This window comes from Pongo pygmaeus, chromosome 4, assembly GCF_028885625.2.
Source record: "Pongo pygmaeus isolate AG05252 chromosome 4, NHGRI_mPonPyg2-v2.0_pri, whole genome shotgun sequence".
Lineage (NCBI taxonomy): Eukaryota > Metazoa > Chordata > Mammalia > Primates > Hominidae > Pongo > Pongo pygmaeus.
This window is the reverse complement of record NC_072377.2, coordinates 10,338,471-10,400,956: the sequence shown is the minus strand read 5'-3', so window position 1 is coordinate 10,400,956 and position 62,486 is coordinate 10,338,471. Positions and strand designations below refer to the sequence as shown.

General features: G+C 44.4%; 2 protein-coding genes across 5 annotated transcripts; one reads left to right on the top strand and one right to left on the bottom strand.

Moving 5' to 3' along the window:
* Window positions 1-13,427: 13,427 nt before the first annotated feature.
* On the bottom strand, window positions 13,428-28,557 carry CCT5 (chaperonin containing TCP1 subunit 5). 3 transcript variants are annotated; one of them, XM_054487341.2, is made up of 12 exons: window positions 28,431-28,557; window positions 28,033-28,326; window positions 24,188-24,248; window positions 23,559-23,723; window positions 22,236-22,434; window positions 20,101-20,293; window positions 19,869-20,018; window positions 17,533-17,652; window positions 16,699-16,884; window positions 15,821-15,958; window positions 15,129-15,309; window positions 13,428-13,788 (listed from the first exon to the last, which is right to left on the bottom strand). In XM_054487341.2, the coding sequence occupies exons 2-12, from the start codon at window positions 28,135-28,137 to the stop codon at window positions 13,661-13,663; spliced, it is 1,626 nt and encodes a 541-aa protein (XP_054343316.1). In that variant the 5' UTR covers window positions 28,138-28,326; window positions 28,431-28,557; the 3' UTR covers window positions 13,428-13,660. The 3 variants fall into 3 exon arrangements, with proteins under 3 accessions (XP_054343316.1, XP_054343319.1, XP_054343318.1); XM_054487344.2 differs by lacking the exons at window positions 28,033-28,326; window positions 28,431-28,557 and adding exons at window positions 26,760-26,847; window positions 27,585-27,958; XM_054487343.2 differs by lacking the exons at window positions 28,033-28,326; window positions 28,431-28,557 and adding an exon at window positions 26,760-27,958.
* Window positions 28,558-28,567: 10 nt separating this feature from the next.
* On the top strand, window positions 28,568-52,131 carry ATPSCKMT (ATP synthase c subunit lysine N-methyltransferase). 2 transcript variants are annotated; one of them, XM_054487352.2, is made up of 5 exons: window positions 28,568-28,600; window positions 39,083-39,372; window positions 41,835-41,928; window positions 43,181-43,231; window positions 50,816-50,841. In XM_054487352.2, the coding sequence occupies exons 1-5, from the start codon at window positions 28,585-28,587 to the stop codon at window positions 50,839-50,841; spliced, it is 477 nt and encodes a 158-aa protein (XP_054343327.1). In that variant the 5' UTR covers window positions 28,568-28,584. The 2 variants fall into 2 exon arrangements, with proteins under 2 accessions (XP_054343327.1, XP_054343326.1); XM_054487351.2 differs by lacking the exon at window positions 43,181-43,231 and having other exon boundaries at window positions 41,835-41,972; window positions 50,816-52,131.
* The last annotated feature ends 10,355 nt before the right edge of the window (window positions 52,132-62,486 follow it).

The window sequence follows — 62,486 nt, the reverse complement described above, 5'->3', positions numbered from 1 at the left end:
TGCCCTTGTGGCTCTCGTCTGACCTGTGTCCAGTTTATTCCTACGGAGACAGCCACTCTCCCGGAGAGCCCTGACCAGGAAAGAAGTTAGGACGGGGTAGAGGAGGCAACTCATCAGAACCCAAGAAATGACAGAAGCAGTTTATTGCTTACAGATCCAGAGAACAGAGGGCAGCACGCTTCGCAGGGCCAGCAAAAAGGGGGAGCCATCCAGGACACATGGGCTCAACCAGAAGGTGGAGAACAAGAGAGAGAGAGGGAGCTGTGAGCCAAAGCCTTTATTGGGGCCCAGGGTGTCATCTAAGCAGGTTTCCCCTGGAGCTTCTAACTGGGGGGTTTAGAGCAAGCAGGCATGAGCCCCGGGGACTCACGCTGTGACTGAGAGGGGTCAGTGTGGGTAGGATATCAGCACGGCCTATGTGGGTGTGGGGGTCAGTGGGACAACTCAAGCAGGTGGTATCCAGCTGTCCATGGGGAGGTGGTCCCAGGAGGCGGTTTTGTAAGGCAGATGTCTGGATCGACCACCTTGGGGAACTGGTAGAAGCTGGATAACTGGAAACTGTGTTACTAATCCCTGCTTCTAGTATGAGAAAGTCCAACTTATATTCAAATACATGGTCAGGAAACACAAAATTCAAAGAATTCCCAAACTTGAGCTTCCTGAGCCTCAGTTTTTGCATCTGTCAAATGGGTATGGGGAGACCCTTTGCCTAATGTTGAAAGAATCCAAGCCTGAGCAGGGCTGGTCTACTGTGGACACTTAGTTGTGGACCCCAACAAGCCAAAGCCCTTGCCTGCTGAGGGCTGCTCCCAGGAGGCCTCACACATTCATCCGGCCTCCCAGGAAACCCCTGAGATGTGCTGGGCTTTTGCCCTGGAACGGTATCGGTGAGCATGTAGCCAGTAGCCAGAGTCTTCAACATAGATGGGAGGGTCTAAAATTCGTGGGAGAATGAACCAAGGGTGTGGCTGTATCCTTCATGGTGAGCTTGGGGCCTGGGCAGCCCGCCCTCTGCTGAGTCCTTTGGTCAAATGGTGTTCTGAACCAGCACTGCAGACAGAAGTATAATGTAAGTCACACACGTACTTCTTTAAAAAGATTTGTTCTTCAGTGACTATTAGACAAACAGACAAATGAAGGTAAGGGGAAAAAATGGCAACTTTAGCTTTTTTCCCCATGTATGTAATTTTAAATTTTCTCATAGCCCCATTAAAAAAAGGAAAGAGACACAAGTGAAATTAATTTTAATAATGCATTTTAGCCCAATTTATCACAAAAGTTCCATCAGTGTGTAATCAATATAACGAATCATGAGTGAGATATTTTGTATTTTTTTTTTTGGTCCTCTATCTTTGACATCTGGTGTGTATTTTCTGCTTACACATATCTCAATCTGGATGCTAACTTTCCATCAGAAGTACTTGATTTGGCCAGGCACAGTGGCTCATGCCTGTAATCCCAGCACTTTGGGAGTCTGAGGTGGACTGATCATTTGAGGTCAGGAGTTCAAGATCAGCCTGGCCAACATAGTGAAACCCCATCTCCACTAAAAATTCAAAAATTAGCCGGGCATGGTGGTGGGCACCTGTAATCCCAGCTACTTGGGAAGCTGAGGCAGGAGAATTGCTTAAACCCAGAGGTGGAGGTTGCAGTGAGCTGAGATGGTGCCATTTTACTCCAGCCTGGGCCACAGAGCAAGACCCTGTCTCAAAAAAAAAAAAAAAAAGTACTTGATTTGTGTTTAGATTTCACAAAATTTACAGTTGAGAAAAGTAGATTTACATATTTAAGTTTTCCGATAACTGAGTCTAGCATCAAAAGTCATTTCCTTTACAGTTCACCTCCCACATTGACAAAACTGCTTCATTTGTTTTAGAATAACTGATTTGACTTTGAAGCAAAAGTGTATGTGTTTCAAAATGACGTCAATCTAAATTAAGTGAATTCACTGGCTTTTGTGTCACTGTCATCTCAGTGCTGACAGCATCGAGGTCAGAGGGTCTAGCACACACTGAACAGAGATCCGAGTGTGGTGGGATCAACAGAGCTTTCCACAGTATTTTTTCTTGTCATTTTTTCAGGAGAAGTTTTTTGTTTGTTTGTTTGTTTTGAGACAGAGTCTTGCTCTGTCACTCAGGCTGGAGGGCAGTGGTGTGATCTTGGCTCACTACAATCTCCGCCCCCCGGGTTCAAGTGATTCTTCTGCCTCAGCCTCCCGAGTAGCTGGGATTACAGGCGCCCACCACCACGCCCAGCTAATTTTTGTATTTTGAGTAAAGACAGGGTTTCACCATGTTGGCCAGGCTGGTCTCAAGTGGACCTCAAGTGATCTGCCCACCTTGGCCTCCCCAAGTGCTGGGATTACAGGCATGAGCCACCGCGCCCAGCCCAGGAGAAATATTTTACACTGCTTCAGTTTTTTAATTTAAGTGAATTATAAATGAAATGAAAAGTTGACCTCCCCAGGAGCGCTAACCCTATAGCAGGGTAGTCACTGGCCACACCTGCAAGTCTACATTGGCGAGGAAGGTTCGCATCCCCAACTGCATCCTGTTGACTTTCCATTAATCCTGTTTGTCTGCATTATGGCAGCCCTGCAGCTGGTTGTGAAAGAAGATAGACGCTCAGGACCCGAAAGTCACTATGCCAGAGGGAAAGTTCATCCTGGGAACTGCGCAATACTGCCTTCCTTTCCTTCCCAAACAGACAGCTGCAATGTCACAACCCCGTGTTACAGCCTCATCCATAAGCCAGGATCCCACAACCATGGAAGGCCACACATCTCCCCAGATGGCCTCCCTCCCAAAGCGCTCACACAGAAATTCCTTGTGAGCAGCTAGATCTTTCAGGCTATATCCACCCCCCCCATAAACTAGCCCTGAAACAAGTGTTTTGGATCTCACCCTGACGATGTCAGTTACCAGCTGATCCTCACAGAGAGGACAAAGACCAGAAATCATCCCAGAGACAAATGCATAATTGACTTTTCCTGTGCTTCCTTTTTTCATGTGTAAAATGTAGATTTACTGAGACTCAGAGCCTCACAAGAATGCGAGCATCTGCCTCACTGCCTCCCTCCCCCGTCTTTTCCCTCCTGCTTGGCCTTGCCTTTTTAAATATTGCCGTGCCCCAGACCCCCTTTGGAAAAAGCACAGCTCACAGATGTTTCTGTGGCTTGTGGTTGTTTTCGTGGGCGTGTTCTCAACCTTGGCGAAATAAACCTCTGTGGACTGACAGCTGCCTTGGTCGCTTGGTTAATATGGTTTTTCTCAATTACAGCCGGATAATTTATTTACTTGGCAAACTCCTCAAGCCTAGATCTGTGCCTTCGCTTAGCCCCTCTCCATGTCTGCAGACACCAAAAAGGCCATTTCTTTCCCATCCCATGCAGGGCTGGGCCCTGCAGGCCGCTGCCTCCATCAGGTGAGACCTTAATTCTCCTTGAGTTCCAGATTGGGGTTGTTTTCATCCCAACGCCTGGCCAGCGTGGGCAAAGTCTTATCAGTCCTGGGGTGCCAGCAACCTGCAAACTCAGTGCATTCCTGTTCTGGAAGACCAAGCAAGAAGGATGCCTGTGGCCTCAGGACCACCCCACCCCTTCTTCTGTAAAAGGGCAGCCAGTCTTGTTAGGGCTGGCCTCTCTGAGTCCCAAGGTGGGGATGTGCTTTTCAGGCCTTTAGATGAGAGCAGCAGAAGTTATCAATGGTATTTGCATTTTAGAAAGATTAAAGTTGGGCCCCTCTGGAGAGGGAAAGAGTACAGCAGCAGGAAGCAGAGATGTGAGCCTGACTGATATGGTTTGGCTGTGTCCTCACTCAAATCTCATCTTGAATTGTAGTTCCCGTAATCCCCACGTGTCATGGGAGGGACCTGGTGGGAGGTAATTGTATCATGGGGGCAGTTACCTCCCTTCTGTTCTCATGAAAGTGAGTGAGTTCTCACGAGATCTGATGGTTTCATAAGGGGCTTTCCTCGCACTTGGTGCTGTACTTCTCCTTGCTGCTGCCATGTGAAGAAGGATGTGCCTGCTTCCCTTTCCACCATGATTGTGAGTTTCCTGAGGCCTCCCCAGCCATGCTGAAGTGTGAGTCAATTAAACTTCTTTTCTTTATAAATTACCCAGTCTCAGGTATGTCTTTAGTAGCAGCGTGAGAACAGACTAATACACTGACCGAGGCAGCAGAGTGGAGAGTTGCTGAAAGATGCAACTGCTTTTACTGCAGAGACTGAGAGGACACCAAGAAGCAAGACCCTGAGGTTGGCTTAGAGATTATTCAGCACAGATTATCCAGCACAGAATCCTGAAGAGAAGCGGGCTGTGAGGAAACAATTTAATTTTGGTTCAGCCTGGAATATCAGTTGAGTTTTCTTGGGCTGCAAATAACAGAAAACCCGACTGACAGTGGCTAAGAGGGTAACATTTAAGTATCTCCCACACAGTCCTCCAGGGATCCAAGGTGGTTTGGGGGTTTCCTGGTGTCAGGACCCGGGTTGGTGCCTGCATTCTCTGGGCCCTAGGGCCTTACAAATCCCAGGCACAACAGGAAGGGAAGGAAGGAGCTCTTTCCTGCACCTCTGTTTTAGCAAGGGAGGGGAATCCCCCAGCTGTGTGCCCCCTGTGTCGTGGGAGAGGCCGAGGACCTGGCATCAGCTGAAGGGGAATTGGTGACCAGATTGGATTAGACCCTGACTCACTTAGCCAGGGATGGGTGCGCTGCCTCTGGACAGAGCTGGGCTTTGGTGGCCTATGAAGAGGAGTGTGGAGGCTTGTTGTGGGGGGCAGTTGTATGAGCCCCGTGTGGCTCTGTAACGTTGGGAGTCATCCATGAGGTGGCTGTGGCAGGTATGGCAGAGGGAGAGTGTGAGGAAGACGAGGGTGAGAAGAGGAGGCTCAGGAGGGAAGAGCTGGATGTGTCCATGCTTCATGTTTAGCTTGCTGTGGATTTGGGCAATGTACTTCTCTGACCCTCAGTTTTTCTCAATGTAAAAGCTGTAAACTCAGTAAAACAACATAACTCTGCAGGGGTGCAGTGTTAGAGTAGGTAGTCAGGAAGACAAAAGCAGTGCAGGAGAGGTCTACCTCCCCAAGAATGTCAGGTGGCCATCAGGCGATGGTGAGGTGATTGTTAAACTGTCTCTCTAAAATAATACTTGGTCACAGCCAGCACCAGGGAAAGGCAGTCTCCCTATAGAGAGAAACATCTGAAGCTGGTGATCAGTAGCTTCCTGATAAGATCTCAGGATTTGGGCAAGCAGACCCAAGCATGCACCCTAAGATGCAAGATGGTGGACAGCCTGCTCCAAGGGAAGAGTTTGAATCTTCCCTTGGAAGGGAAAAGAAATGCAAACCTGGGAACCATGCCAGTGTATAAAACCCCAAGTCACGGACCGAATGGGGCACTTGGCCCTCTTCCGAGTGTACTTTGCTTCCTTTCGTTCTTGCTCTAAAACTTTTTGATAAACTCTCACTCCTCTTTTAAAACTTGCCTCAGTCTGTCCCTCTGCCTTATGACCCTCAGCTGAATTCTTTCATTCGAGGAGGCAAGGATTTGATTTGATGTAGACCCTTCAGATTCACACTGGTAACAGTAGGTGAAGTGTCATCAGCATGCCTCACCCTTGAGTAAATGCTGGTGGACCCAGGGTGGTTCTCCCTGAAGGCATATTAAGTGGCAACCGCAGAGGGGGATGGCCAGAGGTGGGGAGCAGCCAGGGATGTAGGAGCAACTGAGGGCAGAGCTCCAGGAAAGTCACCAAAGGAGCTTCAAAAAGGAAGAGAAATTTTTTTTTAAAAAAAAGACAGGAAAAGGTTGTGTGTGTGAGAAAGAGGACTGCAACTCAGAGAGCACCCCGGGGATTTGCAGCAGCAGAACACAGTGATTGCAGCACGGTGGCTTCTATGAAGGGCGGGGTGCACAGGCCATCGCTGTGGGTGGAGGGAGCAGAAGGTGGAAGGCAGGAGAGGAAGGGGGACTGACAACAGTGCTGCAGAGAAACAGAGTGAACAGGAAGGGAATGGCTCCAGGGGACACAATTGAAGGGTTTTGTTTTCCTATGCTTTGGTTTTTTCTTTTTTCTTTTTCTTTTTTTTTTTTTTTGTTGAGACAGGATCTCACTGTGTTGCCCAGGCTAGAGTGCTGTAGTCCAATTACCGCTCACTGCAACCTCTGTCTCCCAGGCCCAAGCAAACCTCCCTCCTCAGGCTCCTGAGTAGCAGGGACTACAGGTACATACCACCACACCTGGCTTTTTTTTTTTTTTTTTTAAAGAGACAGAGTCTCACTGTGTTGCCCAGGCTGGTATTGAACTCCTGAACTCAAGTGATCCTCCTCCCTCAGTCTCTCAAAGTGCTAGGATTACAGGTGTGAGCCACTGTGCTTGGCTGGTTTTTGCTTTTTAAGGTGAGATGCATGCTGGAAAGTGCTAACAGAGAAGGGGAGGCTGTGTGTGCAGGTAAGAGAGATTTACAGACAGGAGGAGCCTATTCTCAGGGTCTAAACCAGCAAAGATCTGGATTCTTACCATGCTCCATGTCCCTTGCATGTTGGCAGAGGACTTAGATCATCTTCACCTCCGGAGAGCCTCAGCGGATGGGGCAGCCACTGCCTTGAATAGTGCACTGTGCTGTGTGCTCAGAAGAGCAAGCCTTGGAGGGTCTTGCCTTGACATGTACATGCTCTAACCTGGAAATCATACTGCTGCCACAGGACACTGGACTGTACTAGTGTAGGGGTTAAGGGAAAACTTCCGTATCACCCTCTGAAAGTCACTGACAAGAGGCAGATTAATAGGAAAAAAGGCATACAAATTTATTTGATCATAGTTTTATGTGACATGGGAGCCATCAGAACGATGACCGATGACCCAAAGGCACAGGGGAAATTGTCTTTTAGTGATTGGTTGTTTTAGAGACAGGGTCTCGCTCTGTCACCCAGGCTGCAGTGCAGTGGTGTGATCATGGTTCACTGCAGCCTCCAACTCCTGGGCTCAAGCAATCCTCCAGCCTCAGCCTTTCAAGTTGCTGGGACTGCAAGTGCGTGCCACCACACCTGGTTAAGTTTTTTGTAGAGATGAACTCTTACTATGTTACCAAGATTGGCTGGAGTTCCTGGGCTCCAGTGATCCTTCCACCTCAGCCTCCCAAAGTGCTAGAATTACAGTCATGAGCCACAAAACTGTCCATTTTTATGCTTAGGTTCAACAAAATGTGGGCAGCATGTGGAAATATGGTTGGAGAAAAAGGGTCTGATCTAATGCCAGTGGACTGAGTAGGGGCCCCAGCAAGGCCTGGTGAGACTCTTCTTGGCCTCTCAGGGCAGCATTTCTTCCTTCTGGTTATCAGACAGGACCGTCTCTGGAATGGAGGTCTTATGAATTACAGGCAAACAAGATAGGTCAGATAATTTCTTTATGGCCAGTTTTTACAGGGAAGTGGAAACAGGGGGTGGTTTTGGAGTAATACTTTTAGGTTTTGTGGCTGGCTTTGGGGGAAAGAGGTTCTGGTTTCTGTGACCACCTAGGGTAAGAGGGATTCTGGTTTTCAGCTTCAAGGCAGAATGAAGGGCCAGAAACAGGAGGGAAGGAGGTCAGAGAGAGCTGCTTCTGAAGCCTTCATTTTGGGGTGGTGTATTCTGAGACCCTCACTAGTCACAGAACCCCATCCAACCACAAGGACTCTGGGCAGTGCAATCCTACTGTAAGTCCAGAATGCATCCTGAGGAGCACTAAAGACAATCTCAGATGCAGAAATGAGGAAACAAGCTCTGAGAGATGGAATCAGTGGGACACTGGAATTGTTTTCGGCAGGAGGAGGGTACCCTTCCCTCTCCTCTCCCCCACTGAGGCAAGACAGAAGCGTATGAGTTTCTGATCGCTGCTGTGACAAATTTTCACAAACATAGCAACTTAAACCACACAAATTTATTATCTTTACGGTTCTGTAGATCAGAAGCCTTGGCTGGTTGCTCTGCTGTGGGATTCACAAGGCCAAAATCAAGGTGTTGGCTCACTGGGTTCCTGTCGGGAGGCTCTGGGAAAAAGCCACTTCCAAGTGTATTTGAGTTTTTGGCAGAATTCAGTTTCTTGTGACTGTAGTATCAGGGTTCCTGTTTTCTCTCTGGCTGTCAGCTGGAGGCCACACTTAGTTCCCAGAGCTTTCAGTCCTTGCACATGCTCCCTGTATCTCAGAGCTAGCAATGGCATGTGGAATCCTCAGGGTGTTCTTTTTTTTTTTTTTTTTTTTGAGACAGAGTCTCCCTCTGTCACCCAAGCTGGAGTACAGTGGTGTGATCTCAGCTCACAGCAACCTCCGCCTCCTGGGTTCAAGTGATGCTCCTGCCTCAGCCTCTGAGTAACTGGGATTACAGGCACTTGCCACCATGCCCGGATAATTTTTGTACTTTGAGTAGAGCCGGGGTTTCGCCATGTTGGCCAGGCTGGTCTTGAACTCTTGTCCTCAAGTGATCAACTTGCCTCGGCCTTCCTAAGTGCTGGGATTACAGGGGTGGGCCCCCGCACCTGGCCAAGGCCGCCCTCTCTTGAGTCTCCTGCTGTATCTTTCATCTTTATCCATGGGCCCCTGTGGGCTCGTGTGACTGCACTGGACCCACCTGGATAATTGTCCTCTTTTAAGGTCGGCTGATTGGTAACCTTAATGAAATCCGCGAAGTGCCTTCTCACAGTATCTAGATCAGTGCCTGAAGGAATAACCAGATGGGCTCTTGGGAGCACAGCTTTAGAATTCTGCCCCTCACAGGAGGTGAGGGAGGATGAGCTGCTGCAAACGAAGTGGGAGCCGAGGAGCTGAAAGACCACACTGCTGGCTTCAGTTGTGTCTTTGCAGTAGGCGTCAAGATCGTGTGATAAATAAGACCTCCTGCTAAGTGCACATTTTCAGCTGCTTATACTGAAAACTATATAAAGTTAAAAAGTTTATTTCCATAAGGGAGTGGTCCATTCAAATTATGCAGTGTCTCTTGGACTTGTCAATGACTAAGATTATGAGGATCAAATGTTTCGGTTTCAGGATTCTTTTACACTTTTTTTTTTTTTTGAGTCAGGGTCTCACTCTGTTGACCAGGCTGGAATGCAGTGACACTGTTAACAGTAGGTAGCTAGTCAGGCATGAGCAGGTCAGAAAGACCGGCCCGTAACCTTTGCCCCCTCAGGTGATGCCAGCTGACCCTCAGGTGATGGTCAGGCAGTTGTTAACTGTCTCCCTAAAATAATAATTGGTCACAGCTGGTGCCAGGGACGGGCAGTCTCCCAATAGAGAGAAAACACCTGAAACTGGTGATGAGCAGCTTCCCGACAACATCTCAGAAGTTGGACAGGTGGGCTCAAGCATGCGCATTAAGAGGCAAAATGGCGTCATCTAACTGGAATGCTAGACTGGTAAGGGAAGAAGTCCTCAAGTGAGCATGTGTAGAACTCCAGTAAACACACTGCCCTGCTCCTCTCCCAAGTGCTGGCAGGCCACTGTGTATGTGACAGCCCATGCCAGGGGCGTAATCAGGGGAGAAGTAACACAAGATCCTGGAAGTATGCCAACATATAAAACCCCAAGTTGAAAGGCCCAACCCTGCAATGGATCTCTCTTTGCCTGCTTGGCCCTCTTCCAAGTGTATTTTTCTTTCATTCCTGCTCTAAAGCTTTTTATTTTTATTATTGGTTTTTGAGATGGAGTCTTGCTGTGTCACCCAGGCTGGGGTGTAGTGACGTTATCTTGGCTCACTGCAACCTCCGCCTCCCTGGTTCAAGCGATTCTCTTGCCTCAGCCTCCTGAGTAGCTGGGGTTACAGGCTCCTGCCACTATGCCCGGCTAATTATTTTGCGTTTTTAGTAGAGACGAGGTTTCACCATGTTGGCCAGGCTGGTTTCAAACTTCTGACCTCAAGTGATCTGCCCACCTTGGCCTCCCAAAGTGCTAGGATTACAGGCGTGAGCCACTGCGCCTGGCCTAAAGCTGTTTAACAAACTTTCACTCCTGCTCTAAAACTTGCCTTGGTCTCTCCTGCTTTATGCCCCTCAGTCGAATTCTTTCTTCTGAGGAGGTGAGAACTGAGGCTGTTGCAGACCTGTACAGATTCAACGCCAGTAACAGCATGGTCGTGGCTCACTGCAGCCTTAACCCCCTGGGCTCAAGGGATCCTCCTTTCTCAGCTTCCCAAGTAGGTAAGACTATAGGCACACATCACCACACCCTGCTAATTAAACAATTTTTTTTTTTTTTTTGTAGAGACAGAGTCTTACTTTGTTGCCCAGGCTGGTCTCGCACTCGTAGGCTCAAGCGATACTCCTGCCTCAGCCTCCCAAAGTGCTGGGGTTACAGGCATGAACCACTGTGCCTGGCCACAGCATGTTCTGGAATATGAAGATCTGGCCACATACAGATATGTAATTGGACAAGGGAGAAGTATTTTAATTGCCTTTCACAAAAAACTGGATATTCTTCGATATTGCACCAAAGCCCAACAAGTGATAGACTGAATACACTTTCTTCTGTCACACTGGTCCATCTTGCATCTTGAAAAGGTCTGGTACCTGTGCATGATGCTGTTACATCATATGCATATTTGGCAAATATTGGTCTAGTGAGCAGATCTTCCAGTTGTTGACACATTTCATTATGCAATGTCAAAGATTCATCCTTTGTTATTGAGAAAGAGTCTCGCTCTGTCATCCAGGCTGGATTGCAGTGGTGTGACCATGGCGCACTGCACCCTCAACCTCCTGGGCTCAAAAGGATCTTCCCACTTCAGCCTCCCATGTAGCTGGGACCACACAAGCATGCCACCAGGCCCAACTAACTTATTTTTGGTAGAGAGAAGAGGGTCTGTGTTGCCCAGGCTGGTCTCTGACTCCTGGGCTAGAGCGATGCTCTTGCCTCAGCCTCCCAAAGTGCTGGGATTACAGGCGCGAGCCACTGCACCTGGCCAAAAAAATGATTTTCTTTTTGAAAGTGTATGGTGCCGCTACCTGACTCACACTAAGATGTGGTTTTAATGGTCACTGCTTTTGCACCATCAGTGCAAAAGTCAACACAGTGAAAAAGGCAGTAACTTTAGTGTAGGAAAATACATTTGACCTCACAGCCCCCTTGAAAAGACCCAGGACCCCGAGGGATCCATGGGGCAGACTTTGAAAACCAGTTTTGATGTACATAAACCGTTTAGAGCAGTGATAGGGTACACACATTTACATTTTTACTACCTTGTTGTGTTTTCTCCACTTTTCCTGCCCTTCAACACTTTCTTGGCCATTTGCCTTTGGTCCCCACTTTTCTGGTGCTTTTAGATGACCCTGTTCTGCCAAGGCTGCCGGCAAGAAACACCTAGGTTGGAGAAACTTCTCCATGCTTACAAATTACTGATTAGTCAATTACTACATTGTCACCTTCCTCTGGCCCCCCGCCAACCCTCAATCTGTTGGAGCTGTTTCACCTAGAGAAAGAAAATGAGATTCAAGAAATTCAGTCCCATGTAACAGAGACGGGCCTCTCAGCCCTCCCAGTGACATTTGTGCTTCACAGCGGCTGCTTGCAAAGTTGACCCTCATCTGAATTCAACCAACATCAGGTTGAGAACATTCAGGGAAAAAAATTGCATCTGTACTGAACATGTAGATTTTTTCTTGTCATTACTTCCTAAATACAGTATGACATTTACATATCATTTATATTAGGTATTACGAATAATATAGAGATGATTTAAAGTATACAGGAGGATGTGTTATGTGCAAATACCACATAATTTTTATCAGGGACTTGAGCATCCATCCATGAAATCTGGCACCTACAGGACATCCTGGAACCACCCCCACATAGAAATTGAGCAGGCTGAAATTAAAAACAGGACATTTAACAACCCTCCAATGAGTCCAGCAGGTGTAGAAATTGGGCACCAGCAGTAATACATGGGGACCTACATGGGAATGTAACCTTTGGGTCAAGCGCCCTAAGTTGCTTTTGCTCCACATGGGGAAGGAGAGGGTGTGGCCAAAGTATCAGCAAAATAAAACTTGAGTGATCTGGAACGTGAAAGATAAGACATCACCTGGAAGAGGCTTATTACAAATAAATGAAACAAAAATCAAAGGCTTGTGAAACATCTCAAAAGTTTTTCTGTTCATTGACCAGTTTCTCAACCACAAAAAAACATCAGGAATGTCTGTGAGGTTCAATTTTGGAAAGGGGGATTGGTTTAGTGGCTCTTCTGATACAACCATAGACCCCTCAGATAAGACTGTGGTCCAAAGGCGGCTGCTGTATGTTCTCCGTAGGCTAGAATCAGTCCTTGTAAATAAACTCAGTTTAAAGCTTTCAATACTCAACTGCATAGTTCCATATAAACATGAAAATTAGGAAGAATGCTATTAGCACACATTCCTAAATCCACAGGAGTCATTTAGCAAAACATCCAATGCATGAATGTATAGAGAAAACACAATGACCCAATAGTTAAGACTGGCAAATCTCCAGGTTCACATGAGAAGGTAACCCAAATTCATCACTTAAACAAATTTAGACAAGTCACCATTTCCTAATTCTAGGGAATCTGACTAGTTAAGGGGGCATAACTAGTGATAAAAGTTCATCAAGACGAGCTTTATCATCATGATGTTAAACATTATTTTAGAAAATCTAGAGAATCATTAACAAGCAAATAGCAGAATAGGGTAGGGGGATGAGCTGGGCCCCCCTGGGGTCAGACTGCCTGGGATTGACCTGGCCCTACTACTTGCTGGTGGTGAGATGCTGGCAAATTAGTAGTACTCACCTGTAAGATGTGAACAGTAGGAAAGTGTTATCTGCCTCACTGGGTTGCAAGAACAGACAATCCCGGTAGAGTTCTCGGAGCAAGTCTTGGCCCATCAGTTAGCTAGTACTACTTTAGCAAGTACAATTAATTTCAGTCACCCTATCTGAACATGGTAACTGTAAGATTTCTCCCTTATTTCCTGTAGTTTACTTTAACCTCCACTTAACTGTGTCCTTCTGATAGGAAAACAGTGGGTTCTGAACTGCCCTAAGCCTGTGCTGGGGGTCAGCTCTGCACATGCTGGTTCTGATTCTGCACATGAGATGTGTTCAGGGTGGGACCAGGGCCAGACGAAAGCAAAGGCTCACATGGGTCTCCATCAGCTCTGAACAACATGCTAGGTTAGGCTGTGAGCAACCTAGTAACAGCACTTAAGGCATCCCGTAATTCTGTGATGGACCCTCTACAATCAAAGGGCCCACCCATTTAGATAGGAAGAGGATCAAGCCCATATTCCTCTCAACACGAAAGTGCATCTTGAGAGCTCATGTTTAAGCTGTTAAAATACTCCCTACAGCTTATTTTGAGAAAAAAAAAAATCCACCCAAACCCCTTCAATTAAGGCAGCATTTAATTACTGTTACAATAAATGTTTCTTAAACCCGAAGATAAAGGTTTAAACAGATTCTTTTAATACAATGAATACAAAAGCAGTTGAGATAGTACCCCCACAATTACACAGCTCTGAACAAGTGAAACTATGGTTACCAAACAGCTATTTTTATTATAGCATCTACAGTGTCTGGAAAAGGATGTAACAATAAATAACTGTAGACGCATCACAAGACATCCATTTACTTAATCACAGAAGTGGATCTTGCTACATAGTATTCTCAATGTCTTCATTCTTCAGATTCTCCAGGCTTACGAATGTCGTCAATCTTTAAAATCATTCTAACCATTTGTGTTGCAAGAGATATCTGTTGCTTTTTGCCAATCAAGGTTTCTATGACATGCTGTTGCTTCATATCTGAAAAATACAAGGACACTGATTATCCTAAAATAGCATACCATAAACTATCAATAACCAGCTCTTTCTGATTTATGGAATCACAGTAAGACTTAAGAAATACAAACTCCTGGAAGCCAAGCAGGAAGCCACTAATTTCAGTTATATTTCATTTTCAGATGAATGTAATTTCATTACTTCCAAGGACACTCTGGAACTCGAACCTGGTAAAGAGAGAGCTGTTGGGAGGGGGCTGTCTCCAATGACTAGCTACAGGGTGAAATTTTTCAGTAACATCTTATCCCACAAAGTATCCACACCCTAACTTAGGAAATCTAAAGTAAGTGAATGTGACCAGAGCTGAAATGTATGATATTTCCAAGAAAGATCTAGAAATGCTAATTTTTTTTTTTTGGAGACAGGTGTTGCCCAGGCTGGAGTACAACAGTGCGATCTTGGCTCATCAGAACCTCTGCATCCCGGGTTCAAGCGATTCTCCTGCCTCAGCCTCCCGAGTAGCTGGGATTACAGGTGCCTGCCCTGACCAGGCCTGGCTAATTTTTGTATTTTTAGTAGAGATGGTGTTTCACCATGTTGGTCAGGCTGGTGTCAAACTCCTGACCTCAGGTGATCCACCTGGCTTGGCCTCCTAAAGTGCTGGGATTACAAACATGAGTTACTGCACCTGGCCCTAGAAATGCTAAATTTGAGCACAACCAGGCATTCAAGTTAGAAACATTACATATTTGCCTCACAAAGAATTGCTATTATTGAAACCCTTGGAATATGAGCATGGAAAGCAGAATGTACCTATACCTTTAAGCAAAAACTGTCACATTCTGTGAATGGATTACAGACATGGCCTGATTTAGTACAGAAATGCCTGAGACCACTGTTTCAACAAGCTACAGCCACCATATCTTTTTGGGAGCTGAGCTACACAAGTGGCTACAGAGGTTATAGTATTACATATAGAAAATGCTCCACAGTGTGCAGGATTAACCACACAGTGAACTGTGAACTAAAGCCCACTTCAGAGCTGTTATATATATGCTGTCCACTGACAGACATTTGTGTAAAAACAGCAATATGGCATTACTTCCCAAAAACCAGAGATTAAAACCTAAGTCATCTTTGGTGATAGTACCATATGCAGTTTACTGTTATTACAGTGAGTCTTATGTTGCTAGGTCTAGTAATCTAACCAATTCCTACGGCAATCAAACATTCTAAAATTCAGGACTTGAACACCTGAAGTGGGTTTACATATTTAAAAAGACACCATCATCTCACAGCACATACAGTGGATGATTATTCAGTTTAAATCAGACACCCCACACAGAGGCGTGACAGCTCCTCACCATTTGTCCCCTTGTGCAAACAGTCGATGCCAAGAGCAGGGTTCATCTCCTTCACCTGTCTGGCTCGGACTTCGGTCATAGTCTGGATGGGATTCATGCCACTGTTTTCAGAGAGGGCCATGGGGATGACCTCCAGCGCGTCGGCAAACGCTCTCATGGCATACTGTTCTAAGGTGGGGCACTGGAAAGGTACAGAGGTATGGTGAGTGCACTTGGCGAAACAAAGCAACCCAGCGGCACCTTGAAAACAACTGTATCACATACTTTGAAAAGTCAGCTCACAAAGAATTTTAAGAACAGGCTGTCTTTATTTTTGTATCTATCAGAATATTATGTCACCACAGAATACAGGGAGAGGGTATACATACATGTGAGAGATGTCTCAAAATACAGCAGCTCTTACGGCTTTATTTTAAGTTATAATATTAATTTTGAATTTCAAATAACATTAAAAGACTAGAGATTTATTATTTCAAGGATGAACTGTCTGAAAACAGCTGAGAAATGCTAGTTTATGGTAACCAGAATCTGAATACAGGAACGTGGGAATTAACTTAGATTAAAACACCTGTCACCTACACACAGCTCACGATGCTTTTGTTTTGCGTCCAGCACCTTGCTGTTCCGCAGTCTCACACTCTCCACCATCAACGAGGCCTGAGTCTTTCACTAAGTCTGCACATATCCCTTACCTTATCTGCCTCTTGGCTAACTGCCAGGGCACAGGATATCTCAGCAGCCCCTCCTCCGTACACCACACGATTATCGCGGATGAGGTTCCGGATGACACACAAAGCATCATGAAGGGATCGTTTCGCCTCCTCAATGATCTAAGGAAAACAGCTTTGCCTAAATTAATGTGATCAAGAGCTATTCAATTGAGAGCCAAGTATCTGGCACCTTTTTAAAGACAGAGAGGCTGTGCTCTAATATTTAGATGGCCTCCACTATCGGATAATCTGTATCTTTCTAGCTTTCCTTCCTGCAACATAGTTAACAAAATTCAAGAGGCAGAGGCGGCCAGTGACTCATTCTAGGATATATGGTCAAGCAAGAGTCAAAAACAGACAAACCTCGCAAAGATCTATCACAATGTGCTAAAAACTCATTCTCAAAGAACAGAGATCGTCAATTTATTCACTTGGGTTCTCTTTTTCTACCTAAGGGACAGATGTAAGTCATCCTTGGTAATAACACCATATTGTAATTTGTTATTAAAATGAGTCTTATGTTGCTAGGACTAGCAGTTTAACCAACCCCTAAGGTAATTGTATCAAAGATTCTAAAATCCAGGACTTGAATATTTAAACTGTGTTTAAGTATTTAAAAAGATATAAAAATCTCATAGTGTATGTTGTATACTCTAAGGGTCAGCAGAAAGGCAAATGTGCCTTGTGAAATTAACTATTTAACATGGTCTTCAGTAATTTTACAGCATGATACATCATTGTTTGAGAAACATGATTATTTTTCTTATGGTGACTGTGTCTCTGTTAAATACATACAGGCAAAAAAGCCAGACCATGAAGCAAAATAAGCAATAGTATAGGACAAATAGTTGAATTCTCACCATCTTATTTCCTCCTCTAATAAAAATGGTTACAGCTCTGGAGTTCTTACACTGCTCGATGACCAGCATTTTATCCTTAGTCGTCCCAAATGAGATCTCCTGTACAAGACCAGCAAAGCCCAGCTTCTCGGCTGTGAGCTCCGAGAATCTGGGGACGATCCGCCCTCCTGTTGCGATGGCAATCAGCTAATGGGGGTGGTCAGGGAGAAGGACGAAGACAGTACTGGTGAAGTTAACTTTCAAAACTGGGCCACAAATGAGCAAAACTTGATCTAAGACCAACTTGTTCACTAGAACTGCTGCCCCACTTTGACCAAAACATCTCCAGTTCAACCCAAAGCACCTTGTTAGGTAACAAGGCTCTTGAGCTGGGCATCTTGATTGGGGCTTTGGTGCTGCCTGGATCTATCACCCAACGCCCGTCCTCTAAGCTCATGCCCTCATCTCCCCTCTGCGCAGCCCTCCCTCACTCTGGGAACCCAGCCTGCATGTTCCTTGCACTGCGCTGCAGTGAGAACCACCGAGGCACCATTGTCTGGGACTGCCGTTAATATTTGGATGAGACCAGGTCTTCCAGCCTTAGTAAGTCAACGACAGGGCCAAGTGAGACAACACAGGGAGAGAATTTCAAAATGCCAGGGAACACCAGAAACACACAGCACTGTTATCCAAACAGTAACAAAGATTCCAGCGCTTTCCTCTCTCCCAGCTCACCCTCCCCTCATCTGCCAGCCTTGGTGTGATGCAGTTATTTAAGGCAGGGCTATCAAAACACCCCTCAACACATAAGCTGAACCCCTACTTCTCAAAGTCTCTTCACGTGGAACATCCTACCTCAATTTCAGGTCCTCCTACCCAGCGAACCGCAGGCAAGTTGTTCTGAAGAAGTAAGTGATTTGCTTCATCATCAAAGCCCCACTGACAAATTGCTAGGTTAGCACCAGTCTCTTTAATCTGGGAAAAGAAACACCACAATCATATCAAGAGAAAGTGGGTATTTATTCTTCATTACAATGTTTGAAAAAAGGAGAGGTACAGTTGGGTGTAAGGCAGGTGCACTCAAAACACAAAAGCAAAGGAAAGAGAAGGAAGGAAATAGACAAGCGTCCACTTTTCTATCAGTTCCAAATTCTAAATAGTGAATATTTTATCAATGGGGATCACCTCATTGTTTAAACTATGCTTTAAAAATCACAAGCAGTAATTCATGCTGAACCCTATTGTTATACTGATGCAAAACCAACAGAAATGTCAACAAACAAAGCTAATACCCTGCTCTGTCCTGTCACAAACACCTACAGAGTAGTTTCATCTGAGTATGTTTTAAACAAACAATGTTATGAACCACTTGCAACTTGCCCGTCTCACCTGAGTGGACAATCCTCAGTGGATCCATAAACTAATTCGGGCGCCCACAGAGGCAACCCTACTTCCAGTAAGAAGCACCCTCACCCTGACCTGTGAATGGCAAAGTAACTTTTCCTTGGGAGGGCAACGATCAGGCTGCCCACCCCACCTCTGGTGCTCACCTGGGACTGCCACACCATGCCCCACAACTCTGGCTTACCTGTCCCCATCAGGCCTCCCAGACCACCCGCTACTGCCTGGCTCTCCCTCTCTTCCTTCCCTGACCCTCTGGAACTTAGTCCAGAACAGCAGCCTCCTTATACAACCTCTCCGTCACAACCCCTGAAAACCAACCTGCCCCTGCAACCCTCCTCAGATGGCAGCTGCTTTCCCTCTCACGTGCTCAAAACAGGAGAGGGGTCCTTCTTGCTCCTTAGTCACCTACAGGGTTCCTCTTTGGGTCCCTGCCTCTCATTCTTTAACATTTTAGCATCTAGTCCCATCACCATTTCTTTCTCATTCTCAGCAACCTGCGCCTCACCAGCATGATCCAGTAACATCCCTGGCCTCTCAGTTTATCTGTGACCCCCCAGCACAGCTGAGGCACCATTCTCATGACCAGTGTCCCACCGGCCCAGATGATGGCCTTTTATGTATAAGCTCCTGCCAGCATGCTCCAATCCCTGAGGCTGGCTGTTCCTTGTACAAGCCAACAACGTTCCTGGCTCAAGAGCATCCCCATCTGTCTTCAGCCTGGAAGGCTCCTCCCCCAGGGGCACTGCTCTCACCCAATGTTGGCCTCTCCTTACAGGTCACGTCTCTGACCAGTGTCTGTAATGGAGCTGTACCCACTCTTCCCTTATCTGTGCCTCAAGAGCACGAGCTTGGCTTCATTCCCTGCTGTACCTTTAGTGCCTACAACAGAGCATGGTACATTGTAGGCACAAAGAACCACACCATCAATGAGTACATTCAACAACTTTCCCAAGAACAGACATGAAAACAGTCTCTAGTTGGTTTGCTATGATAAATAATGCTCTAACCAACCCATGTTCCTGTCTTCTTGAGTACTGATGTTCTCAACTACCATGGATGGAGCCCCCAAAGAGGAGTTGCTACGTCAGACAGAAAGCACACCTATGCTAAGGTATTCATGAACCCAAACTAGACTTAACTATAAGTGCATTCTGGTTTAACTCCAGTTACTCATTAACTCTTGCCTAAAAGGTATAGTCAGAAATCTTAAAGGCAAGGTAAGCTACGTTAAATTTGTCCAGGAGAACAAATATAATATGTACAATTGAAAGCACGGCTTTAGGTAACAGGGTCACTGCTTTCAGGACCCTGAACACACTACCATTTTTTTGAGACAGAGTCTCACTCTGTCGCCCAGGCTGGAGTGTAGTGGTGCAAGCTCAGCTCACTGCAACCTCTGCCTCCCGGGTTCAAGCAATTCTCCTGTCTCAGCCTCCCCAGTAGCTAGGACTATAGGTGCCTGCCACCACGCCTGGCTTATATTTTGTGTTTTAGTAGAGATGGGTTTTCACCGTGTTAGTCAGATGGTGTCAATGACCTCACCATCTACCTGCCTTAGCCTCCCAAAGTGCTGGGATTACAGGCGTGAGCCACTGCACCTGGCCTGAACATGCTACCATTTGAAGACACAATTAGAATTCTTCCCTGTTTATGCCTTTCTATGCAATTTGGTTTTTTCCTGTGTATGTTTTAGAAGTGAAGAAAGACTACACATATTTACTAACCAAACCTAACTAACTGTATCCTTTGGGAGTTTAAATTCCACTGAGGACTCTGGTAAGACTTACTTGTTGAATCATCTCTTCAAATTTCTCCTTTTCATATTTCTGAAGGGCTTTATAATCTTCGACAGAGGTCACATCCAGCTTATGCTTTGTTTTTGGTTTGGGTGGTTCAAACGGACATGTGAGAATTGCAATCTTAGCATCTTCCACTTTCTATGGGGGAACATAAAGACATTTTAATTGGTGGAATTAAGAGTTGACCAACAATGTGAAGCTGTGAAATGCAATGGCTTACTTTTGGCATCTGTGGGTGACTGAAATCCTTGTCCACAATCACACCCTTAATCAGTTTAGTGTCCTCCAGCCTGCCGCCCACTTTGCCTTCTACTTTGATAAGCTCAAAGTCAACGTCTCTCCGCTCCATATCTGCTACAGTGAGGACGGCATTCACAGCAATCTCAGCCATCTGTCGGTGACAACTGTTGACCCTGATGAAAACACCACAAAACAAACTTCATTGGTTTCACAATTACTGCAACCAAAGCAGGCCACATAATACAATGTTACTCAAAGATATAAATCAAATGATGTTTTGAGTCTTCTAGAAGGGAATGCCATCTCAAACTGCATTTTCAACAGTCTGGGACAGATTCTTAACCTGTGATCCATGGGCCCTAAAGGGGACTGTATACTTAGATGGGAAAAAAATTACATCTCTATTTTCGCTAACTCTGAAATCTACTATTTCCTTCCATTATGAATGTACTCAAGAAACCACTGTAGTCTGGCATGAATTAAGGTCTTCTTAGAATGCACCACTTTTACAGAATACTGTTACTATTTCACAAGTTCAGAACAGAATGGGAAAGGTAAGTAATCACTCAGGAAGAGTCAATCTTATCTCAATGAAGTGTAGCACTAATCAGGAACTGAAAGGACTGGACAGGGCATTTAAACTTTCCAAGAATTCACCACAACATCCATTACACATGGAGGGTGTTACCTTTTTGCAAGCTTTGCAACATGTGAATAGACTGCTCAATAAATTAATTTTTGAGCCAAGAAAAACAACCCGGGAAACCTAGCACTTGAAATAATGTCTGAAATCATAAGTTATCTATAAAAGAGAACCATGAAAGTAAACATGCTGTATCTTAAGTAGATGACTTAATACTTGCAAACAGAACAAGGCCAACTTATAAAGCAACAAGAAAACAGATTTGTACACTTCAAGTAATGATGATGTCCTCCTTTCATGAGAAAATTAATGTTATACTTGTGACAAGAGGCTACCCCTAGGGTACCCACTCTTGCCTAGGGAGCTAGTCTCTGCTGAGATCTGTGGTTAGAGGAGGGTAGCAGGCATTGCTGAAGGCTTCTGCCCTAACATAGGCTTTGCTCAGGGGAAAAGGCAACAGAAGCAGATACTTTTCCTGCATTTTCCCTGACTACTCTGAGTTTAGAAGATCCCTCATTCCTTTTTGCTAAAACCACCACGAGCACACAATTGAAAACATCTCTCACTGAGTTAATATAATGTAATAAAGCAGTTTACACTGGCAACAACAGACCTTAAGTCTTTGGCATTGTTCATAATCAGTGCACCCCTTGGCTGAGGTTGCTTAGAGTCTCCTGGGAGAGGAGCTGTGTCTTAAGTGCCCATAAGACCTGGCAGTAAGCCTGGCAAACAGATATTACGCAAACGCTGAAAACACCAGAAGACAAGTCACTTTCAAGACTCTCTTTACTAAATTATAATTTTGGATAGGCAATTTGCTGAATAAAAAGTGGAACCCACCCCCAATGGCTCCCCAGCAAAGAAATTATAAAAAGAAGTGTTAAGAAAATTCACACATCCTCCACATAGGACCCTTTCTAGTTTACTTTTTTTTTTTTTGAGACACGGTCTCATTCTGTTGCTCAAGCTGGAGTGCAGTGGCATGATCATGGCTTGCTGCAGCCTTCACCTCTCACCTCAGCCTCTGGAGTTGCTGAAGTGTATGCTACCATGCCTGGCTAGTTTTTTGTTTTGTAGTGATGGGGTCCCACTATGTTGCCCTGGCTGGTCTTCAATTTCTGAGCTCAAGCAGGCTACTGCTTTGGCCTCCTAAAGTGCTGAGATTATAAGTATGAGCCACTGCACCCAGCCCTAGCTGATTTTTAACACAACCTATTCTGCTAAATTAAAATAACCGTATTTTGCAAATATTGTCAAGGGGATTTATACCTGAACTTAGAAATTCAGTTCTCAACTTAAATACAAAATGAATGTGTCTACATCTACATTAAAAACAAAGCAAAACCAAGTAATCAAAAGAAATAATCAAATCGATACAAATCCACCAGTGGTCATTTTGTGCTGCCTTTAAGAAATGGCAAACAAACTGCCTCCTCTACAAATGTGTAATCATATCGTCTACTGAAACGTACACTTTGGAGCCCAGCGTGGTTTTTGCTGTCTGAATCAGGGGTTCGGTGTCCTTTATGTCAACAAGGACGCTATCGCTGATCTTGTCCAGGTGTTCAATAGCAACGCGAGCAGCCTGCTCATAGCCATCAGCTATTCTGATTGGGTGAATGCCTCGGTCTAGCAATTGCTCCGCTTCTTCTAACAAGGCACCAGCCAGGACTGCAAATAAGCCAGCAGACAATCAGTTCAGGAAAACAACAAAACTTCACTTTTAGTATAATCAGCACAAGTTAGATGCTATCATGGAAAGAAGCAGCTTCTGGAATTAAGCTGGAAGTCATCTTAGAGGCAGAAGCCATCTATTTTTAAAAGAAAGCCTCGTTTTAGTTCCAGCGAAGGTCAAATAGGACATGTGTCCCCTTACAGATGAACATTCAACCCTCAGTGATGTAAAGAATGTAACTAAAGAATATAAGGTAAAAAGAACATTTTTCTAAGAGGTAAAAAGCTATTATGTTTCCTAGGCCAGGGTCTATTCAGTGAAATTCAACCTGGTGATAAGACTAAAACATTTGTTTATTATTTATTCCCCCCACCCCCATCCTCCTTTCTCCTCATTTTAGGGTCACAAAGACGAATTTTGTTTAAATCTACAGCTCTCCAAGTGCACCGAGAACAGTGCTTGGCATACAATGGTATCCAATAAATATCTGTTGAATGAATTCAAATTTCATCTGCAGAAAAGGTAACCTTACTGATATTTTGTCTTCAATCTCCCCAACTTTTTAAAGATTTCAAATCTTCAGAAAAAAAGGTACAATACTAAAATGAATACCAGTTTACTTATCAACATTTTGCCACATTTTCTCTACATGTACATACTGTTTCTGTTCAACTATGTGAGAATTAGTTACAGAAACCATGACATGTCACTTCTAAGTATTTAGGTATACAGCTGAGAACAAGGGCATTCTTCTACACATCTGCAATATAATGGTCACAGATCACTCAGGACACTCAGCATTGTAGTACATGATCCAAAATCAAATTCCTCCACGTTTCCCAAACATTCTTTATAGCTTAAAAGACAAACAAAATCAGTGTCCAATCAATCATTACACACTTCTCCTTGCCTAACAATCCCCAGCCCTCTTTCTGTTCTTTTGTAACACTGTCAGTTTTGAAAGTCCAGGGCATTTGTTTTGTAGCGTATTCTTCAACTTGGATTTGTCTGTCTCCTCATGCTCTGATTCAGAGACAACAATCTCGGCAGGCGTGTTAGCCCTGTGGTCTTAAATGACATCTCTTAAATGAGAAAGGAACGATGTTTTGTCTTTTCTTACCAACCACTCCTGTGGTTCCATCTCCAATTTCATCATCCTGAGACTTGGACAGTTCCACCATCAGCTTGGCAATCTGATGATCAACATCCATCATGCTTAAGATGGTGGCCCCATCATTAGTTACAGTCACATCTCCATCCTTATCCACCATCATCTTATCAAGCCCTAAAAAAACAACGTTTAGTAGGCTTTGGGCAAAAAACTGGCAACCAATATCACAAACTATAAAAAAAGACCTCTTGACCCAGCTCTAATCTATGCAATTTATTATATACAAATAATGTGACATACACAAAATAGTAGCTGCATGAAGGCATTTTTAGATTGGCTAACATAAATGGCAAAAAATTATGGAGCATCATTAAGTATAGTCTTAATCTCAAAAGACAACTATGATTTGGAAAATGCTAATGAAATGATGTTACATGTAAAAAAAAAAAAAAGTCCGACCTAAAATTGCACACGATTATAACCATGTTTAAGAAACCTGAAATACACTAAAAAATTTTGGCTGTGTTAAGGAAGTAAGATGCCTCCCCTCAATACTCCACCTTTCTGTAGAGAGGTTTGTATTGACAGTTTTATGATTTAAATCTTTTGCTAAAAAACATGGAATGGTGGACTCTTACCATTTGGTCCCAGTGATGTTCTCATTGTATTTGCTACAGCCTTTGCTGCCATAATATGAGACTAATGAAACAAACAGAAAAAGCAAACACTGTTACATATAATTTCAATGGTTAAAAGCACACATCTGATGATTACAAAAAGCACTTATGACTTAGTTTCTATTTTCTAGAAGCTTCTACATTTAAGGGGCAACAGACAGGTTTAAGTATTATAACATTTACAACTCCAGTTTTAATAAGCAATTCTTACGTAAAAGAAAGAGAACCAAATGCTTTGTGTTATCTCGCTGAATTTTCAACACATTGAGACAGATTCTTTTACCAGCCCATTTACAGCTGAGAAGAGGGACAGTATGATTATGACCTTACGGGCCTTGCAACACCACCGTGCAACACAGTCCTCCCTGAGCATCCATGGGGAATTGGTTCCAGGAGCCCCCGAAGATACCCAAACTCACAGACGCTCAAGTCCCTTGCATCTAGGCTTGTATATCTGCGGGTTCTCCATCTGCAGATAAGGAGGGGCCTGTACTCATGAGAAACAGTCCAACTGTAAACATACAACATCTTACTGTCACACTATGATTTACTGCAGAACTGTAATCTTTTAAGCTGGATGCAGTACTAGAGCCTGTAACCCCACCTACTTGGGAGGCTGAGGCAGGAGGATCACTTGAGGCCAGGAGTTTGAGATCAGCCTGGGAAACATGGCGAGACCCCGTTACAAAATAGAAAGAAAAAATGTTCTTGCTTTAAAAATCTTCCTCCGCCCACCTGAAATCCCAGTAATTATATTTATAGATCAAAGTTAGTGACTGGCCTTTTTTTTTTTTTTTTGAGACAGTGTTGCTCTGTTGCCCAGGCTGGAGTGCAGTGGCATGATCTTAGCTCACTGCAACCTACCTCTACCTCCTGGGTTTAAGCGATCCTCCTGCCTCAGCCTCCCTAGTAGCTGGGATTACAGGCACACGCCATCATGCCCTGCTCATTTTTTCTTTTGTATTTTTAGTAAAAACAGGGTTTCGCCATGTTGGCCAGACTGGTCTTTAACTCCTAACCTCAGGTGATCCACCTGCCTTGGCCGCCCAAAGTGCCAGGATTACAGGTGTGAGCAACTGCGCCCGGCCCACAACTGGCCCTCCAAGGAAGGTAAGTAGCTGTCAAAGTGATAATAAAAAAGTTACCTGTTTTTTATTTTTTCACATTTAGCTACCAAATTGAGTGACAAAATTATTATTTTTTTTAAGGAGAAGAAAGCAAGAGGCAGAAAGAAAAGGATGTAAAGAATTTGGCAAATTGGAGAGATCCCGAAATCCCAAGATCTATTTTGCCCTACTGCTCGGGAAAGTGGAAAAAACCTTTTTCTTCCTTCTGCTAGTTCTGTGTGTTTCCAGAGGGAAGAGTCTCAAACATCAAGGCACAATACATATTATAGATAAAACAGAATTATGCTGGCTGGCCTGGAAACTTAGCCTGCTCTGTTTTAGGTTAAAGGGTTTTAGAACATGATTCCTTCCTAAGCCAATTAATGCCTGCACTTTTTTTTTTTTGAGACGGAGTCTTGCTTTGTCACTCAGGCTGGAGTGCAAGTGGCGTGATCTTGGCTCACTGCAACTTCTGCCTCCCAGGTTCCAGCGATTCGCCTGCCTCAGCCTCCTAAGTAGCTGGGATTACAGGTGCGTGCCACCATGCCCAGCTTATTTTTGTATTTTTCGTAGAGACGTGGTTTCACCATGTTGGTCAGGCCGGTCTTGAACTCCTGATCCCGTGATCCACCCACCTCAGCCTCCCAAAGTTCTGGGATTACAGGTGTGAGCCACCGCGCCCGGTCAATGCCTGCATTTTTAAGGTGAAATATTATACAGTTAAATGTTAAACAACTGAAGAATCTCAACAAAATACATATTACCTTTAAGGCTCTAAATGACCAGAGAGAACTGTGATCATTACCATTAAAACGTTCACGTTCTGGCCTATACATTTCTTTCACCGTTGCCTTCAATTTCCATATATTTTGGTTCTTCCAGTTAGCTGGACGTTCTATGCGGTCAGGGAGCAAGTGTACATCCCTAAACTACTGAGCCTCAACACTCACAGGATGACTACCCACAGCATCCAACTCTTTTAAGAGACTTAAACACCCAGGTTACTGTCCAAATGAGCTCCCACAGCAAAGAATGATCCGACCTCGAATGTCAATAATGTCAAACTTGAGAATGCTGCTCTAGACCACTGGCTTTGATTCTGACAGCGCTGGCCTTGAACCACGGTAATGCTCTTTAGTAGCAATTGCTCTTTAGAACAATTTCTCAACTGCTCTGGGCCCAAGTCCGCAGTTCTGTAAAATAACACCTGTCTCAGAGTGTGAGACTTCTGGGCACAAATGCATGCAGTTAGAACAAAATGGCTGATGCAAAACAACCTAGTTTTAGTTATGTTGTTATACCAGGTGTGTGTATCGGATGTTATTTTCTCTGCAGGTCCCTGTTAAGTGGAAAATAAAATGGAATACATAATACAAGTAGCTTGAAACTTTTTCTTTCTAGAAAGGAAACAAATACTGAGTGCCTACCATGGATCAACCACCGTGCAGCCCCTCTAAGTCACTCCATTTAATATCACTGTCAAGTCTTCAGCTTCACGGAGGCGTATCACCTCCCCTGGAAAAGGAGGTTCCGAGAGGTTGTGTAACTAGCACTAAGTCCAACAAAGAGTCCATGGGGGAACTGTATTGTTTCTTTGTGTAAGTAAACCTCCACGACACTAAGTGAACTGGGACACCTGAGACCTGGTGGAACGGTCTATTATGAATTCACCTTATAACAAACCCTGAAGGCCCTCTCGGAGTGTCCCTTCCTCTGCATTTTCTGTCAACGTCTGGTGCTCAGATGTTTCTTACCTGCACCCCTGCCCTGGTTTCTTTAACCCCTCTGGTCTTCCTTATTCCCTTCGGTCTATCTCAAGCTTTGCTGCCTGAAGTGCAGCTCTACTGAAATTCTGCTCAAAACCCCCTCAATGGCTCCCCTTCTTCCCCAAAGATAACGTTGTATTTTCCATGTTGGGCATTCAATAGCTTCCACCTTCGGGAACTATTCTAAGTTAAAGAAGTCAGTGCTCTATTAAAACCGGATGGCTCTTCCATTCTACAACGTGCCACGCACATTCTTGCCCAAGCCTTTACTTCTACCGTTTCCTCTCCCTAGAATGCTACCTCTTACCCCGATCTAAAGCGGTTCTCCAGCACCACGCTTATCTGCACCCTCTCCGTAGCTGTCCTTCTCACTGCACACCGCCTTGTATTACGGTTATGTGCGTCCGTTTTTCACTCTTCGCTATTTTTCCTCAAGGGTGGGCAAAAAAGCACTCAGAAATGAAATACCCTGTTAAGTGACCACACCTTTACCAGTGACAAAGAAAACGGAAGGGCTGTTGCGGGTGGACCAGCGAAACGTTAAGCAGCAGCGCCTTAACCGACAGGTGACGGAACATCTCCCCGGCGCCCTCCCACTGGAGCGCAGTCCCACGCGGCCATCAGGCTGGAGGGGCCGGGCGGGGAGGCGGTCCCGCTTCGCTCCCGCGGGCGACCGGACTGAGCAGCCCCGCCCAGCTCCGAAGAGCGCTGGCGGCCCAGCCTGGCTGGCCCCCACATTCCGAGCCCAGGATTATGCGCCGGCCTCTCCCGAGCTCAGTGAGCGGGGTGCGCGGCCGGAGACAGCCGGGAGACGGAGATTCTCGACCTTTCCGGGGAGCACATGGCAGAGCCACTCCTAAGCTCGCGCAGGCGCAGAGCCACGGCCTCGGCCGCCTTCCCTTAGCCCACCGCAAGCAGGTTCCTGTGCCATTACCTTGAGGGCCTCAAGTCCCATAAGACGGGACTTGCGGTCCTGATCCTTGATGATGAGGAAAGGGCGCCCATATTCATCGAAGGCGAGGGTCCCCATGGACGCCATGGTGCAACAGCCGGAGTTACTTTCCCCCAACCGGCGGAGACCGCTACGGAAGCGAGAACTCACTTCGCTCTCGCGGGAGGGCCCAAAAGCTTGCGCATGCGCAGCACAAGAGGCGCGGGACTTACGTTTCTACTGAGACTAATTTCACGCCAGACAGTAGCTTCTGGAATCGGCGGCCTTCGGGAACTTCTATTATCCAGGAAGCCATGGGGGGAGGTTTGAAGACACTTAGTGGAAACCTTAGGACACACAAGTCAAGAGCAGATTGAATTTGTCATTTTTTAAAACTTTACCATTGATAGTTTCTCGATAGTGGGTCCCAAGGGGAATTCATTGACTTAAAGCACTATTTCTTCATTTCTTCGCACTCCGGCTCCGAGAAGATGGTAGGACCCATTTCCGTATTTTTTTTTTTTTTTTTTTTGAAACGCTATTGGAAATCTCGCGATGGAGGGAGGAGGAGGTGAGGTTGGAGCGGCATGGCTGGCTCCTGAGGGCGTGAGAAGGGGTGCGGGTGGGCTGGGGGCTCGCGGTCAGCTGAGGTCTCCACTGTCGAGGCGGTGACCGGGTGCTGGCGGCTGCCTTGGCCTCCAGCCTGGCGTTCGGTGCCCAGAGCTCCTGGCCGCCGCGCCGTGCCCGCGCCGGTTCTGGCGATCCTTGGCGGCGGGCGCGTTTCCCCAGAGACTGTTGTAGGCTAGTTAGCGCAAGTGACTCAGCCTTTAGCACGATCTTAAGGAATAGGGATAGTGGAGGCACACTGATGGATTGGAATCGCAGTTCTGCCGCTCTTCCTAGCTGTGGCTTTGGGGAAATCCCTTAACTTCTTTGTCCCTCAGGTTACCTGTCTGCAAAGTGACGGTGGTAACAGTAGTGCCTACCTTACAGGGCTGCTGTGAGATTCAAGGAGAACGGTGCCTGGCAAGCTGAACACAGTGTTGGTAAATAAATTACATTTTGCACAAATGGTTCAGTAACTTGCCACTGTTATACAGCTAGTAAGAAACAGTTACACAGCCTGATGCAATGGGTCCCACGCTCTTTTTTTTTTGAGACAAGACTGTAGCCCAGGCTGGAGTGCAGTGGCGCGGTCTGGGCTCACTGCAGCCTCCGCCTCCCGGGTTCCAGTGATTCTCGTGCCTCAGCCTCCCAGGCAGCTGGGACTACAGGCACAGACCACCAAGCTCGCTAACTTTTGTATTTTTAGTAGAGACGGCGTTGGGCCGTAGTGGCCAGGCTGGTCTCGAACTGCTGACATCAAGTGATGTACACCTCTAGGTCTCCGGAAGTGCCGGGCATGAGCCACCGCGGTGACCGGCAGGTCCCACTCTTAAGCCCTGTATTATGCTGCCTCAGAAAAATCTTGGCAACCGCAGCTGTCCTCTAAATCTCGTATGCTGCCTTCCTCCACGCCCTCCAAGATGATGACTTAATATTTGTTAGGTTTAGATTTATTTGTTGAGGATTTCCAGCCTTGCTTCTTCCCTACTGCCATAGGCAGGGACTTAACTAATAAAGTTGTATTATTCCCAGACTTTATTAGGTACTCAATAAATGCTGAAATGAATACATGCACTATAACATTTGACCTGAAACTCAAGAACAGGCTTGGCGACTGTGTTCCCACCTACTCCGGGGGCTGAGGCAGGAGGATGGGTGGAGCCCAGGAGTTCAGTTTACAGTGCGCTATAATCGCACCACTGCACTCCATCCTGGGCGACAGAGCGAGATTCTGTCTCTAAAAACAGGGAGGACTGACTTTGTCATGGGATGGTTGGTGATCTGTTAACTCTTCATGCTTGGCATACTTACGTGCTAGACGTAGAGTAATACTTCAAGGACATTTTAGATTTTGAAGTCAGGTCTTATTTCACGTTAGCTTTGCCAATTCAGTGTTTCCTCATTAAAAATGGTGACTTCTGCAATTCATTTGGTTCCTTCGATTGTTGTGAAAAATAGAATGTCCTATGGCATCTTCTGTGTAGTTTATTCCCTGTCAAAACACTGGGGAGCGAGAGAGGATTTTTCCTAATATCAATAGCTCATGTATGTCAAAAGGACACAAATGACATTAGACTAGTATAAGAAAGGCTTCGTAAGGACGTAAGAATATATGCTAAAGGGACATAACATATGCTGTAGTTATTAAACAGGTGTGCACATTACAAGTGCACAGTGAACAGTCCTTACGAGTTGTGACATTCTGATACAAGCCCGCTTTAAACACGTGGCTAGTAACTATTCCAAACAGGCTCCTTCTGTCTTCCTGGCCTTTTTCTTTTGTCTTGAACTTGGATAAGAACCTTGGGTACCTTATTGTGCATCTGTCACTGCCTCTAGCTTCAGCTGATCCAAATCTGCCACTGAAAATTGAAGTTTTCAACCAATATTAGAAGTCAGTAAGCAAGCAGGGCCTGGACACAGTAGAAGTTAACCTCATTCTGTGTTTGACTTTCAAGGATGGACTCCTACTAAGTGCTAAATGAAAGTGGCCAGTGGCCAGTGGCCACTGCAGCTGTTATTTAATAGGATGGCTCCTTGTTCCAAAGAACACCTGACAGAAGTTTCTTGCCATTTATATATGGGATAGTCTGGGAGTCTGAACATGTTCCATTAGAAGGATTTGTAGAAACAGTCTTGATTTTAGTTTTGAATATTGAGGGCCTGATTTTCACTGATAAGAATCAATACAGGGCCTGGCATGGAGGCACTTTGGGAGGCTGAGGCGAGAGAACTGCTTGAGCCCAGGAGTTTTGAGACCACCCTGGGCAACACAGGGAGACCCTGTCTCTAAAAAAAAAAAAAAATTAAAAAAATTAGCTGGGTGTGGTGGCATGTGCCTGTAGTCCCAGCTACTTGGGAGGCTGAAGTGGGAGGATCGTTTGAGCCTGAGAGGTCAAGGCTGTGGTGAGCTGTGACTGTGTTACTGCACTCCAGCCTGCGCGACAGAGTGAGACCCCATCTCAAAAAGGAATCAATTGTTTTTGCCGAATGGAGCTAACAATGTAGTCCTATATTGGATGTACATAGTAACTTCTTCCAAAGCTCCGGCAGTGGGTATGGATCTTGATTTCCCCATGCAAATATTTGTGACGTTGCAAGACTTGCAGGCACCAAAACTTGAGACAGAAAATAGAACGATTTCATCAAGAGACTCATTGCCCCTGTGTTGCCTTTCTTAAAAACACAAATATTGTAGTGACTTTGCTCAAAAAGTTTCATCACAGTGCACATAGAATAAAATACACATTCAGCCTGGCCTTCAGAGGCCTGCCTTCCTGTTTATCTCTCACTCTGTGCTCCAGAAAGGCTTTCCCTGCCTTCCACACCTTGGTTCCAAGGCTTGCTGCTTTTGGCTCCAGCTCAAATATTCTCTCTGCCAACACCTCACTGGTCCCATTGTTGGAATCAGTCTTTCCTCTGTCTCTCCCATATGCCTGTAGCGTTTTGTTTGTGTTATAGCATTTCTCACAACCAGCCCTGTGTCTGCCTCTCTTGGACCCCACCCCTCATCTGCCTAGATGGGAGGCCGTGAAGAACAGGAACTTTTTATTGTATCTTTTGCTGGTTGAATTGAAAGGTACATATCGACACAGGTGAAAAATGAAATTTGGGTCATCTGACTTGTGTTTCTTTAATAAACTTGGTGAACAAATGCGTAAGCAAAAATATGGCATATCTATACAATGGAATATTATTAAGCCATAAAAAGAAATAAAGAACTGATACAAGTTGCAACCTGGATGAATCTTGAAGACATGCTAAGTAAAAAATGTCAGTTACAGAAGTCCACACACTATACAGTTCCATTCCTTTAAGTCCAGAATAGGGGATTCTTTTTTTTTTTTCTTTCTTTTTTTTGAGAGACAGAGTCTTGTTCTGTTTCCCAGGCTGGAGTGCAGTGGTGCAATTTTGGCTCCTTGGCTCACTGTAACCTCTGCCTCCCCAGTTCAGGCGATTCTCTTGCCCCCAGCCTCCCAAGTAGCTGGGATTACAGGTGTGCGCCACCATGCCTGGCTAATTTTTTTTTGGTATTTTAGTAGAGATGTTGTTTCACGATATTGGTCAGGCTGGTCTGGAACTCCTGACCTCAAGTGATCCGCCCACCTCGGCCTCCCAAAGTGCTGGGATTACAGGCGTGAGCCACTGTGCCAAGCCCCAGAATAGGGGATTCTTGAGACAAAAAGTAGATTAGTGGTTGCTTAGGGCTGGGAGATAGAGGGTGGATGCGGGAGTGATAGCTAAAGGATAAGGGGTTTCCTCTTGAGGTAATGAAAATGTTCAAAAATTGACTGTAGTGATGGTTGCATATATCTGAATATAAAAAGAAACATTAAATTGTATACTTTAAGCAGGCAAATTGTATGTATATGAATTATATCTCAAAGCTGTTAAAAATTGAGCCCCTCCTTGCATATGATAGTATTGAGAATAAGAATAGCAATTAATAGTCATTACTTAGCCTCTCAGGCTTGTGCTAAATGCTTTGTATACATTATCTACCTGTTCCAAGAATCCTATGAGAATAGTATTATTGCAAAATCTTTTTTTTTCCTTTTTGTAATGAGGTCTCACTGTGTCACCCAGGTTGGAGTACAGTGGTGTGATCTCGGCTCACTGCAACCTCCACTTCCCAGGCTCAAGCAATCCGCCCACCTCAGCCTCCCAAGTAGCAGGGACCACAGATGCACACCGCCAGGCCTGGCTAATTTTTTGCATTCTTGGTAGAGATGAGGTATTGACATGTTGCCCAGGCTTGTCTTAAACTCCTAAGCTCAGGTGATCCACCCGCCTCAGCCTCCCAAAGTGCTGGGATTACATGCATGAGCCACTGTGCCTGGCCAATTTTGAATTGTGTTTATTTATTTTATTTTATTTTATTTTTTTGAGACGGAGTCTCACTTTGTTACCCAGGCTGGAGTGCAATGGCGCGGTCTCGGCTCACTGCAAACTCCGCCTTCCGGGTTCATGCCATTCTCCTGCCTCAGCTTCCCGAGTAGCTGGGACTACAGGCGCCCACCACCACGCCCGGCTAATTTTTTTGATTTTTAGTAGAGACAGGATTTCACTGTGTTAGCCAGGATAGTCTCAATCTCCTGACCTCATGATCCGCCCGCCTTAGCCTCCCAAAGTGCTGGAATTACATGCGTGAGCCACCATGCCTAGCTTGAATTGTGTTTAAACAAATTATTTCCAAATTTTACTGAGGAGAAAACCATGCCTTAGTAACAACTTACCTTGTGTTAAACAACTAATTAAGTTCTGAGACTCCAGAACTGTGTAACCCAAATCCTCTTAACTGTTGTACTGTACAATTGGAATGTCCACAAGATAATTTTTTATAGAGGGCGTGACAAATGTACAAATGTGCCTTGACTTTTCTTTTTTTTTTTTTGACAACCAGCATATTGCTCAGTTATCCAGGCTGGAATGTAATGGTGCGATCATGGCTCACTGCAGCCTCGGCCTCCTGGGCCTAAGTGATCCTCCTGCTTCAGCCTCCCAAAAAGCTGGGACTGCAAGTGCGTGCCACCACACATGGCTAATTTATTTTTTGTAGAGATGAGGTCTTGCTATGTTGCCCAGGCTGCTCTTGAACTCCTGGCCTCAAGCAGTCCTCCTGCCTCGGCCTTCCAAAGTGCTGGGATTATAGGCATGAACCACTGTGCCTGGCCGACTTTTCTTAAATAATTAAATGCATGTCTACCACTTTAGCAAATAGAGGCATACTTTGTTTTATTGCACTTTGCAGATGGTGCACTTTTTTGTTGTAGCTGTTAGAGATAGGATTTTGCTATTATTGCACAGGCTGGTCTCAAATTCCCAGGCTCAAGCTATCTTCTGGCCTCAGCCTCCTGAGTAGCTGAGATTACAGGTATGAACCAACATGCCCCATTCAGTAGTGTGCTTCTTACAAATGGAAGATTTATGGCAGCCCTACATGGAGTAAGTCTGTTGGCACCATTTTTTCAACAGCATCGTGCTCACTTTTTGTCTCTGTGTCACATTTTGGTAATTCTTGCAATATTTCAAATTTTCCACTATTTTTATGTCTGTTATGGTGATCTATGATGAGGGATTTTTGATGTTTCTATTGTAAATGTTTTGGAGCTCTACAAACCATGCCCACGTTAGAGTGAACTTAATCGATAAATGTATGTGTGTTCCTACTGCTGCACTGGCAATTCCTCCATCTCTCTCCATCTCCTTGGGCCCTCCTATTTCCTGAGACACAACAACATTGAAGTTAGGCTGATTAATAACCCTACAGTGGGCTCCAAGTGTTCAAGTGAATGAGTCACACTTCTCCCACTTTAAAGCAAAAGCTAGAAATTATTAAGCTCAGTGAAGAAGGCATATGGAAAACTGAAATAGACTGAAAATTAAGCCTCTGGCATCAAACAGTTAGCCAAGTTGTGAATGCAAAGAAAAAGTTCTTGAAGGAGATTAAAAGTGCTACTCCGGTGAACACGCAAATGATAAGAAAGTAAAAAAGCTTTATTGCTGATATGGAGAAAGTTTGAGTGGTCTGGATAGAAAATCAAACCAGCCACAGCATATCTTTAAGCCAAAGCCTAATCTAGAGCAAGGCCCTAACTCTTTTCGGTTCTCTGATGGCTGAGAGAAGTGAGGAAGGAGCAGAAGAAAAGTTTGAAGCTAGCAGTGGTAGGTTCATTAGGTTTAAGGAAAGAGCAGCCATTTCCAGAGCATGAAAATGCAAGGTGAAGCAGCAAGTGCTGATGGAGAAGCCGCAGCAAGTTATCCAGAAGATCTAGCTAAGATTGTTGATGAAGGTTGCTACACTAAACAGATTTTCTTTTTTTTTCTTTTCTTTTTTTTTTCCTTTTGAGACGGAGTCTTGCTTTGTCACCCAGGGTAGAGTGCAGTGGCCTGATCTTGGCTCACTGCAACCTCTGCCTCCCGAGTTCAAATGATTCTCCTGCCTCAGCGTCCCGAGTAGCTGGGATTACAGGTGCGTGCCACCACGCCTGGCTAATTTTTGTATTTTTAGTAGAGACTGGGTTTCACCATATTGGTCAGGCTGGTCTTGAACTCCTGACCTTGTGATCCGCCCACCTCAGCCTCCCAAAGTGTTGAGATTATAGGCGTGAGCCACTGTGCCTGGCCAACAGATTTTCAATATGGATGAAACAACCTTCTATTGGAAGCTAGAGAGAAATCAATGCCTAGTTTCAAAGCTTCAAATAATAAGCTGACTCTCTTGTTAGGGGTCAGTGCAGCTGGTGACTTTAAGTTGAAGCCAGTGCTCACTGGCCATTCTGAAAATCATAGAGCCCTTAGGAATGATGCTAAATGTACTCTGCCTTGCTCTATAAATGGAACAACAAAGCCTGGATGACAGCACCTTTCTTTACAGCATGATTTTTGAATATTTTAAGCCCACTGTTGAAACCTACTGATCAGAAAAAGGATTCCTTTCAAAATATTACTGCTCACTGATAATGCACCTAGTTACTACTCCATTGCTGTGGTGGTGGTGTACAAGGACATGAATGTTGTTTTCATGCCTGTCAACACGGCATTCATTTTGTAGCCCAAGGATCAAGGGGGTAATTTTGACTTTTAAGTCTTGTTATTTAAGAAATACATTTCATAAGGCTAGAGAGGCCATAGATAGTGATTACACTGATGGATCTGGGCAAAGTCAATTCAAAACCTTCAGGAAAGGATTCACCATTCCAGATGCCATTAATAACATTCATGATTCATGGGAGGAGGTCAAAGTATCAACATTAATAGGAGTTTGGAAGAAGTTGATTTCAATCCTCATGGATGACTTTGAGACTTAAGTGGAGGAAGTAACTGCAGATGTGGTCGAAATAGCAAGAGAATTAGAAGTGGAGCCTGAAGATGAGACTGAGTTGCTGCAACCCCGTGATAAAATATCAGTGGATGAGGAGTTGCTTTTTATGGATGAGCAAGGGAAGTTGTTTCTTGAGATGGAATCTACTACTAGTGAGGATACTGTAAACATTGTTGAAATGATGACAAAGAATTTAGAATATTTTATAAACTTAGTTGATAAAGTAGTGGCAGAGTTTGAGAAAATTGACTCCAAATTTGAAAGAAGTTCTACTGTGGGTAAAATGCTGTCAAACAGCATCACATGCCACAGAGCAATCTTTCATGAAGGGAAGAGTCTATCAATGCAGCAAACTTCATTGTTGTCTTATTTTTAAAAATTGCCGCAACCACCCCAACCTTCGGCAACCACCACCCTCATCAGTGAGCAACCACTAATGTCAAGGCCAGATCCTACGCCAGTGAAAAGATTATGACATTAGCATTTCTTAGCAATAAACTATTTTTTAAAAATTAAAAAAATTTTTTTGAAGATAAATCAGACCAAAATGTCAAGCAATAAAAGATTTTAAAATTAAGGTACATACATTGTTTTTTGAACAGTGCTATTGCACACTTAATAGACTCCAGCATAGTGTAAACATAACTTTTATATACAGTGGGAAACCAAAAATATTTGTGTAACTTGCTTTATTGCAATACTCACTTTATTGCAGTGGTCTGGAACTAAATATCTCCAAGGTATACCTGTAAGTTCCTCCATAAAATGCCAAAATTATAACTGAAATTATTTAAAGCTTTTGCTTTCTTTCAAATGCCATCACCTTCTTAAAGTTAATTTTCTTTACCACCATCACTAGCATTAATACTAGCACTAGCACTAGTAGCATTCTTCCTCCCACCGCCCCCTCCCCTGACCCACTTGGTTTTCCACTATGAAATCAGTTTTACAACTCATTTTAAGGGGCTTCAGGAATCAAGAACAAAGCCGCGCTGAGTGGGGGATGCTGGCAATTGGCTGGCCGCCGTGAGGGTGACCTGCTGCTGTGTGCCAGCTTTCTGTGTGTCTTGGGTTCAAATTTGTACTGCACCAGAATAGATTGCCATAGTTCATGGGTGTGGTGGGAAGAAAAATGTTCTCTCCAGGAATGTCCACATTCTAATTCCTGCACCTGTACAGATGTAATCAATGGTCTTGAGATGGGAGATTATTTTGGATTATTTATGTGGGCCCATTGTTATCACTAGGGTTCCTATAAATTAAGAGGGAGCCAGGCATGTGAGAGAAGGTGATGTCAGGATGGAAGCAGAGATTGGAGTGATGTGGGATCAAGAGCCTAGGAATGTGGGCAGCCTCTGGAAGCGGGAAGAGATAAGAAAACCTGCCTGAGGGCCCCCAGAGCTAACGCAGGCCTGCCAGTTCATTTCAGACTGACCTCCAGAACTGTGTGATAATAAATGGTGATTTTCTTTTCTTTTCTTTTTTTTTTGACATGGAGTTTCACTCTTGTTGCCCAGGCTGGAGTGCAGTGGTGTGATCTCGGCTCACTGCAACCTCTGCCTCCCGGGTTCAAGCGATTCTCCTGCCTTAGCCTCCCAAGTAGCTAGGATTACAAGCATGCACCACCACACCTGGCTAATTTTGTATTTTTAGTAGAGATGGGGCTTCTCCATGTTGGTCAGGCTGGTCTTGAACTCTCAACCTCAGGTGATCTGCCCGCCTTGGCCTCCCAAAGTGCTGGGATTACAGGCATGAGCCACTGCGCCTGGCCATAAATGGTGTTATTTTAAGCCACTAATTTTGTGGCAATTTCTTACAGCAGTTTAGGAAACCTATAACTGCATTCGACCCTGTTCTAAGTGCTTTACCTCCATCCACTCATTTCATCCTCACAATATCCCTGTGACCCCTCTTTGCAGATGAGGAAACAGGTTCAGCAAGGACAAGGGATTCAGGGTCCCATCATTAGTGAGGTGGCAGAGCTGGGATGCTAACTTCGGCTGGCTCTGGAGGAGTCCTGCTTTTACCTCCTGTACTGTGCTCCTCGTTAATCAATTTGAAAATCAATTTCAAGTCAATATTAATTTCAAAACCTTGAGATCCTATTTAAATGCATTTTAAAGGACAAATCTCAAGAGGATATTTAAGGTACCATTCATTTCTTTGTAATCAGTGATTGAGGGTCTGCATTATTTTATGTTTATGATAGTACTAAAATGTTGTTCTTATTTTTTATTCTTTTTTTTTTTGGGATGGAGTCTCGCTCTGTCACCCCGGCTGGAGTGCAGTGGTGCTATCTCGGCTCACTGCCAGCTCCGCCTCCCGGGTTCATGCCATTCTCCTGCCTCAGCCTCCTGAGTAGCTGGGACTACAGGCATCCGCCACCACACCCGGCTAATTTTTTTGTGTGTGTGTTTTTAGTAGAGATGGGGTTTCACCATGTTAGCCAGGATGGTCTCTATCTCCTGACCTCATGATCCGCCCGCCTCAGCCTCCCAAAGTGCTGGGATTACAGGCGTGAGCCACTGCGCCCGGCCTTATTTTTTCTTCTTTTTGGATCGGCTGTAAAAGTCTCTTTATTATCATACTTAAAAGATATTTGTTAAAACCTGATTTTTGTCTTTTCTATTACTTTAAAATTGTATTTGTGAAACTGGATTGTAGATGCCAGACCAGATTTGATGTGGAATCCTTTAATTATACTTGAAATTGGGTAATAATTAGACATCTTTATGCTTATTTGTTTATGAGACTTTGTTGGTTCAGAACGTAAAAATATGTAGTGCATGATTAAAACTTGTACTAATGGATATTAAATTAATAAGTTACTCGATAAGTTTGAATACATTGTTTTCTAAGGATGACTCCTAGACACACAAAAAATCAATGTGTTGGAAAGAAAAGATTTTAGTCTTCTCGTAGTATTGAATAATGTTCTTCAAAATATCTTAATAGGATTTAGAACTTATTGTGGGATCCTACACTTCACATTTAGCTTGTATTCAGCTAAATTATCCTTTAAAAAGCATGAGTTTATTTGTCAATGAGAATTGTAGAAAAAAATACTCTCTTGGATTTCAGATTTGGTGCTACATGTGTCTTTTCTGCTTGCTTTCAATCTAGGTATACCCCTAGAAACACTTAAAGAAGAAAGTCAGTCAAGACATGTTCTACCTGCAAGTTTTGAAGCCAACAGTTTGCAGAAAAGCAACTGGGGGTTCTTACTTACTGGGCTTGTGGGTGGCACCCTGGTGGCTGTGTATGCTGTAGCCACGCCGTTTGTAACGCCAGCCCTTCGAAAAGTCTGTTTGCCGTTTGTACCTGCAACTACGAAGCAGATTGAAAATGTTGTGAAAATGTTGCGATGCCGAAGAGGATCCCTTGTAGACATCGGTAGTGGCGACGGACGCATTGTGAGTTCTGCTAAAACATTTTAAGGTTTGGAACCAGAACTTAAAATTTCTGCTTTACGTTTAGTAAGGCTTACACAAAGACTTACTAAATCTGACAGCTTGAAAGAGTGCTCATTTCATTTTGTGTTTGTTTGACCAAACTATTAAACTACCAGTGTGTTTGGAATTCATTTTTCCCAGATTTAATTTATTCTCAAAGGAGGAAGTGTGCTGTAGACATGCCAGGTGAAAAAGAACAGTTAACTGGTAATTATCAAATTGTCTGTTAAAATATGTGGGCCGACAGAGGTGGCATGAGAAGAAACATGTTAAATCATGGCGTTCCACTCCTTTACATTTTTGCCCCATAGTTGTTTGCTTCTGCGTTTGTCTCTGTTTGTCCATGTATAAGTAATAATTCCTGGGGTAATATAGAGTTAAAATAAGAAAGAGCCGGTGATTGACCCTCGCTAAGCTGAAGATCAGACTTTTTATGAACTTCTCTCACTTGACCCCAGTTGGGCACCTATAAATAAAGACAAAAGGCCACTGACGGGCAAGTGGGTGTCTCAGAGCAGGTTCCTCTGTGGGCAGGGTGGCACCATCCTTAGCCTCATCCCAATGATGAGCTGAAAAGTTCCAGCAGCAGTGGGAAAGGCTGGTGCTATGGAAGCATTTAGCGTGAAGGCCAGCAGGGCTCTATCACCTTTCACCAGCTCCTGCAGACTTAGAGACTGATTTTGTGATTCTGAGCTAGAATAATCAGGAGGAGGTTAGAAAGTTAAGACATTTTTAATTTAATTTTTTTTTTTTACTTTTAAAATTGTGTTAAGATAGACATACTGTAGTGTTTACCATCTTAACCATGTGCAGGTATACGGTTCAGGGTGTGAAGCATATTCACATTGCTGTGCCACCATCACCACCACCCATCTCCAGAACTCTTTTCATCTTGCAAAACTGAAACTCTGCCCCGATTAAATAATAACTTTCTACTCCCCTCTGGGAGCCACTATTTGTTTCTAAGAAATTTATTAGTGGCCAGGTGCGGTGGCTCATGCCTGTAATCCCAGCACTTTGGGAGGCTGAGGTGGGCAGATCACGAGGTCAGGAGTTCAAGACCAGCCTAACCAACATAGCGAAACCCTTTCTCTACTAAAAATACAAAAATTAGTCAGGCATGGTGGCACATGCCTGTTATCCCAGCTACTCAGGAGGCTGAGGCAGGAGAATCGCTTGAACCTGGGAGGCGGAGGCTGAAGTGAGCCAAGATCACACCACTGCACTCCAGCCTGGGTGACAGAGCGAGACTCCGTCTCAAAAAAAAAAAAAAAAAAAAAAGTATTAGTTTGTTTTCATGCTGCTGCTAAGGACATACCCAAGACTGGGCAGTTTACAAAAGAAAGAGGTTGATTAGACTTAACGGTTTCACATGGCTGGGAAGGCCTCACAGTCATGGTGGAAGGTGAAAGACAAGGAGGAGCAAGTCATGTCTTACATGGATGGTGGCAGGCAAGGAGAGAGCTTGTGCAGGGAAACTCCCCCTTATAAAACCATCAGATCTTGTGAGACTTATTCACTATCATGAGAATAGCATGGGAAAGACCTTCCCCCATTATTCAGTTACCTCCCTCCAGGTCCCTCCCACAACACATGGGAATTCAAGATGAGATTTGGGTGGGGATATAGAGCCAAACCATATCAGTAAATCAAGGAGAAAGTTTTAAAATCCATATTTGAATGCTTTACATATTTGAACAGTATCTTTGTGGTTTCTGAGAAAATGTTTTCTTGCAGCACTGTAGTACTTGGGAACTATCTTAGGTGGGACAGCTGAGTCAAGGGATGCTCCCTTAAAGAGTGGGGCAGTACAGAACAGGCAGAGAGAACCCAGGACTGCCCCACATCCCTCCCACTCTCCGGAGGCCAGTGGGATTCCACAGTTGATGTTATTGGGATTCATTTCATTTGACTTTTACCTGTTTTCTGTTTTGAGTGAACAGTCATTAACTACAAAGGAAATATGTAACTAATTGCAGATTTTTCATTGACAGGTTATTTTTATTGCATATTATTACTTGTTCACAAAACCATCCTCCCAGACACTTTCATTTCCCTGCTGCTGTGCTAGCCCACTGATGGAGAGATGCAGTGGATTTTCAGCAATGTTTTGTTCGTTCGACCTCCCTGGGGGTTGGCTGACCTAGAATCAATTATGGAGGTGTTCCAAGTGAACCTGAATGTCTATTCTGATACTTGAGGTGAAATCTTTAACCAATCAAGAAAACTAAGTTACATGGGTTGACTCTTACCTTGTCCACAAAGCTATATCGCTTTAGAGACACATTTTTAAATGATGTCTTAGTCACAGGAGGCGCTTTTTGATTGGATGTTTAAACCATCGATAGGAAATATTCATATTGTTTGACCATGTATGTTCATTTTTTCTTCTTATTTTGAATAAATCCTGCCTCTCTCTACAGGTCATAGCGGCTGCGAAGGAAGGGTTCACAGCAGTTGGTTATGAATTAAACCCATGGCTAGTTTGGTATTCCAGATACCGTGCTTGGCGAGAAGGTGTGCATGGATCTGCCAAATTTTATATTTCGGATTTGTGGAAGGTATGTAAGGCAGAGAATGGCCTTAGAGAAATCCAAGGGAAAATTTTATTATTCAAAATTAGTATGACTGAGAACTGAAAAATGTATTAAAAGAAAAATAATTAAAATCCAAGTGAATATTCTGGCATAATGAAATATGTAAAATTGATACATTTTCCAAATAGTCTCCTTTAGAGAGAAGCTTAAAGTTTTTGTATGATAGGTCTTGTGAATTCCAAGAATTTATTTACTAAATTAAAATGTTGTCATTTCTGTTTCTTACAAAATAATAAGATTTTTCATCTTATTTGGAAATCCTATAAATTATTATTGAAAAATATTAGACTTTTCCGTTTGTGTGCCTGTGTGACTGTGTGTATGCATATTCGTATATTTAGAGAGACACAGAGATGGTTGCTAGAGAATCATGCTATCACGGTTATTTCTTATCCTCATAAAGTATAAGATACTTCCAAATTTATTTGTACTCTAAAAACTCTAAAAATGCCCTGTAATTTTGCTTTAGGAATGTTCCATAAAATGCTTTTTCTTAAATAAGAATTTTCCATTGTAATATTGTCATCAGTAGCTTACAAAAATTCACTTGAGTTTTGCTTGCATTGTTTTTTTATGCCATATGTGCATAAACGATCTCTCTGTAGAGTAAATAAAGCTTTTATTGGGCAATAAGAATTTTAACTGGCAAAGCACATTTCCCCCCAGTTTTTCGACTAAAGACCATTTTATTGCACTTTTTTACATAGTATTTTAGAGAAGAGGAGGGGGACTCGAATTTTAAGGATGGTTCAACAACAACAAAAAAACAGATGGTTCTGAAGTCTCCTGTGTGCTGGGGAAGCTGGTGGTGTAGAGTGGACTGGTACGGGAACACATGGCCCTGGTGCCACCAGCTGGTCACAGTGGGGTCACTAGCTGTCTGACACATGACCACTGGGGCATGCCCTGCATGGAGTCGCCCTGAGGATGAGATGGGATGACTTACAGGGTAGCGTTTGGAAAACTGTAATGGATTGAATTAAAATGAATGAGAGCATGAACATGTTACTCTTTTCCTTGTGAAATCTTAAGGAGGGCTGCTGTTCTTAGGAGTTTGTCAAAACCCACCATTTGGTAAAATGGAAAACTGGTACCCATTTCTGTGAAACAAGTTAAGCTTCACGTTTGACTTTTTGCACTTAATCTACCGATTGTTTTCCCACCTTGTTCAGGTTACTTTTTCGCAGTACTCGAACGTTGTTATTTTCGGTGTGCCTCAAATGGTGAGTACGCACTTTCCTGCTCTCTGTTTGGGGTTAGATGATGTTGAAGGCCCTTCCAGCCACAATACCACCACTCACCCGTGTGAGGGTGATGGCCTCCCAGAGGTTTTAGGGAACACTGGATTTCAGTTCATTGGTTTAATAAAATATTTCAGAGTCTTAGAAGTTTAATCATAAAAGATTCAGTCATACTTTTAAACTTTGGCTTCAGATGAAATTCTCAATGATTTCCCTAAGCCTTAAACATTCCAGTTTGGAAACTGCTTTCTGAGGTCCCCGTATCTAATGTAGTTTGCAGTTTTCACAGCCGCTCACTTCCACTTCGCTGAAATCGCTCTGGAAAGTTAATGGGATGTTCCCTCTGAATTGATCATTCCTCCCATTTGGAAGGAAGATAATTTTCTGGGTGGATGAGCATTGAGTAGTTTCAGTTTACCTCAGTTTACTGATTTGCTAAAGGATGGCGTATTGAACTTTGATTATGTACTTTCAAGAGTGAAAATGCCACAGTGTTAATGGCCCTCCTTAGCCTTTGGAAGGATGGTCGTGGCGGGAAGCATTTACTGTATTGCTGCTGCACAGACCATGGAAAGAAATCCCTTTTCACTTTCCAAAGTCTATCATTGTAGCCATAATAAAATTGGCAGAATTGAATGTTTGCTAAAATGCTGTGGTATAGCTGATAGGGTTTTCATTTTTTAAAAAGACAATTTACCTTTTTACATTTTGTTTTTTAATTAATACCCAAATTTTTGTATAAGACATTTCAGTGCTTGAGAAATGTATTTCTACTACTACGACCTTCAGTATAATGCCATGTTCTTTGCTTTTAAAATATAATTTAGAAATGCTTTCGTAAAATATTCTTTTTTTTTGAGCCAGGGTCTTGCTCTGTTGCCCAGGCTGGAGTGCAGTGGCATGATCTCGGCTCACTGCAACCTCTACCTCCCTGGTTCAAGCAATTCTCCTGCATCAGCCTCCTGAGTAGCTGGGACTACAGGCACCTGCCACCACGCCTGGCTAATTTTTATATTTTTAGTAGAGGTGGGGTTTTGCCATGTTGGCCAGGCTGGTCTGGAATTCCTGACCTCAAGTGATTTGCCTGCTTCGGCCTCCCAAAGTGCTAGGATTACAGGTGTGAGCCACTGTGCCGGGTCTTGTAAAATGTTCTTGAAAGTGACAGTATCCTGTACATTTATAATTCTCATTAGGCCTAAAATTAAGACCAAACTTTGGTATTCAGCCTTTTCTTATAGGAGTGAAATGAGGTAGAAGGGCACACTCCCTGGTCATTTTTAAAAAACTGATTGGGATCATAGATTGATATGTAATTTTGATGGTGATTTATTACCTGTGATGTTTGGGCTTTCGTTCTAAAATGGAATTGTTAGCTTTTTGGAGACAAGTAACTTTAATTTGAATCTGTGCTTTATAAAAATAGAACGTTAGCATTTACTGGAAATTCCATGCGTTGTGGAGAGGCAGGATGATGAAATCAGGGTTACTTGTCCCAGCGGGGGGCAGCAGTGGCCTTTGGTAGTCATCGTCACTCCAGGACCTGTGGAGCCGACTCCGGGTGCTTCTTACCATGTTTGAAGTAGACTGACTCACTTTATGGAGCTGTTCAATCAGGGGAAATAAGAGTCTTATTATTTATGAATACTTTTGCGATTACTGTCCTTTCTTCTGTATGTAGAGAAATCTGAAATAAGGAACATGTAGCATTTCACTATTCCCAAGGAGAAAGGGGAGCAGCTGAAAGATAAAAGATACAAAGTGTCCACATTCCCTGTAGTAGAGATTTGGCCAGCTTGCTGTCTTCTCGCTGGTGGGTCGGTCAGGGGTGCGGAGGCTGGGATGGCTTCTGTTGGTTTGGAAGGCTGAGTTTTGTGTGTGGAGGCCCCTACTTTCAGCCTTCATCAAGCTGTGTCTCAGTGGAGGCCATGAGGGGAGGCGGTGTGTGCTGTGCCAGTCGACCATCCCAGCCGTGGCTGGGTGACTCCACAAAGCCAGCATGCCATGTGACGTTCCCTGCTGATGCCCAGGTAGATACTCAGAGAGCCAAGGGAGCCTTGAGGAGGTTCAGAGCCAGGAATCCCTGGGGCTGTAAACCCTCACCCCTGCTTCTGATACCAGACTGATGATCCCTAACAGCTCTGTGCAGTTGTAGCTCAAAATCAGAGGTGCTCTAGCATTTCCACACAAGTATGTATCTATCTAAAAAGGAGCAGGAATCCCATCTGGATCTGGTCAAGCCAGTTGTGGGGTTGTGAACATCCATGTTTAACATGAGCTTATGCACTGAGAGCATCTTTTCAAAGTGCAGAGCAGATCAACCTTCTTCTTGTGTAAAACCCTTCTGTGACTTCTTGCTGTTTTTAGGGATAAGGCCCAAACACTCACTGTGGCCCTGAGGCTGGCGTGCAGTGGCCCCTGCTCTCCTCCAGCCTCCCCTGGGCCATGCTGCCCTCAGCTCTCTGCACCAGCCCTCCGTCCTTCTCTCGGCCCCCTGGACCTCGCCATTGCTGCTCTTCCCAGAGCCTGGGGTGTTTCCTTCTTTCTGACTGTGGTCCCCCTGGCTCTGGACTTCGTTGAACAGCACTGACCACTCATGGGCCAGCTGTCTTTTCCTCTGCAAGGCAGTCCTTGATGACAATGAGGCGAGCTCCAGCGGCCCGCTTTGCTCTCATATAGTACCTTGTTGCCCTGTCCTTAGACGGGTTATTGTGCATTTCTTTGTCTGAAGGCTTCGACAGTGCTAGCTGTGTGCATTGCACCATCAGCTCAGGGGCAGGGACCAGGCCTTTCTTCTTCTAGCTGGCCCAGGCCTCCAGCACTACAGCCCTGGCACAGGCATCACTCAGTAAACGGTTGTTGAATGAATGAATGTGGTCTAAGTATACCCATTATTTATACTTTTCCCAGAAAGCTATCTACTTTCATAATTTCAAAGAATGACTGATTTTAGTTACAAATTCTGTTATGAATTTTTTTTTCTTTTTTTTGAGACAGAGTCTCACTCTGTTGCCCAGACTGCAGTGCAGTAGCGTGTGATCTTGGCTCACTGCAGCCCCAGCCTCCTGAGTTCAAGCGATCACCTGTCTCAGCCTGCCAAGTCACTGGGAATACAGGCGTGTGTCACCATGTCCAGCTAAGGGTTTTAGTTTTCGTAGGGACGGAGTCTCACTATGTTGCCCAGGCTGGTCTCAAACTCCTGGGCTTAAGCAGTCCTCCCGCTGCAGACTCCCAAAGTGTTGGGATTACAGGTGTGAGCCACCATGCTTGGCTTTTATGAACTGATGAACAAAAATATTATCATTATGTTCTAGTAAAGAAAAATAACTCATAGCTGAATCACTTTTTCTTCCTTCCTTCCTTCATTCATTTGACAAGTGGGGCCACCATAGCAAGCCCTGTTCTAATCGCTTGGAATACTTCAGTGAGTGCAAGAGAAAACACACCTGCCCTAGGTGCTCATATGCTAGTGGGGAGAGCAGATATTACATGAGACGCCTGTAGAAGATGCATCATACAGCAGAAGCAAAAGTGCTATGGAGCAAAGCAAAGCAAGGGCGGGGTGGGGCAGGGACAGGATCCCTGCAAAGGTGACCTTTGAGGTTAGGGAGGGGGCGTGCAGGGAAGAGCGCCTCGGGCAGGGTGGGGGGCAGTGCGGCAAGCAGGCAGGTGTGGCATGAGTGTGCATGGGGAGGTCAGAGAGGAAGCAGGATGGGAAGGACACCAGCTCTTGGAAGGGGAGTAGCCTTGGGTGAGCAGAGAGGAATGCAGGGCTGGCTGGGCTTGAGAAGGGTCACAGGCTGCCATGTGGAGGCAGGGGTGGGTACAAGGTGGGAGACAGGTTATAAGCTCTTGCAGGTGTCCAGGCCATGGAGTAGCTGGTGAGAAGCATCAAATTCTGTGTGCATTATGAAGATAAAATCCACAGGACTAGCTGGCAGATCTGACGTTGGGGAGAGAGACAAAGGCGGGGTCACAGGCAGCCCCAGGGTGTTGGCCCAAGTTACTGGAAGTTTGGAGTTGCCTTGGGAAGTGGAAGCTTGTGTCTAGCACCTTAGACCACCGGGCCATCCTGCCACACGCTTGGGATTGCTTTGAACTATGCTGGGGAAGGTGCAGGCGGAGCTGGCTGGGAAAGTCAGCATGGGCGTGTGAAGTTTGGGTGTACATGACATCAGGCTGGCGGTGGTGGGTGAGAAGGAGTCTGGGGTTTGGGCCAGAGGGCGGGCTGGAGATGTAGGTTTGTTGGGCATCCGCACAGATGGAGCCTGGGAGTAGCTGAGATTCCCTGGGGAGCATGAGGATGAGCTGTTGAAGGCCTGAGCTCTGGACCCTGGCATTAGAGGTCTGGGAAATTAGGGGCAACCAGTAGGACTTGAGAGGGGATCCTGGGGAGGAGGAAGTGCCAGGAGTGAGTTACCCTGGCGGCCCAGTGAAACCGGGGTTCCTGGGGGGCGGGGTGTGTGTGTGTGGCAGGGCTGGGTTATCTTATACCTTTGAGAACTATGTTTAAAGTTTTGTAGACGTAATTAGAATAGGATGAGTTCTTGCCACTTTGAAACCTATAATTGTATGAATAATTTTGAATTCCGTTAGGCAGACATGACACATCACGGCTTCTCTTTGTGTATGATATCAAGCACCAGGTTCGTTGCATATTTATGTGTAATTTAGTCAGTTAATTTCTTATGATGGAAATAGCTCCTTTCATTTTTATGTTTATCTTGACTTAGCATATGACAATCATTTGGAAATAAAAGAAACTATAAAAGAGAAAAGAATAATAGTATCATGAATAAGTTTACAATTATCCTTTTTATGAACAAAATTACCATAAGAAATCTCTGATATTTTGGAAAAACACATATTGTTTCATTCTTTGCTTATTTAATTTTTCCCTCAAGGAACAAAACTTTTTTTTTTTTTTAATCCTATACTGGCTGTTAAAAGAATAGAAATTCCTCCATCCTTAATAGAATTTATTCTGTGTTATCTTGGCATTGATTCTAATGAAGAATTAGAATTTGGTTCATTCCAGCCGTAGGTCATGTAGAAGAGTTTTTCTAAGCACTTTTATAAGATATAGGCCAGGAATAAAAGCCCTATCATAAAAGCCCTGTGAATTTCATCTTGATTTAATCTGTTTCGTTTTAGAGGAGTAATTTTTGCTTAGATCTTGTTTTCTAAATATCACTTCTCACTAAGAGGAACCAGGAATCTTTGAGAAGAAGGCCGAATCAGGACTGTGGAAGGGAAGATACAAAAGCCAGGAACATTTTGTTGAGCCTGAATGTAAGGAAGTGCTCACAGTATTTGATAACAGCATGTCCAAAGGACAGAGAAGCCAGCGGCAAGAGCCTCCCAGTGGCCAAATTAGGAGAATTTGAGCATTTGAATACACAAGGACAGTAATGGATTATAACCCATCAAATGAAATAAGAATATAGGTGTTTGTCCTTATAGCAGATCGGTAGATAAGGAGAGAGAGAGAGGCAGAGCAGGTGAGGGGAAAGCCGTTCCTTACGGTAGAGTGCCAACTGTACATCTAGAAGAAAGGACAGAATTAGCAGATTGATTCGGGCCAGAATCATCCGTGAGTGCTATTTCAAGTGTGGGGACTGTCTGATGAGTAACAGGATTTACATCATCCCAAAGCATCTCCCCACAAACTACTCATTATAAAAGGAAAAATAGCAACTGCACAATGGAGACACCACCTTCACTGTGTGGTTACTGCCATCATCAAGAGCAGAAGGGCCTCCTGGGTGTCTGTGGAGCCCTGGTAAGTTCACAGCCTCACAGGTGGGGTGTTGCCAAAGACCACACACCGCACTGCTCATGAGCATACATCAGAGGACCCACCGCCAGGGCCACTCGGTCCGATAACTGAAGAATGTTATTGTCACGAAAACCAAAGAAAGACTGAGGAACTGTTTTCCATCTAAGGAGACCAAAGGAATGTTATGGCTAAATGCAAAAATGATCCTGGACTGGATCATACCCTTGGGAAATGTTATACAGAACATTATCGGGACAGTGACAGAATCGCAGTGTTATTTGGAATTATTATATTGGAATACAATGTTAAATTTCCTGAATATAACTGTGCTGGGATTATGTATGAAAATATTTTTCTTAGAAAATACACACTGAAGTATTAAGGAAGTAAAGGAGCCTATTGTATGCAACCTTTTCTCCAATGGTTTAGGAAAAAAATGTTCAAAGAGAGAGGAAGAGAACAAATGTGACAAAATGTTGAAAATCGGTAAACCTGTAGGCCAGGTGCAGTGGCTCACGCCTGTAGTCCCAACACTTTGAGAGGCTGAGGCGGGCAGATGGCTTGAGCTCATGAGTTCAGGACCAGCCCAGGCAACATGGTAAAACCCCATCTCTACAAAATTAGGAGGTTGAGGTGGGAGGATGATTTGAGTCCAGGAGGCGGAGGTTGCATTGAGCCAAGATCACACCAATGCAGTCCAGCCTGGGCGATAAATCTTGTCTCAAAAAAAAAAAAATTATTTGAACCTGGGTATAGGTATACAGGAGTTCTTTGTTCTGTTATTGCAACTTTTCTGGAAGTTTGAAATTATCCCAAAATAGCAAGTTAAAAGAAGAAAGTAGAAAAAAAAAGTATTTTTAGGATGTGAAGATGGTGAAGGTGGTAATATATTTTTAGGATCTGCAGATAAATGTTTAAGTAGTTGTTAATTTGTTGATGTAATTAAAATATCAATACTTTTAGCAAATAATAAAAACTCTTCTTTATTGGTAGATTGATAATAAAATGGTACAACGGTGGTATAAGTTAGGCTAACTATCAAGAAATTCATTATCAGTATATTATGGATACATTTTTAAAAATTATGAAATATTTCATGATATTTCCAGTTAGTAGAATTGTGTTTTTTTTTTCATGGTCTAACTGTATCACATTTCATTGACTGTAGATCTTGATTTTAGGATGCACCATTGCTATTGAGAAACAAAAAAATTGCTAATTATAATTCTAAGACAATTAGTGTTGTGTGATGTGTCCTGATTTCAGAGATGTTAAAAATGTGGAAAAATGTGGCTGGGTGCAGTGGCTCACGCCTGTAATCCCAGCACTTTGGGAGGCCGAGGTGGGCAGATTGCTTGAGCCCAGGAGTTTGAGACCAGCCTGGGCAACATAACAAGACCCCTCTCTCTTAAAAAATTGTGGAAAAATAATGTCTTAAATATATGAGACTAGGTATATTGAAGTGTTGAAGTAAGTTATTTAAAACTTCTTCTTCTTATAATTACTGCCACATCCTGATTTTATTTAGAAAACTATAAATCTATGATAGACATCTGTTAAAAATGGCATATTTTATAATTAATGCTAGAAGATAGTCTTACAACTGCTGTCAGTGTATCTTCTGTATTTCAGTGGATTGTTTGTTCATGTGTTTGTGTCCCAGAGTGCTCTTTTTAACAAGTAGTAATTTTTGCTCAGGTATTTTCAGGGACTCTTAAATACAGAGGAAATTTTGGGATCATTTCCTCTGACTCACTGCTCATTAAAATAATAGCTGTTACTCCCCACAGATGCTGCAGTTGGAGAAGAAACTTGAACTTGAACTTGAGGATGATGCACGAGTCATTGCTTGCCGGTTCCCTTTCCCACACTGGACTCCGGACCACGTCACAGGGGAGGGGATAGACACAGTGTGGGCATATGATGCGAGCACTTTTAGAGGCCTTGAAAAGAGGCCCTGAGCATCGATGCATTTGCAGCCGCCCATTCAAGCATAAACCTTACTGAGTGTGCTGTTCTGAAATGTTGTAGTCATCCCTGATCTTGTAGAGACTTACAGCTGTGTCCTTAGCAAAGGAGCGTAATTGTCTTTGGTTTGGAATGAGAAATTACTGTTACTTTCCTTAACTGTTGGAGAAAACAAACAGAAGAAAAACAGGTAGATTTAAAATCTGCTTTTGATGCTATTTTCTTAAAAAATGTACTTACTGCCTTTCCATGCACCTGGATGCATGAAAAGATGAATAAGTGATGGTCATGGTTATGGGTAGGAAAATAAGATGCCAATAGCTCTTCACATTATAAACAATATGGCTTAATGCCTCGATAAGGAGAAATGATTTTTAAAGACAGTATATATTACCAAATGTTTGCAGTCTCTTATAACTTTGTTCATACTTAAGTTGTATCTCTTTCCTTTTTGTACTTCATGGCAAAATTAATTTTCTAAAGGATTCAGAGAGGCGTTTATAGTTTATAACATTTATTAGAAATAATTTGTTCCACCACTAGATTACTGTATTTTATGGAATCTAAGCTGTATATGTGTACATTTGTATACATGTATGTGTAAATGTAAGCCTGACGTGGGTTCAGATTCCAGTTTTGTCATCAGCAAGAGGCCTCGGACCCATGACTTACTGCCTCTGAGCCTTGGCTTTCTGTGTATCCCTGCCATTGGGATAATGGTACACATAAAAGCGGACTGGGGACCAATTTCTAAAACTCATGGCACCTAGTCTGTGGTCCATAAATGGTGTTTGTTATTTTAGACACTGAGAAAAATCTTATTCACAGAAGTTGCAGATTATTTCTGCTAGTCACTTTTTTATTTCTTGAGAGCTGCCACTTATTTAATATTTCTCATTTATGTGAAGAGACTTGACTGATTTAGATAAAAGATGAATTAATGAAAACCTTTGAATGTGAGTACACAAGCTTCATATATCTGTAAAGTGAATATTGAATGGTAGCTTGAGTCATTCATACTTATCACGGAAAAGAGTTGAACTCCCAGTTGTACACCTGTAACTGAAATACCAAACTGTCTTAATGGAGATGTAATGAAGTAAGATGTTCACATCTTTAACTAAACTTATAAAAATTGGTCAGTTTGATAATTTTCATTTAAATGAGAAACATCTGGGGACACGTTCATTTATTCAACAAATATGTATTCAGTATCTACTGTAGAAGAAGCTCTGAGATTCTGTGGTGAATAGACATGCAAATCCCCTGGCCTCATGGAATTCCTATTCTGGAAAGGAGAGACAAACAAACAAGCAAGGGAATCTTAGTGTGTGTGGAGTTCTCTGAAAGAAATAAACAGTGTGTGATGGTGTAGAGAGCACCTGTGTGAGTCTGAGATGAGGGGATGTGATGTTGTGGACTTCAGCCAGGTTTTTGGCAGCTAGTATCTGTCCCTTTTCCAGTAGCTCCAGTCGCCTTATGAAGAATGAGTTCTTTCTGTGGTGTGTGGCTTTAGTGGGAGGGCAGCTCTTGCTCTGGGCCTCTCAGTTGCCTTCCACTGTAGCCAGTCCTGTAACTGGTCTGGGCACACTTGGAGGGGGATCCATGGTAGCTCCTTGCCATGAAGATGTGGGTAGAGGAGGGTTCTGTGGGGCCTTGGAGGTGTTCAACACCTTGGAGGTGTTCAACATTTTCTAGAAGTGTTCCTGGTGGATTTATAGAGGCATTGATATAGTTTGGCTGTGTCCCTACCCAAATCTCATCTTGAATTTCCACGTGTTGTGGGAAGGACCTGGTGGGAGGTGATTGAATTATGGGGGCAGGTCTTTCCTGTGCTGTTCTTGTGATAGTGAGTAAGTTTCATGAGATCTGATGGTTATTATAAGGGGGAGTTTTCCTGCACAAGCTCTTTTTGCCTGCTACCATTCACGTAAGATATTCCAGCCACATGGAACTGTAAGTCCAATTAAAGCTCTTTCTTTGTAAATTGCCCAGTCTTTATCAGCAGCGTGAAAACAGACTAATACAGTAAATTGGTATATTGCTGAAAAGATACCCAAAAATGTGGAAGCAACTTTGGAACTGGATAACAGGCAGAGGTTGGAACAGTTTGAAGGGCTCAGAAGAAGACAGGAAAATGTGGGAAAGTTTGGAACTTCCTTGAGACTTGTTGAATGGCTTTGACCAAAAGCCTGATAGTGATATGGACAATAAGGTCCAGGCTGAGGTGGTCTCAGATGGAGATGAGGAACTTGGGAACTGGAGCAAAGGTGACTCTTGTTATGTTTTAGCAAAGAGACTGGTGACATTTTGCCTCTGCCCTAGAGATTTATGGAACTTTGAACTTGAGAGAGATGATTGAGGGTATCTGGCAGAAGAAATTTCTAAGCAGCAAAGCATTCAAGAGGTGACTTGGGTGCTGTTAAAGGCATTCAGTTTTATAAGGGAAGCAGAGCATAAAAGTTTGGAAAGTTTGCAGCCTGACAATGTAATAGAAAAGAAAAACATATTTTCTGAGGGGAAATTGAAGCTGAATGCAGAAATTTGCATAAGTAACAAGGCACTGAATGTCAGTCCCCAAGATGATGGGGAAAATGTCTCCAGGGCATGTCAGAGGTCTTCATGGCAGCCCCTCCCATCACAAGCCTGGAGGCCTGGAGAAAAAGGTTATGTGGTCCATGCCCAGGGTCACTGTGCTGTGTGCGGTCTAAGGACTTGGTGCCCTGTGTCCCAGCCATTCCAGTCATGACTAAAATGGGCCAAGGTACAGCTCGGGCTGTTGCTTCAGAGGGTGGAAGCCCCAAGTTTTGGCAGTTTCCGTGTGGTGTTGAGCCTGTGGGTGCACAGAAGTCAAGAATTGAGGTTTGGGAACCTCCGCCTAGATTTCAGAAGATGTATGGAAATGCCTGGATGCCCAGGCAAAAGTTTGCTTCAGGGACGGGGCCCTCGTGGGCAGTGAGGACTGCTAGGGCAGTGTGGAAGGGAAATGTGGGGTTAGAGCCCCCACACAGAGTCCTTACTGGGGCACCGCCTAGTGGAGGTGTGAGAAGAGGGCCTACCCCAGAATGGTAGATCCACTGACAGCTTGCACTGTGCACCTGGAAAAGCCACAGACACTCAACACCAGCCCATGAAAGCAGCCAGGAGGGAGGCTATACCCTGCAAAGCCACAGGGGTGGAGCTGCCCAAGACCATGGGAACCCACCTTTTGCATCAGTGTGACCGGGATGTGAGACATGGAGTCAAAGGAGATCATTTTGGAGCTTTAAGATTTGCCACCCTGCTGGATTTTGGACTTGCATGGGGCCTGTAGCCCCTTTGTTTTGGCCCATCTCTCCCATTTGGAATGGCTGTATTTATCCAATGCCTGTATCCCCATTAAATCTAGAAAGTAACTAACTTGCTTTTGATTTTACAGCTCATAGGTGGAAGGGATTGCCTTGTCTCAGATGAGACTTTGGACTGTGGACTTTTGAGTTAATGCTGAAATGAGATAAGACTGTGGAGGACTGTTGGGAAGGTATGATTGGTTTTGAAATGTGAGGACATGAGATTTGGGAGGGGCCAGGGATGGAATGATATGGTTTGGCTGTGTCCCCATCCAAATCTCATCTTGAATTCCCATGTGTTGTGGAAGGGACCCAGTGCGAGGTAATTGAATCACGGGGGCAGGTCTTTCCCATGCTGTTCTTATGATAGTAAGTCTCACGAGATCTGATGGTTATTGTAAGGGGTAGTTTCCTGCACAAGCTCTTTTTGCCTGCCGCCATGCACGTAAGATGTGACTTGCCCCTCCTTGCCTTCCGCTATGATTGTGAGGCTTCCCCAGCCATGTGGAGCTGTAAGTCCAATTAAACCCCTTTATTTTGTAAATTGGCCAGTCTCAGGTATATCTTTATCAGCAGCATGGCAACAGACTAATACAGGCATCAAGCTATGTGCAGAGTTATTAATAACTTAGCATTTTTGTTTTTAATTAAGTTACTAATAACTTAGCATTTAGTTTTTCACAAGAATTAGATGATGCTTGTCTCTCAACCTCAAACGGGCTGTTTCATAGAAGTGTTGTGATTTGGAGTCTGCAGGATCTTTAACTGCTTTTTGAAATTGTGGCTTGTTAAGTAAACTGTACAGTAAGGATTTTCCTGCAGAGGTTAGTGTGGCTTCTCTGATTTAAATTTTTATCAGTTATTAGGTTAAGGACGTCGATCAAATTTGTACATGACATGAATCAGGTAATGAGAGCTACTGTGTTGGTTGTCAAAAATAGGATTTATAAATGCAGGTACAGACTGAAATCAGGGGCCAATTCTATCTCAATAAAATTGAAAATAAAAGAAGTATAGTTTAGGGGTGATGTAGCCTTACAGGACCTGTGATAAACAGAAATGGGGGTTTCCATGAACACTTGGGCTGATGACTTAAGCAAACTCCCATCTGAATGCATCTTCCTCCAAAAGCATGACCCCCAGGAATGCAACCCTGTGTTCCCCAGGTGTCTCAGGTGGACTCCTCAGACCCTCGGTTAGTTCTGGTGTTCAGACTCCCTCAGATGCTTAGTCCATTAAGTGCACGAGAGATCAAGTTCAAAATAGTTAAGAAATGAGACTTTCCAGTGTTCATCGTTGCTGGGAGATGGTATGCACAACATACATTACAGCTCAACAGAATAGAAGAAATGCAAGATTTTTGACATTTAAGCCATGCAGCTGGATTCCATTCCTCTGCCAAAGTACTTTCCCTGGTGGCCAAAGGTGTTAAAGACCTGGCTGTGAAGAAATAAGTGTTCTGAAGTCCAGGAGTCTTCTGAGCTTGTGCCGTTGCATTTATTTCTTTGCTTATCGCTGGCTGAGCACATTCTGGGAAAAACCGTAGTCATTGCAGTGCATACTTCAGGAGTCTACTTAAGTCAACAAACAGAAGAACAAGAAGTACCCTTGGGGCCCTATGTGCCTTAGTGTGACCAGCCTTTAATTAAGACGCCTGAAGTCATCTGGACCATGGAGCTGTTCTCACCTGGCTGTGCAGTAACATCTGTAGGCCTCTGACCCAGCTTGCCTGTTCTGGAGCAGAGACACTAGGGGGCCGGGAAGACGGTGTGCAGACACTGCCTGCCTCCTACCCCCGCCTCTTTGTCTTGCCAGCAGAGCCCTCCATTTCTCAGGTGTCAGGATCAATGTGCTCAGGGAAGAGAGGCCCTATCAATTACCCAATTCCATTCCCCTTTGCCATGGGTGTTAGGGTGGGCTGTGGGCATGTGACCTGGTTCCTACCAGTGAGATTTGAGGGGAAGTCTGCTAGGAGCTTTGGGAAAGGCTTTTGTTGCTAATAGAAGGTGTTAAATGAGCAAGCATCCTTCCTATTTTTGGACATGCTATGTAAGACGATAATGCCTGGAGCTTTAGCAGCCACTCTGTAACCATGCAGGGGAAAGCGAAGATGGAAGCCAAGATGCCGAGGCTGGTGGAGCAGACAGACGGAATAACCCTGGGTCTTGGGTATGCTGCTGAGCTGCTGCATTGACCCTGAGTCTCGTACTGCAAGACGTCTTGTTATGTGAAGTCATAAGCCCATGTTTTATGCTGCTTTTATATGAATGTTGTGTCATTTGCACCCTACATCATCCTGAAGGAGGAAGGAGGGTTGTAAGGGTGACCTGGGGCAAGGGGAGCCGACAGTGTGTGGTGCAGGCATGGAGAGGCCACTCCCCACCCAGAGAGGACTAGAGGACTGGAAGGTGCGTCTGGAGCATGTGAGGGATGGAGACTTCCCAGGCGGAGGGAGCCCCACTCACAGAGTAGCTCCTAGGAGTGGTGTCTGGGGGAACTCTACCAAGTCAAGAGGGCTGTGCATTTGAACCAGACTTCCCAGGTGATCAGATGGCTCCTGAGGAACACCAGTCACCCCAGGAGGGCGTCCTGTTCTTAGGGGTATGGGAAAGCCACAGCATAGCCTCAGCCATGTCCTCATACCACAGAGAGCTTTATAGGAGAGGAAACTATTTCTCAGGATTAGAAAGGAATTAGGGAAACCAAGGTCACTTTCAGACTGTCGTTCTTGGCAGATAGGGTTAGCAAGTATAGGAGCTGGTAACTTAGAAGAGCCACCCCAAGTCCTGAGCCCTGGCACTGTCCACTCTTCTCCCAGCTCTAGTCAACATCTCCTTAGCCCTCATTAGGATGGGAAGTGGAGGGAGCCATACTTCCAAAGGATTCTCCAGTGGGATGGCTGGGAAGAGGCCAACCATACTTCTAGCATGACAGTCCAGCTGGTTGGTTAAACAGGCTGCAGAAGTTCCACTGTCCCTGTGGGTGGCAACTGGGGGTACAGTTGGCACCATCCCTCCATGGGGGGGTTCTTCTTGGGTGAGTTCTCCTCTGAGCCTCCCCTTCCTGGTTCACAATGGGGGATGCCTTTGGTATGGCCTGTCCCTAAACTAACAATGGTTTAGAATGGATGAGATAAAAAACTAGAAATAGAAAAAGGAACAGAAGCCACACTAATCAACAGAAATACATTCCGGATGGTCAGTGCCTTGAAAACATATCCTAGGCGGCACAATTAAAGAGGCTATGAATGTTTACTCTGGACGAGAGGATGTTTGGCGGCAGCATGACAGATATTTTCACATATCTGCAGGGCTGCCATGCAGATGAAAGGAAGGTAGTGGACACGACTGTGTGCCAGGGGTTTCCATGCACTGTATACCCTTCTCCTCCGCAGGGACATAGCCCTGTCTTCCTTTTTTTTTTTTTTAAATCAAGGGTAGTTAACTTGCTCAGAATCACAGCCAGACACAGGAGCACCAGGTCTTTGTTACACTCAGTTGCTCCCCTGAAACTAAACCTGTTCTGATTGGCTTTGGGGAGCAAAGTAGGGTCACTGGGTGGATGTTGAAGGGATATGAAGTTTAAGCTCAATACAAAGTACCGTCTTAACAAAGTCATTAAAATTAGAATGCGTTGCCTGTGGGCGCAGTTCCTTCTTCCTGGAGATGCAGAGCGGAGGCTGGACAGCCACTTGGTGGGGATGTTGTAGAAGGGATCCATCCACAGGCAGGCGTGGAGTCCTAAAATGACCCTGAACAATGAGGAGTTTTCCAGTCTGAGCAGGGCCACCTGAATCCTTTCGGCAGACCTCCGCAGAAGATCTGTGAAGCACTAAAGCAGCCTTTGGCAATAAAAGTGTGTCACGTAACTCCATCTAAACCTAGCATCCCCCCAAACATGAGGGCGCTGTGGCAGTTTTTCACTCTGGTATTGCCTAACAAAGTAGCCAAAATATTGGCAAAGGTGATGGATGAAGGTAAACTGTATCAGAATCCAGCCAGAAGTGTGGATGCTCAGAAGAGAAAGTTGGCGTCTGTCAGATCCCAGAGGGTTTAGCTGGAGCTAACACAGTGATGCTTACTCCATGCCAATTAGAACTGGGGGGCTGTTCTTGAAGCCCCTGGTGGGAATATGTCACTAGTGGTGTCTCATCCTCTTTTAAGTGACACTGCTTCTTTGCCAAGGGAGCAGCCTTATGAGGACCAACCCTTGCCCCTTCCCAGCCCTTCCCCAACTGATGGGATCAGTGTTGGGCCTCTGAGCCAAAGCAGGCCAGGCTGTAGGCTGGCCAGCAAAGTGGCTGGCAGGAAGAGATGAGATGTCAGCTTCCATGTTGAGAATTTAGGGAACAGAAAGATTGGGCACATAGAATTAAGGTTACGAGATTGAGGCCAGAGGAATGGCAATGGCTGTGAGAGAGATGGGAGAATAACAGTCAGGCTTTTCTCTGAGTCTGGGGAGCAGGCCACCATCCTGAGGGGTAAGACCAAGCCAGGGGCTCACTCCATCCACTGGCCAGTGGGGCCTTGGCCCTGAGTTCAGCAGGAGCAGAGCTGCCACTGAACCTCAGAACGTCTTGGCTTGTCTCCTCATCTGATTACATTGAGTGTCATGTTCCTGGAAGAACTCCACTTATGAAATAAGTGATTTCATGATGAATGGAAATACCACTTGCCATGGCAATTATTAAACACAAGGAACTTATTATCCCCCAAAGAAAATGCGGGCTATATATTTAAATAGAAAAATGTACATTTATATAAATGTAAGGATAGCTGCATTTAAATAACACAATAAAGTTCCTGTGCTCAAATAGCAAACTTCAGTTATCTGGGACTCCTCTTAGGCAGAACACCTTATTTCTTCAGAATGAGGTGCTCCTGTAATAATGACACATCACGATTATATTGGAGTTGGAACACTTGTGACTCAATGGACTGATGCGAATTGAACATGAGCAGAAAGATCATATAACTTTTATAGGTGAGGGAAATTAGATGTCTTCTTTTTCTAATTTAATATTATGGTGTGAACATTATCCAGGAAAGACTGATAAAACAATAGTTCATTGATCACTAGGTTTAATTCAAAGCCGGAAAGAAGGAATCAAGTTAGCTTTCTTCTCTGTAATATCGTGGGATGAAAAAGTGGGCCACACAATTATTTTTTAAAAGAATCCAAATGTCAGAATAATTTCACAAAATGCATGTGCATCCCACACGGGGTGGTACATGAAAGTGGCGCGGTCCGATAGGGTTTGCTGTAAAGTGGCTTTGTAGTGTTTCTTGTGTTCACTGTGAGAGTTAAAGGAGCAACAGGGTGACATGATGCATTAGGCTAAATCCAGGTAAAGCACAGCTAGCAGTTAGCAGGATTGTGAGGCAGGTAAAGCTGCCATCTTGCAGGGGATTTTCCCTTTCTGCTTTCCTACGCCTCATCCCAGGCACTTACCCTTTGTGATTTTATCACATGGCTTTTTTTTTTTTTTTTTCACGTGCCCACTGATCTTTGATTTAAGTGTTAGATTACATATTGCTGTTTTTATTTTATTATATTTTATATATTATATTAATTATATCTTTATTATTTTATTTTTATTTTTTGTGGGACAGAGTCTCACTCTGTCGCCCAGGCTGGAGTGCAGTGGCACAATGTCGGCTCACTGTAACCTCCACCTCCCAGGTTCAAGCAATTCTCGTGCCTCAGCCTCCCAAGTAGCTGGGATTACAGGTACCTGCCACCATGCCTGGCTAAGTTTTTTGTATTTTTAGTAGAGACAGGGTTTCACCCTGTTGGCCAGGCTGGTCTCAAACTCCTGACCTCGGATGATCCACCCGCTTTGGCCTCCTGGGATTACAGGCGTGAGCCACTGTGCCCGGCCCTGTAGTTACCTCCTTAAAGACCTTGTCTCCAAATACAGTCATGATCTGAGGTCCTGGGAGTTAAGACTTCAGCATATGAATTCTGGAGGGGAACACAATTCAGTTCATAACCATGTCTTTCCAGGTTAATTACAGCATCATTTAATTAGTAAGTCACTGCATGCAGCCTAGACGGGCATTGGTTGGGGACTAGTGAAGTACACAGCTAGTGTATGGAGCAGCTGTGAGGAAGACGACTGTCCAGTGACCTGCACCAGTTCACGTGGGATTCCCAAGATACAGGCTTCTCTGCCATCACATGCACTCTGCCCGGCACACATTAAACATAACCAGCTTTACAGAAAAGGCAGCGTTATTGGGACCCCTCTCGAGACATGTGCAGCTTCCAAACCTGAACACTGACAGAAGCAATCCTGGTACATAGGGAGGTAACTTGGGCAGTCCAAGCAGGTAGCTCAGTGGAGCTGAAACTGCTTGAGGGGATGATGATACTATTAATAATAATAATGGCGTGGGGATGCTGCTTTGGGGATGACAGGCACATGAGCACTGAAGGATTTACACCTTGTTGCAAGCCCAGGACCGACAAGGTGGGGACTGGCAAGGTGGGGTGCCCCTCTCTGGGGCCATGCAGGCACTCCTTTTATATTTTCTTAAGACACTACTGAAAGATCTTCATGTGGAGAGCCATTTCCTTTCTTGCTGAAGGTCCTTATTCTACACTCGTAATTCAAAACTAAGCTCCCCTTGCCTAGAAAACATTGCCTATGAACCAACGCAACTTTCAGGTTACTCTGACATCATTCCTCTGCATGCCAGTGGTGTGTGAGTTAATTGGTGGTATAGTGACCAGTGTAGCACACCTTGTTGAGTGCAAAAACAAGGGCAGAACAGTGTGAGAGTTGCTTCTATTTATGTGAAAAAGAGTGTTCACGTGTTGATGCATGCACACATATGTGTGTGTGAGCGTACACATGCACTTGCATATCATGTTAGAAATAATCTGTGCAGGCCGGGCGTGGTGGCTCACGCCTGTAATCCCAGCACTTTGGGAGGCTGAGGCGGGCGGATCACCTGAGGTCAGGAGTTCGAGACCAGCCTGGCCAACATGGTGAAACCCCGTCTCTACTAAAAATACAAAAATTAGCCAGGTGTGGTGGCGAGTGCCTGTAATCCCAGATACTCGGGAGGCTGAGGGAGGAGAATTGCTTGAACCCGGGGGGCAGAGGTTGCAGTGAGCCAAGATCATGCCACTGCACTCCAGCCTGGGTGAAAGAGCAAAACTGCATCTCAAAAAAAAAAAAAAAACAAACAAAAATAAAGAAAGAAATAATCTATGCATAGATTAATACAAGAAATTGGTCATCACTTGTGCCTTTGGGGAAGGTGGATGGGGATTGGGACATGAGAGGAAGACTTCTTCTTCATTATATATTTTAAAATATTTTCTGCATTTTTTACTGTGTTCATGACTTTTCAATAAAAAGTTTTGAAGGCTTGCATATTTAAATAGAAGATTAGCTTTGATTCACATATGAGTTGCAACTTTTTAAAGCAAGTATGGAAGAGAGAAATACTCAGTGTTGCTGTGGGACTGAAATAGACTGAACTGTCGTGACCACGTACAGTAGTAAATAATGCTCCGGAAATCAGAGCTGGGGTACTTCAGGGCAAATCCACTAGCATTCAGAGCGAAGCTTTCCCGAAGATGGAGAAGGGAATTTCAGATGACTTGCATTGGGAAAATAGTTCATGATTTGATTTTTTTAAAACTAGTCTTTTCCCTTTTTTTCTGTTACGTTTTTATAATAAAGTAAAAAGACAGAAACACACTATTTGTGAGATTTAGGCCAGCAGCTTAAAGAGCCAAAAAGGTTAGCAAGAGGCAGACGGTGGGTGGGCAGGGAAAGGCCTCGGACTCAGCGTGGAGGAGCCAGGGAGCAGCCTTGGGCGGAACTCCCCTTCTCGGTGGGTCCTTCCCATCCCCTGGCCGTGGTGGGTGATGTCTGGTCTCCAGTGGCCCTCCCTCTGCCCTTGGCCCCCACTGTCCTTTCTTGCCTTCTCTGAAAGTTTAATGCTACCTTTTAGAACTGGTTATGCCCCGCACCAGATTTTGACAGCAGGATAAAAGCCAAGACACGTTCTCTTTTGCTTTTTGTATTGTCTAAAAGTGGACATATTGGGTGAAGAGCAAATGACACACACAAACAGCACCGAGGGGAACCTTTAGGTTTGTAACCCCAAATGACCATCAGCCCTCATCTGAAATATTTCTTTTGTGG

What these genes read in the sequence shown, in the direction of transcription:
- CCT5 (XM_054487341.2), bottom strand. Translation starts at nt 28,137, where the DNA reads ATGGCGTCCATGGGGACCCTCGCCTTCGATGAATATGGGCGCCCTTTC. An exon ending in TTGAAGAGATGATTCAACAA is followed by an intron (nt 17,653 to 19,868) that starts GTAAGTCTTACC and finishes TTCTTTTCCCAG; the next exon opens with ATTAAAGAGACTGGTGCTAA. An exon ending in TTAGCCAAGAGGCAGATAAG is followed by an intron (nt 15,310 to 15,820) that starts GTAAGGGATATG and finishes GTACCTTTCCAG; the next exon opens with TGCCCCACCTTAGAACAGTA.
- ATPSCKMT (XM_054487351.2), top strand. An exon ending in GTAGTGGCGACGGACGCATT is followed by an intron (nt 39,373 to 41,834) that starts GTGAGTTCTGCT and finishes CTCTCTCTACAG; the next exon opens with GTCATAGCGGCTGCGAAGGA. An exon ending in ATATTTCGGATTTGTGGAAG is followed by an intron (nt 41,973 to 50,815) that starts GTATGTAAGGCA and finishes TACTCCCCACAG; the next exon opens with ATGCTGCAGTTGGAGAAGAA.